Consider the following 72,089-nt stretch of genomic DNA (forward strand, 5'->3'; position numbering starts at 1 on the left):
CAACGCAGCTGATTAGAGAAAAAGGGGAGAGCTGCTCCGGCAGTGGCTCAGTGATCACTGGTTGTATTCGATGAAACCAAATTCCAAGATGTCAGAACAATTTCAAGGAGTGTTTGTTTCCGTGGCTTTCTGCCAGCCTCTGCTCAGAGAAGGAAACCGAAGAGGCCAGGTCCCCACCGAGTCCTTGGCCAGCCAGAAGTATCCAACTCTAGCTGTCCGTTCAGAGTGGGGATTTACGTAATGAACTGCCTCTGAACGTGATTTAAATTACTTTTTATTTTGTTGAAAAATTGTATTCATTTATTTATGACAAAGTGCATTCCCATGGCGCCAAATTCCAAAGCTATGAGAATGTACAGTGAAAATACCTCCCTCCTGCCAGCTCGTTTCTCTCCCCAGTGCACTGGGGCTGTGAGTTTATGGCCCATCTTTCCAGAGATCTTTCGTATATATATTAGTATATACGTGTATATTCTTTCTTTCTTTGATACACAGATGGTGACATATTAAAAAATCATTCTGCATTTGCTTTTAAAAAAAAACTTAATATGTGTTGGAGATTGCCTCATATCTATTTATTTTTTAGTTTCTTGGCTTTGTTACACAGATGTGTCACAGTTTATGTGACTGGTCCCCTCCTGGTGGACATTTGGATGCTTTTTCGTCTTGCTGATGCTGTGATTTACCAGATACACGTATAAGGGTATATATAGGGTATATATCATTTTCTGTGTGGGCTAATAGATTATAGGGTGATATTCTTAGGAGCACATGGGCAAAAACTCTATGTGTTCAAAACAAACTCCCTTTAAGATGGTTGGGAGGACGTACTTGGGGTGAACTGGAAGTTCCCCCAGGAAACCTGACGGACACCTCTGGGACCTTCTGGTCACATTCATTTGGAGAACTTGAAAGGCTCATTTCTATCTTCCAAAGATGGAAAAAAAAACAAAACAAAAAACAAAACAAATAAACAAAACACGCATGCTTCTCATGACCCTGGCTTCACCCCTTCCAACCTTCTCCCTCATTTAGTAGGAAAAAAGGAGGAGAAGAATATTCAAGTCTGGCCTAATAGAGTCCAAGATATTGGCAAGTACATCTTTTAATAAAGCCAACTTTCCAGTCAGTGAGCCCCAGTAAGAACTCTGTAGCATCTAGACTTTTCTGGTTTATGCTCACTGAAAGGCAAAGGTTTGTGTCAAAGACAATGCATGAAATGGTTTTGGTAGCATAAGTCAAGGTTCATCGCCAGACCCAACCAGAAGGAGGCTTGTGAAGGATTGCAAGACATCGAATTATGAAATCAACACTTACTGTTAGTCACGTGCTCACCAAGACAGTTTTCATTTTATTTTTATTTTTGAAGAGGTAGTACCTGTAAAATTCAAAGGTACGAAACATCACGCGTGTGCGATTTCTCAACAAGGCTTGCAGCTTTGCTTTGCCAAGACTCCCAGCAGGAGCTGTACTCTGGTCCTCTCACTTCTGGTCCTAGGCCTGGGCCTCTGAGTCAAAAGCTCACGTTTCCTTCGTAACCTTGACCCTGTGGCAATGGGAAGAACCATCGGGACCAGGCAGAGTGTTGATAAGCTCTTGGAATCAGGATGGATTTACATTCCAGAATGTCTAAAGTAAAATTCTAACATCTTGAAGAACTTTCCTCAGGCATCCCGAAGCAACTCTCACATGTCTCCCAGGGCCTGTCATTGATAAGTTCAACACAACCGCTTTCTGCCAGGCTGTGTTCGTTTTTCTCATTAATTTCCTTAAATTAAGAAAAAAAAATGAACAAATGATTGAATAAAACAAAAAACAAGCAAACAACGCAGACAGCCACAACCAGAAAAACCACAGTAGTTCAAAACCATGACGGTGTCGTTTTCCTGTTGTTCATTCCTGTCCTGAGGCAGGCCTGAAGGGGCTCTCAGAGGTCCCTCCCCTCTCTCAAAGCTGGGTGAAATTTTCACCACTGCAGTAAAAATGCATGATGACAATCATATTTGTGACAGGAGACATGTTTTAAAACAGTTGTTTTAAAACAACTGACAGAGTTGCAAGATGGAAAACGACAAGAAAGTGCGATTTTTTTTTTGGAGGGGGTGGGGCGGGGGGATAGGATGCTGGCAAAGGAGACCGGTATTTTCCTTATTAAAAGTTGGAATTCATCCTTTATTTCTGGAGTGAGTCAAGAAAAGCCTCAAGGAAGAAAACTGGGGTAGGGACATTGCATAAGGACAGGACCGGAAGGCCGGGACCACTGGGCTTGCTTGGGCTTGCCCTTGACCTGCTTCTTATTGGGCTTTCCAAAGACACAGTGCTGGTGCCATATGCAAGGGTACAGGCAGTGTAGGGGCCAGGAGAGAGCCAAGTTGTGCTCCCCAGCCCTACCTCTCCCTGTGTGATGTCTCCAATCAACTCAACAGGTGTCTGTGAAGCCCCAAGATCCCCACCCTGGACATGATGCTTGGCGGTCCCAGCAGAGGATCCAAGTCGGATACCCTTCAAATGGGGAGAGAACAGTATGGGCTTTTGTTCAGACAGCTCTTTTCCTGTGGGTTTAGGGAAGAGAAATAAAATGTTCTCGCCTTTGTTTTAGGAGAAACCTCTTTCCTACGGCCAACGCGGGAAACTGTGATCTCCTTCTTACAGCTGTCCCTCCCTACACGTTTGGAGCAAGAATCACAGAAGCTGAGACCTTACCAGGGTTGATTCTGACCCTACAGGAGAGGAGAAACCGAGAGCAAACATGAAGAGCAAAGAAGGGAAAGTAGGGAGAAGTTCATTCTGACTTGGAAGAGAAAGTAGTTACTGCCCTCACTGTAACAGTGAATTTTAAGGAAGTCTCTGGAGCTGAAGACAGGACTCAGGGCATGGAAAGGAATTGAAATACTCCAGGCACATCTTTTTGGAAGGTTTTTTTGGGTTTGTTTTTGGTTTTGCTTGGGGCCTACAGGAGATGGGGAGCATTGAGGAGAAGAAGCTAAGTGTACTGAAGGATCTTTAACTCTTTCCTTCCTTGGGTTTGGACCTGATCATGTTGACCTGGGATCCACTGGCTTTATTCAACCAGCTTTCCCTTTTTAGACTGGCAGTGATACAGGCCAGAAACCTGCTCATACCCGGTGGTAGGGCTGGGCTGCCCCTTGACCCTTCCGCCCAGACCTGGGCAGGATGCACAATTAAAAAAAAACATTGACCACTTCTTCCTTGGGGACACTGACGCAGACCTTCTTAGAATACACTCACCACCTTAACCACTGTGCAAGCAAAGCAGGATATTGGTTTCTTCAACCCCGATGTGTTTTGCCAAATCAGAGTGTTAATACCCCTTCCTCCTGCTCTCTGTATGAATTGGATTACTTAAAGCATCTTTTCAGAGACGTCAGCAGTTTAATAGAAGCAATAAGTCAGGGCTGCCCTTGTGTTTTATTTTTCTGCCAGTATTTAGTTAATTAAAGAATGCAAATTAAAACACCTTAATTTATATAATATCAATACCAACGCCTTAAAACATTTGGCATAACTGCTCTGGCACGTCCCTTACATAAACTCTTCAGAGCAGTGCTAATAAAAATGAAAAAAGGTTGTAAATCAAATTTAATTTATTCATCTTCTGTTTGGTACTAAAGCATATGCCAAACTCGTTATTTATGAGCGCGTCATACTAATAGGCATTTTTGTTGGTTGCAAATGACCAAAAAGGTTTCTCCCAGGGATGTGTGTTTTAATTGTCTCTAGGTGCAGCTGTTTTCTGGGCTCTGATCTCTAAGATTTATAATCTTACACCCCTATCTTCAGAAAACTAAAATAGATTTAGATATTGAAAAGCATAACGAGCCTAAAAACATGGCAACATCCGCTCACAAAGACACCTGCCACCGACCGTATGTAGATAGACGTATGCGCCATCCGCCATCACCCGCCCTATGGAGGAGGGATCTTCAGGTGAGATAAAAGGTTGGTGATTTATATCCGATTTCTTAAATATTCCATTAAGAGGATTATCTCCCAGGAGGCTCAGATACAGACAGCGTCGGAAGGGATTTGGTGCGCAGCTGCTTTCTTGGAAGCCTTGGAGATGAACTACACGTACGTGAATGGATCGCTGAACAACCATTTTCGTCTTTCCCCGTCTTTGTTGATATATTCTTTCTTTATCTGGTGGATCTGAGCATAGAATACATTTTATTCAATCTTGGAGGAAGAACAGTAGGCTCCATTCAGGGGTACTGGAGGATGGCGTGTTCTCCCTGCTTCCCGTGGCAAAGCTCCCCGTGCCCTGTGCAGGCGTCCTTCTCAAACTGCCTTGCTCACCCAGCTTTTGATGTGGGAGAGTTGAGAGAAGTTTTGGAAAAGCCCTCTCCACCCGGATCCCATCCTTTAAAATCCAAGCAAATTCACAAATATGACTCTCTAGCCAGCCCCTGGCCTCCCGACTTGGGAAGCAAAACCTCAGTATGATACTATGTCCTATTGTATCCATTATCTTTTAACGGGAGTATTATGAGCCGGACAGAAGAGGTAGAATACTGGGGTTCCTCATGTGGGGAAATGGTGGGCACAAGTGGCCAAGTGGCATCTTTTTGGGACCGAGGCAGGCAGTACCAAGGAGAGCCAGAGAATGTCCTAGAAAAGTTCACTGCCTCCAGCCCCCAGAACTTCCCAAGATCCTCTGCCTTTCCACTCTGTAGTTCTCGTTGGGTTATGGGAAAAAAGTCTGGTGTGACAGCTACCCCAGGTGTAGGGGCCTGCTGAGCTCTGACCTGCACTGGGACACCTAGCATCAGATTCTCTCTGGGTAGCACTGGAGGGAGCACTGTGGGCAGTCCCTCAGGGTGTCCACATATACATTCCCACATGCAATCGTGGCCATATGCCCTCTCACTTTTTCTTGCTGCATGTCATCTTTAAAAGCTGATCTTGACCTTTATATTTATTTATACCCCCCTACCGCCATAAAAGATATGAGGTCGCTTACAATTCAAATCGCAGATACAGTAGAACCTGAAGCCATTAACAGAAAAGTAACAAGATCAGAGCCAAGTACAAAGGAGGAGGGGGAGGAAGAAGCAGAGTTATTATACCAGAGGGGGAAGAAATTTAGATTAAGGAAAGCTAATGCAATTGAGAACAAAACCCAGCTCCTAACTCCCGGGGAGCGTGGTGGGCGACTGCCAGCTATTGTAATAACTGTAGATTACTGCACCTCAAAGGCAGGTTTTAAATGCCTGCCATGCCTGCGGAGGGTTCATTGCCCTGCGAGCTCAGTCAAGCTCCTTTAGCAATCCGAATCTCTGTTTCCTCGTCTGTAAAAAAGTGAGGACTAACTCACTCATCATGTGGCTTTTGTTAGAATACATTTCAACAAGAGCAGTAGCTTTCACTTAGATAGCTACTCTTCTAAGTGTTTTTATTTTCATTTAATTTTCTTTATTTGAGAGAGAGAGAGAGAGAGAGAGCATGAGCAAGGAGGAGAGGCAGAGGGAGACTGGGACACCCTACTGAGCAGGGAGCCCAACGTGGTGGGGGGTGGTGGGGGTAGGGGGGTGGGGTAGGGTCTTGATCCCAGGACTCTGGGATCATGACCTGAGTCAAAGGCAGACACTTAACTGACTGAGCCACCCACACGCCCCTCTAAGGGTTTTATGTAGACATTTTAAACACTTTTAAACATCTCTGACATTGATAAAAAGCATTGTGTCACAGATTGTTTCACAGTCTTTTCTTCTTTCCTTGTGAGATCTAAAACTCCAGTGCATTGTGGATTAGATAACATAGGTTATTAACCCGTTCAGCCTTCACAATAACTTCACCAGGTAGGTGCTCTTTTTGTCCCATTTTACAGATGAGGAAACGGAGGCATGCAAAATGGAAATGACCTCTCTGAAGGCTGTGTGGCTGGCAAGCAGTGGGGCTGGGAATGTGATCCCAGGCTATCTGACTTCACCCAGACACCATACTGCCTTTCGATAACCATTTCGGCAACAAGAGTTTCTGCAACATTTCAGCATTGGGCACGGGGGATATAAGATAAGAAGATGCATACTTGTCCCTGGACTCCAGGGAGGACACCGACATGTGAACAGACCACATCTTGTGGTATTCAGTCCATCAGTGGAAATCCGTCCAAGGCATAGAAGCCAGAAAGGGAAAGATGATTAGTTTGTCTGAAGCCTCTGTCCCAGGGCTCAGCTCTGTAGTAGCAACTACCCTTCCAGCAGGTCAGGAGAAACATGTGTTTTGTTGGCTTTGAGATGATAGGCAATGGACAACTGCAGGGAATGTGTTTGAGTAGAGAACACAATGCACAGGGGCTTTGCCTGTGGCCATTTCATACACAGATACTGGAGGAGAGCTGGGGCAGCAGGTCTTAACGGCGCATCATGGTCTCAGGGAGCCTTGGAAGTGGCTTTTGGGGCAGAGACTAAGGGACACATTTGGCCTCCCAAAGGTAGGTGGGATGCTCTGTCCTTGGACACCCAGACAAGGAGGGTGGAGGGCCAGGGGAGGGCCCGAAAAGAGAAAACAAGGGAGGGAAACAAGATTAACCACTTACCTGGAGTAAGAAAAAGCAGCTTCAAAAGGAATGGGAGACAATAGTCTCTGGGATGCAGTGATGTACTGTGAAGGAAGGAGCTGATTTGGAGGGAGTTTGGGACATGGTTTATGTCTTAATGTCCCTGAATTTGGGATGCGATTTTGTCTCTTGGGAGCACATTATCCTTTGAGTCTCAGTTTTATCATCTGTCTAGATGGGCAAAAGGACAGCACACTTATTACCTCACACAGTTAAAAGACCAATTAATATAATAGAGGCGAAAGTGTGTTCCAAACTAAATAATGCTATGCAAATGTGAGTTATTATTGTTGTCTTTCTAGTTATTATTGTTGTCTTTCTTGCTCTCTCATTTCCTTCCTGGCTATTTGAGCTGGGACGGGTCACTACAGGGGGAAGAAGAAGAAAACGCAGGGGAGGGACCTTGCCCACAGTCTTGGGCAGTCACTAAAGCGGCTTGACTTAGAACTTGAAGCTGGAGCCTCCCTCAAGGGGTCTCACAGAACCACCCCGCCCAGGGAGGACGCTTGGAGGCCCCACCCTTAGAGTTCAGGGACTCCACCCCCTGGGTGGGTGGGGTCCCAGCCTCCGCGACTCCCGGGTCCCCTCGTCCTGGACGCCAGCCCGGGCGCAGCAGGTGAGCAGACGTCACCGGAGAGTCCTGGGCACGTCCTCCTCCCCGCCCAAGTCAAGTTCAGCCGCCAGGAAATCAGAACTTAACTACACAAAGCAAACAAACAAAACCAAAACAAATCCATTCTGACAGAACTTTCCCGATAAAGGACATTTCCTAATAGTCCAAGCAGAGTAAAAGCCTGTGTTATGAAAGCCTCTTCTGGACCAAAGGAGAACGGGCTGCAAGTCCCGCTGGACCTTAGTCACGGAGGTCTGTGGCCCCTGCCCCTTCCCTGGAGGCCTGGCCTCCCAGGCCGAGGGTGCCCCGATCTGAAGGCGCGACAGGGGCAGCAGGGTGGCTGTCCGGGGACGGGACGGACCGGGTTCACAGGCCACTCCGGGGACCGCAGACGCCGACTCCACCTTTTTCGGCGTTTCCCGAGAGGGGGCGAGGAAGGAGGAAGTGGGCGGAGGAAGGAGGGGGTTGGGGGGAGGCGGGAAGGGCCGAGCGGAGCGCGGGTTTGGGAAGGGGGAGGCAGTGCGGCGAGGGCGGAGGAGGTGGGAGCCGGGCGGCGCGGCGAGGGGCGGGGAGAGCCGGGCGGCCACCCGCGGCTCCCGGCCCTGGCCCTCCCGCGAGCCGCGCGGCCTGCCGAGCCGGGCCTGCCCCCCTTGGCAGCAGACAAAAGGCCATTTCTGAGTTACACCGAAAATGTGTTACTTTGCCAGAGGGCCGGGCCGGGTCCGCGGGGCCCAATCGCGGGCCGAGCCGAGCGTCCGCGGAGGGGGGCTGTCAGTCACCGGGCACCCTCGGTGAAAGGGGCCCCTTGTCAACTTCCCCTGCCTTTGAAGTGACTGGGATGGAGGTGCTCAATTAAAAGCCCATCAGTCTGTAAGTAAATCAACGCCTATCAGGCTTGTCACATCAAACAAACGATTATTACCCCAGCCCGCCCACCCCATTAATCTGGCTGCTCCTTCTTGACGGCTCAGGGTCAGGGCCCCGTAAATCCTGTCCTGGATTGCCGCCACCTGGATCGGGATGAAAGCGCCCGGCGCGGCGAGCCGCGCGCTCCGGCATTTCCCCGCCGCCCCGGGAGCGCGGGCGAGGCTGGGCGCTCCGGGTCCGGGGCCCCGAGGGGGGTGGGGAAGAGGTCTGCGGCGGGACGGACACGCCGAGATAGACCCACCGAGTGACCACGGCGCCCAGAAGTGGGGAGAGAGAGAGAGCCTGAGACGACAGGCTAAGATAGAAGTCAGTGGATGGAGAGGCCCATGTGGTTGAGACAGGTGCCATAAAAACTCACCCAGAATGCTAAGAACGAATAGACGCCTTTAGAAGAGCGGGAGGTGTACTGGATGGCATTTCTGAGACACTGGGTTCTGAGTCTCAGGGAGTGAGCTGTTCCCCCAGCTCTCCTCCGATTCCCCCTGCTCCCGCACCCGCCCCAAGTCACTTACCGAAGGGAATGGTGGTGGGGAGGGGGGTGGTGGTGGTGCAGAAGCTCAGGGGTTTTGCTAAGCGATGCCCGGGATCAGACATCAAAATACGTGCTGGTCAGAACTTGGTCTTTTGCAATAAAAGGATATGAACGAACAAACTGGGCCGTAGTCTCCGGTTCTGATCACTCTTCTGAGCAAGTCGCTGAGAAACACTTGGTTCCAGAGCATTTCTGTTAGACTCTGTGGCTTGTTTTGTGGATTCTTTCTGCTCTGAGATCAAACTCTGGCATGCCCGTCACTGCAGACCACAAGGGGTAGATGGGGTAGGGGGAAGAGGAGAAGAAACAGGTGTGTTGGGGGCTAGAAGGAAGAGCTGGGTAGGAGCTGAAGGGCAGGGGAGGAGTCAGGAAGAAGGTCAAGCTTCCCACCCAGGAGAACAAGGCCTGCTTTTTCAAGGGCAGGAAAGAACAGTCTTTTCTTCAAATGGCTGTTCCAGAGCTACCCCAAGGCATAGCTCACTCTGAATGGTGATGTTTCATATTTAAGAAGGGCCATCCCAGGCTTTCCCCATTGATAGAATGATATGCCAAAGAAATCAAGAAATGGAAGTGGAGCAGGAAAGACTGAAGAAGAGAACTTCCCCGACCCTATCATGGAGCTTGGCGTCCAGCCTAGGCGACTTCTAACTAGACAAAGAAAATTCTGGAGAATGAAACAGGACCTCAACGGACACTATATACAAAAATCACTAAATGGATTAAAGATTGAAGACCTGAAGCCTTAAAGCTCCTAGAAGAGAATGTAGGGAGTATGCTCCATGACCTACATTTTTGTTTTTTTGATTTGACACCAAAAGTAAAGGCAATAAAAACTAAAATAAGCAAATGGGACTACATCAAACTAAAAAGCTTCTGCACAGCAAAGGGAAACCACTAGTGAAACGAAAGGGCTCCCTACTGAATGGGAGAAAATATTTGCAAATCATTTATCTGATAAGAGGTTAATATCCAAAATGTATAAAGAATCCAGACAGCTTTATCACACACACACACACACACACACACACACACACCCCACACCAAACCAACAACAACAATAAAAAAACCCAAACTATCCAATTAAAAAATTGGCAGAGGAACTGAATAGATATTTTTCCAAAGAAGACAAACAAATGGACAAGGGGTACACGAAAAGATGCTCAGCATCACTAATCATCAGGGAAATACAAATCAAAACCACCATGAGAGATAACACCACACTCTTGTTAGAATGGCCATCATCAAAAAAGACAAGAGATAACAAGTACTGGTGAGGATGTAGAGAAAAGGGAGGTCTTGTGCACTGTTGGTGGGAATGTAAATTGGTGCAGTAAGTGTGGAAAATACTCTGGAGGTTCCTCAAAAATTAAAAATAGAACTGCCAGGGGATCCAGCAATGCCACTTTTGGGCATGTATCCAATGGAAATAAAAACAGGATCTCCAAGAAATGCCTGTACTCTCCTGTTTATTGCAGTATTATTCGCAGTAACCAAGATGTAGAAACAACTTAAGGGACCATCAGTGGATGAATGGGTAAAGATGTAATTGATGTGTGTGTGTGTGTGTGTGTGTGTGTGTGTGTGTAGCGGAATATGATTTAACCATGAGAAAGAAGGAAATCCTGCCATTTGGGACACCATGGATGGATCTTGGGGGCATTATGCTAGGTGAAAAAAATGACTGAGAAGACAAATAATGTATGATGTCATGTATATGTGGAATCTAAAAAAAAAAATGAATTCATAAAAACAGACTAGAATGGTGATTACCAGAGGCTGGTAGAGTTGGGGAATTGGAGAGATAGTTGACCAATGTTGGTCAAAGAGTATAAACTTCTGGTTATAAGATGATTATGAGATGAGTAATTTCTAAGAATCTAATTTATAGCATATTAAAATGCTATTAGTTAAGTATTGTTAATACAGTTAGTTAAAACACTATATTGTATGTCTGAAATTTGCTAAGAGAGTTGCTCTTAAATGTTCTCGCCCCAAAAGAAATGGTCGTGCTAGGGCAAGATGGAGGTGTCAGCTCTCAATATGGTGATATATGTTGCATTTTACAATAGATGAATCTATCACCTTAAACTTAAACAACGTTGTATGTTAATTATATCTCAACCAAGCAGGGAAACAAAAAATCTGAAAGACATTCAAGCCATGTACATTCATCGTCATCGTCTCTAGGATGGTGTAATAAGAATAGTTTGCTGCAATTCCTGCACAGGCCACCACCACCACTGCCACGTGGTTGGATCAGTGTGAAGGGTTTTCTCTCAAGCCAGCTACCCATCACTCCATTATAAACTCATTCATCCCATCATCAAGACCCAGCAGCATGTATTCCTTATTTCTCTGAGCTGATGGACATGTCGACCCATCCAGAGTGGGAGACCTTTCACAGAGATGAGGAATGGTTTACAGCTACTTTACAATGTGGGAGAATGATTTATCCTTCATATTTTCATTCATTCAACCAACATTTACAGATATTTAATATTTACAACTTAGAGGTTCTTTAAGCCCTGGAGATACAGCGGCAAATATGATGGGCAAAGTCTTTTTAAAGATTTTATTTATTTATTTGACAGAGAGAGAGCACAACCTGGGGAAGCAGAGGCAGAAGGAGAGGGAGAAGCAGATTCTCCACTGAGTGGGGATTCTGATGTGGGGCTCAATCCTAGGACTTTGAGATCAAGACCTGTGGTAAAGGCAGACACTTAACCGACTGAGCCACCCAGGTGCCCCTTTTATTTATATTTTTAAAAGATTTTATTTATTTATTTGACAGATAGAGATCACAAGTAGGCAGAGAGGCAGGCAGGCAGAGCAAGAGGAGGAAGCAGGCTCTCTGCTGAGCAGAGAGCCCGATGCAGGGCTTGATCCTAGGACCCTAGGATCATGACCTGAGCTGAAGGCAGAGGCTTTAACCCACTGAGCCACCCAGGCTCCCCTATGTGGAAGCTTTTATAAAGAACTGGGGTGTTTGACCTAATTTTTATTTATTTGTCATGCGTTCACTGATTACAGGGATATTTGCTAAGCACCTACTATGTCTAAGTAATGGGAGGCAAGGAAGAATCAGAAATGAATCCTATCATCCTGGAGGAGAGGTAAGATACACATCATGAATAAATCACATGCATCGTTTAAAGTGGTAGGGGTCATAAGCCAGAAAAGGACAGGAGAGAGTTCACAGAGAAAAGGTAATTTATCCGGGTTACTTCTTTCTTAGTGAAGGTCTGAAATTAGGAAACATGGTAACAGTTCAATCATGGCAACTTTTAAATCTATTCTGTAATGTAGTGCCATGTGGGCTTAATGTTTATTGTTATTGTTATTGGCGGTAATGACACTGTAATTCATTGTCGTAATTATGGACATATCACAACACCCCTCTCTCTGAGGCAGGTATTATAAAACTCTGGAACTCGATTTCAGGCCTTATCAGGAGTCGGGTATGGTTGAGAACTTCCAGAAATCAGGGATGTGCCTCTTATAAGAAGAGGCAGAGCAGTGCAGGGGTGAAACAAACAGGCTCTAAACCAGAGGGCAATTCAAAACCAGCCTTCAGAGGCTGACTCTGGGGCTTGCCTGCTGTGAGGCCATGGGCAAATCACTTGAACTCCCTGTGTGTGTTTCCCCATCTGTTCATTTGAGGTGATAACAGTACTGGCTTCATAGGGTTATGTGACAATTAGATGCATGTAATGCATTCACAACAGTGCCCAACAGACAGTATATACTCGGTGATACCCACCATTCTTAGTGCTCTACCCCAGACAGAGGGACCTCTTGAAAGTACAACCAACACCATGTGAGGAAGACACTCATTATATTAATGCATTGTCTTCCTGTATTTAAATATCACTGAAAATAATTTATATTAATTTTACTTTAAAAATTCTTCCTGAGTTTAGCACATGGGTTTAAATTGTTTGAATAATTTGTTTTTACTAAAAGATTTTTTTTCACGTTTAATGTGATATTTGATATATACAGAAGGGTATTTTATGCATCAGGAATGTAAACTTTAAGTGTCTGTATACTTCTTCCTTCTCCCCTTCCCTGGATTCTCCTTCAGAAGTGGCCACTCTCCTGAATTTTGTGTTTATTATCCCTTTGCTTTTTAAAAAACTAAAAAAATTAAAATGCACAAATCTTAAGTGCATAGCTTGACTGATTTTTACAAAAGTATGCACTTATGTAACCATACCTAGATCAAGATATGGCATATGATTAGTATTCTAGAAGCTTCCCTTGTATCCATTCCCAGTCAATTCTCTCCCTAGTCTCCCTGCAAAGTAACCACCGTTTTGACTTATATCACCATAGACAAGGTTTGGAATTATTAAGTATGTATTCTCATGTCTGCCTTCTTTCAGACAGCATTATCTTTGTAAGATTCATCCATGATGTTATACGTGTTAGTAGTTCATTTCTTTTTCATGGTTGAGTGGTATTACATCATATTTACTCATTTGTTCTAGTGTGTGTGTGTGTGTGTGTGTGTATGTGTTGGCTGGGTACAGTATACTTTATTGATGGTACAAGATAAGATAGGGCTCCCCAAACACTTCCCCTTCTTTAGGGGGTCTGGGATGGGAACTGTGTAGAGGTTGGGAAATACTCAGTGTGTTGGGGGATGAGTTGGGGCAAGGGCTCCCCAGAAGCTCTCTTCCTCTTGCTCTAACTAGGGCTGGTGGTCCGGGGGGGCTCTTACTCCTTGGAGCCATGAGGACCATAAGGTCTACCACCGAACTGCTATAGTCAAATTCATTGTCATACCAGGAAAGGAGCTTACAATTGAAGACAATGCCAGCCCTGGCATCGAAGGTGGAAGAGTGGGTATCACTATTACAGTTTCAGGAGATGACCCGGTTCTCAGTGTGGCCCAGGATCCCTGCTTTCCCACCTTCTTGATGTCATCATATTTGGCAACTCTCTCTAGGCATTAGGTCAGATCCATAACTGACACTTTGGGGGCAGGGACACAGAAGATCATGCCAGTGAGCTTCCAGTTCAGCTTGGGGTGAACTTAGTCTTGATTGCACCAGTAGAAGCAGGGATGATGTTCTGGGCATCCTCTTGGCTATCACACCACACTTTTCCAGAGGGACTGTTCATGGTCTTCTGGGTGGCAGTTATGGCATAGACTGTGGTCACAAGTCCCTCCACAATGCCTAAGTCATCATGGATGACCTTGGCCAGAAGGCTAAGCAGTTGGTGGTGTAGGAGGTATTGCTGACTATCTTGAGGGAGTTGTCATACTTCTCATGGTTCATGCCCATCACAAACATGGGGATATCAGCAGAACGTCAGAGATGATGACTTCTTGATCCCACCTTCAAGTGAGCTCTAGACTTCTCCATGGTGGTGAAGACCCCTGAGGACTCCACAACATACTCAGCAATAGCATCACTCCCTTTGGTGTTGGTGGGGTCTTGTTCCTGGAAGATGGAGATGGGATTTCCATAGATGGAGATGGGCTTTCCATTGATGACAAATTTCCTGACAATACTACTGAATTTGCTATGGGTGGAATCCTACCAACACAGGTAGATCATGTAGTTTGGGTCAATGAAGGGGTCACTGATGGTGTCAATATCCAGGGTTGCCAGGGTTAAAAGCAGCCCTGGTGACCTAATATGGCCAAATCTGTTGACTCAGACCTTCACCATTGTGTATTGGGGGATGTGGCTGGCATTACACCAGAAGTGGCTGTCTGCCACATGGGGAGAAGCAGAGAGCCCCTTCATTCTACTGTTAATGGACATTTGTGTTGGGTATAATAGGAGTGTAATTGTGTTTTAGGGTATGTACATGTTATAATAAATACTTCTAAAGAATTCTCCAAAGTGGTTGTACCAATTCACATGTCCACCAACAGTGTGTAAGAATTCTAGTTCCTCCATATCTATCCTTGACAACACTTAATATTGTTAGTTAAAATTTTTTTAGGCATTCTGGTGGGTATAGTGGGTTGTTTCTCTATATCTATTTTATTGAATCCAACAATTTTTGATGTTATTTTTATTTCCATTCATTTAAGGGTATTTTCTAATCTCCATATGTATTGCAAATATCTATTCCATTCTACAATTTGCCTTTTTTCTTTATTAATGGTATTTTGTTGTTGTTGGCTAGAAGCTTGATATTTTAATGTAGGTTTTTTTTTTTTTACATTGACTTATGGGTCAATTAGAAAATTATATTTTTAAATTTCTAAACATCTAGAGATTTTATAGTTATCTCTCTGTTTTGGATCTCTTGTTTGATTTCAGTGTTATCAGAGAATATACTCTGAATGATGTCTATCCTTCAAAATATACTCTAAGAGCATATTAAAATCTCCAACCATACTTGTAAATATCTATGATCTGTCAGTTTTTGCTTTATATATTTTGAAGCTATGTTGTTATGTGTGCACAAATTTTTTAAAAAAGATTTTATTTATTTATTTGACAGACAGAGATTACAAGTAGGCAGAGAGGCAAGCAGAGAGAGAGAGGAGGAAGCAGGCTCCCTGCTCAGCAGAGAGCCCTGTCGGGGTCGCGCCCCTAAGATGGCTCCGGCTACATAGCCCGAGTAGCACGGACAGCCTGAAAAACATCCGCCCTGGCCACACGTGACCTCGTGCTTGTCACATGAACACCGCATGCCACCACTGCCTACAAGCCCCAGATACCTCCTGTTCACGTGAACACCTCTGTGATTGGCTGTTATGCCCTATATAAGGCAAGGGAACTTCCCTGCAGGGGAAGGAGAAAGAAGCGGAGGAGAAAGATCGACCAGGGAATAAACAAGAGCTTGTGCATCGACCTGTGTGTGTGTTGGTGTTGTGTCATCTCTGCAGGCAGGGAGGGCGCGACAGAGCCCGATATGGGGCTCAATCCGAGGACCCCGGGCATCAGGGCCTGAGCCGAAGGCAGAGGCTTTAACCCATTGAGCCACCCAGGTGCCCCATGTGTACACACATTTAATACTGCTATATTTTTCTCTTGAACCAACCACTTTATTATTAGGAAATGTAAATTAATAAAATTGCTTGCCTTAAAGTTTACTTTGTCTGATAATTGTCTAGATACAACATTTTTCTTTTGACTAATCTCTGCTTGGTGTATCTTTTTCCATCCATCCTTTTAGTTTTAGCATTTTTCCAGTTATCTGCTACTATATAACAAAACACCCCAAAACACTGGCATAAACCAACAACTCAGAGGTGTTAGGGGTCAGGAATTTGCACAGAGCTTAGCAGAGATGCCTTATCTCTGTTCTACAATGTCTGGAATTGTGATTGGAAAGACTTAAATGGTTGGGAGCTAGAGTCATCTAGAGATTTTTCGCGCGTGCACACACACACACACACATCTTGTACTTGGACCAGACTAACTGGAGACTGAGCTCAGCTAAGAGTGTTGCTGGAGTGTCTGCCCATGCCCCTTCTATGTAGCTCAGGCTTTTTTATAGCACGTAAGGCTCATGGTAATCAGGCTCTTACAAAGAGGCTCAGAGCTCCAAGAGCAAATGCTTCATCAAACAAGGCATAAGTTGCCCAGCCTTTATGACCTACCCTTGAAAAAAAGTGTTACTTCTGCCATATACTATTAGCTGAAGGAATCAAAAACCTGTTCAAATCAGGGAGGGGAGTTAAACCCCCACCTTTAATGAGGAGAATCAAAGGATTTGTGGCTATGTTTTAAACCTTCCACATAGCTTTTCATTCTGTAATCTTATGTTTAAGATGTATTGCTGTACAGGAATACCTCATTTCATTACTTTTTGCTTTATTGCACTTTGCAGATATTACATTTTTTATAGATTGAAGGTTCGTGGCAACCCTGTGATGAGCAAGCCTATCAGTGACATTTTTTTCCAACAGCATTTGCTCACTTTGTGTTTTGTGTCACATTTTGGTAATTCTCAATATATTTTAAACTTTATAATTATCATTATATATATTTTTATAGTGATCTATGACCCCTGAAAGCCCAGATGATGGTTAGCATTTTTTGCAACAAAGCATTTTTTAAAATTATGCACTTTTTAAAAGATAATGCTATTGTATATTTAATAGACTACAGCATAGTGTAGACAACTTTTATATGTACTGGGAAAGCCAAAAATTCATCTGACTTGTTTTATTGCAATATTTGCTTTATTGTGGTGGTCTGGAACCAAATCCTCAATGTCTCTGAGGTATGCCTGTAACATACAGTTGGATTTTATTTATTTTTATCCAGTCTCACAATCCTTGTCTTTTAATTGGGGAATTTGGTCCATTTATATTTAAAGTAACTACTGGCAGCAAGGTTTAAACCTATCATTTTACTATTTACCTTGTATTTGTTCCATTGTTTGTTAATTTTGTTCTCTTTTCTTTCCTTTGGCTTAATGAGGTATTTAAAAAAAATCATTTCCCTACTCTATTAGATTGTTATTTGTACATTCTTTTATTATTCATTAGTGATTACCCCAGAGATTACATCATGTATGATTGTTTTGTTATAACCTATCTTAAATGAACACGTCTATCACTTCCTGGACAGTGCAATAACCTTATAACACTTTATTGTATATTTTATTATTTTTAAAAGATTTTATTTACTTATTTGGCAGAGAGAGACACAGCAAGGGAGTGAACACAAGCAGGGGGAGTGGGAGAGGGAGAAGCAGGCTTCCTGCCAAGCAGGGAGCCCGATGTGGGCCTTGATCAGAGCTTGATTCCCAGGACCCTGGGATCATGACCTGAGCCAAAGGCAGATGCTTAATGACTGAGCCATGCAGGCACCCCAACGTTATAACACTTTAACTCTATTTACTCTCCTTTTGTTTTTTGTGGTATTGTTAACACATATATATTTTTTTCTTTTTAAAGATTTTATTTATTTATTTGACAGGCAGAGATTACAAGTAGGCTGAGAGGCAGGCAGAGAGAGAGAAGGAGGAAGCAGGCTCCCTGCCGAGCAGAGAGCCCGATGCGGGGCTCGATCCCAGGACCCTGAGATCATGACCTGAGCCGAAGGCAGAGGCTTTAACCCACTGAGCCACCCAGGCGCCCCTGTTAACACATATTTAATTCCCCATATACTTTGAGCTCCACAGATATTAGTATTATTGTTTTATACAGTAAATATTAATTTAGATTTATCCATAAATTTTACCAAAAGTTGCTGTTCTCTCTTCTTGCGTTACTGTGTTTCCATCTGGAAGCATTTATCTTCTGCCTGAAAAAATCATTTTAAAGATTTTTTTTTTTTTTGGACAGAGAGAGATCACAAGTAGGCAGAGAGGCAGGCAGAGAGAGAGAGAGGAGGAAGCAGGCTCCCTGCTGAGCAGAGAGCCCGATGTGGGACTCGATCCCAGGACCCTGAGATCATGACCTGAGCCGAAGGCAGCGGCTTAACCCACTGAGCCACCCAGGCGCCCTGAAAAAATCATTTTAGTGTTTCTTCTAATGCAGATACGCTAATGATAAATTCTCTCAGTTTTTGTTTATCTAAAAATTTTTTATTTTGTCCTTTATTATGTCTCATATGTGAAAGATATTTACACTGAGTATAGAGTTTTAGGTTAGCAGTTGCTTTCTTGCAGTACTTTAAACATTTCCTTTAACTGTCTTATCGTTTCCATTTTTTCTATTGCTTAGTTGTCAGTTTATTTTTGTTCTTTAAAAAAAAAATATGTGTCCTCTCCCCCTCCCTGGCTACTTTTAAGATTTTTCTCTTTAGCTTTGGTTTTTAGCAGTATTTCTGTGACTATCTAAACATGGTTTTCCTTGTATTAATCTTGCTTCAGTTTTGTAGAAGTTCTTTACTCTGTGGCTTGATGTTTTCATCATTTTTTGAAAATTCTCAGCCAGTATTTCTTTGAAAACTACTTCTATCCCATTATCTCTCTCCTCTCCAGCTGGGACTCCAGTAATAAATATACTGGATGTATTTACCATGTGCTTAGACCTCTTATGCTCTCCCCTCACTCCTCATTTTTCATTCCTTTTCCTCTATGCTTTATTATCCTCTCTTTGGCAATATCTAATCTGCTCTTGAACCCCTCTGTTAATTCTTAATTTCAATAATTTTATTGTTTTACTTCTAGGATTTCCATTTGACTCTTCCCTTAACAGATTCAATTCTTTGGTAAAATTTGCTATCTTTTCCTTTATTTTCTTGAATATATCAATCATAGTTTCTTTTTTTTTTCAAGATTTTATTTATTTATTTGACAGATAGAGATCACAAGTAGGCAGAGAGGCAGGCAGAGAGAGAGGAGGAAGCAGACTCCCTGCTGAGCAGAGAGCCCAATGTGGGGCTCGATCCCAGGACCCTGAGATCATGACCTGAGCCGAAGGCAGAGGCTTTAACCCACTGAGCCACCCAGGCGCCCCTCAATCATAGTTTCTTTAAAGTCACTATCTGATAACTCTAATTAATATGGATCACTGTTTTTTCTGTTATTTGTTTTTTCCCCCTCTGGATTTTGAGTCATTTGACCCTATTTCTTGGCATTCTCGGGAATTATATTTCTAAGATTCATCCATGTTGTTTCAAGTAGCTGTAATTCATGTATTTTTACTAATTTATAATATTATAGTGTGACTTGACCACAGAATTGACCATTGTCTTGTTGATGGTCATGTGCTTAGTAGAGTAACTAAAAAATATCACTCATTCTAAGCTTCTTGAAATATTTAAAATTAATTTTAAATAAATTAAAATAAATTAATTAAAATTAATTTAAAATAATTAATTCTGTAGTTACTTTGAGTCTTAGAGAGCAAGCCAGTACAATGTGTTTGGACCACACTGGCAATGGACTATTTCAATGATGCAAGTACTAGAATGTGCTGTGATTATGATTTTTCTATTATGGTCTTACTCTGTATCCCCAAAGAAGTCCATTAACTTTTCTGAGCTGTTTGTTTGCAGTTGCTTTGGCCATGTGGGTGGATAGTTGGCTTCACAAGGGGACACAAAAATCTGGAGCTGGACTGGATCAGTTCATTCTCAGTGGAGTGAAATGGAGGGAGCATGATAAGACCAGATTTATTTAGTCATTTTCTTGAAGAAGTCATGAATAGAATTGGAATAAAAACTCAGGAAGCTGGTGCCTGTTCATGATTCCAGTCTCATGGGAAAACGTTCCAGCTCCAAAGCACATGTTCATCATCTGAAGTCCTTGAGATAATTATTCAGAGTGCCCCTGGGTGTTTTGTTGGAGCATGGGCATATATGGTGGAAGCAGTGTGAGGAAATGGAAAGAATGTAAACTGCGTTCACACTGACTTAGGTTTGAATCTTGGCTTTGACACCTATTATATTTTTACAAAAATGTCTATTTAACTCTTCATCTTCAATTTTCTCATCTGTAAGGTGGACAGGCAGGACATGCTAGTACCTTCCTAACTGGATTCTAGGGAAGATTACATGCCAACTTGTATGAAAGATGCCCAACATAATATCTGGTGATATTGGGTGTTCAATCAAAGATTGCTTTGTGGGCACCTGGGTGGCTCAGTGGGTTAAGCCTCTGCCTTTGGCCCAGGTCATGATCTCAGGGTCCTGGGATCCAGTCCCGCATCGGGCTCTCTGCTCGGCAGGGAGCCTGCTTCCTCCCCTCTCTCTCTTTGCCTGCCTCTCTGCCTACTTGTGATTTCTGTCAAATAAATAAATAAAATCTTAAAAAAGATAGCTTTGTGTCATTGGCATCACTGTCATCCTCATTATTATTACCACCACCATAATAAGGAAAGCTATGGAAATGAGCATGGCTCTGGGCCTCACAGGAAGTCCTAACATCTTTGCTGTTATGCTCTTCAGTGTGGCAAGTTTGTGCCCCTGTATAAGTTCCTAAGTTATTGCTGTTTTCTAGGCACTGGCCATTACATCGGACCTTTTCTTCAAAGAGGGAAGGAGAAATGTTCTAACTAATTAGAAATGGGGTAGTCGGATTTAGGGCAAGACCTACTATAATGATTAGTCAAAAGTCTATGGAGTGACAATCAATTTGAAGGGAAGACAGGTTATATAGCAATCTGCACCAGGGAATCCACACATAGCAAAAGATTTTTATCAGTGCTACAGGGCTTAAAGCTGTCACTGAATTCAGCTGACTTTTAAATACACTGACAGCTGACATACACATAGGCTAAGAAGAGAACAAGTTTAGGAGCCAATCAGATCCTGGGGAGATAAGCTAATGATGTGCCATCAGCTTGGTTTTGTGTTCCAGTTGAAGTTAGAGGTTCACAGAGCAAGGTCTCATCAATCAGATTTTAACATAACTTTTGTTCATTTGTTGGGTTGTTTATTTATAAAACATTATTTATGAATATCTCCCATGGGCCCAGAACACTATGTGAGGTGCTCTGGGGGATATAGAAAGGTGTCTGTCTGTCTATATATCTATCTATCATCATCTATTTATCATTTACATATCTATCTATGTACCTATCTATCATCTATTCTACTGCAAAAGAGCTTTGAGTTTGGCGAGTTCCTTTATATGGTTTATATACGTGGAGGTAGCATTAAAACACAGATTAAAGTGGTGAGGTCACAAAGTCATAAGAGATGTGCCAGTTAATTTCAGGGGAGTTCAGAAGAGGAAGAGAACACTACTAGTAGGTAGATGGTGTAAATCCTCTTGGCTATTCCTGCTGCTCCTCTCTCTAACTTCTCCATGTCATTGCCACCCTAGTAATTCTAAAACACTACTTTCAGCCTGTTCAGCTTTTTCTTAAAACCCTTAAATGATTTTCTATTTCCCGCTGAACAAATTTCAAAGTTTCTTTCAGATTGTTCTATTATCTCTAGTTCTGCAGATGTAATTTCTTCCCTCTTTTTTGGGATGGGTTTGGCAGTGTGGGGTTTGCTTGCTCTGTTTTTGGCCTTCCTCATATATTCTGTGATTTTGGTCTGAGTGCATCTTTCCTTGGGGATGTTGTTGGTGAGAAATTTTTTCCTTTTGGTGTATTGGGTTGTGTGATCATCCTGTGCTTGCCTCTGCCTGGGGCCCATGAGTTTCTGTACTGAGCTATGAATGAATTACCTCAAAGGGCTTCCACACATGGCCTTGGAACTATATTCTAAGCTGATAAACATTCTAATTTCTGGTTATGGCTAGCCTAAGCTTTATTGGTTCCTGGATTCATGTACAGAGCCAAACTCATGCCGGTGAGGTTATGGGGCTTTTGATCTTGACTTAACATCAAGATCCCAGCCCCCATGGTTTGTGCTTTACTAAAGTGCTACAAGCTTTATGTGGATCACTTTCTAAATCTGTATCTTTAGCCCTAACTTGACCCTTGACCAAACTCCAGAGCTATAGTCTCCTATACCCAACTGCCCATTTGTCAACTCTATTTGGTTATCTTATGGCCATGTTAACGTGGTCAAAACAGGACTATGGATTTGTTAATATACATATATGTTAAACACATCACCGTGGGATATATATGAATAAATACGTATTAAATGCCTATTATATACAGTCACTTTAGTGGCTGTTATCTCGTTTATGTCATTGTCTGTATGCATTATAGGTAAATGTATGACACAACATATATATATAGAGAGAGAGCATAGTTATCTTGATAACCGAGATATGCTTTGCAACATTCTCAAGATTTATAAGTATATGCTTTTTAGATAACAGCAGTCCTACCACTAAGTGCCTCCCTTTTCATGAGTGCACAGTTCTGCTTTTCTTACTGGGATGGGGAGCAGCTCTCAGGTTTCCTTCCTGCTTGAGTTTGCAGCAGTGTGGTCCACCCACTAACTATGTACATCAGGATTGCTGGAGTTCTTGTTAGAAAGATTGCTTTTTGGACTCTCTGAAGCTAAACTTTCTGGGGATAGGGCTCAGGAAAACATACTTTTAACAAGTTCTACTTATTCTTAAGTGCACTGTGGTTGAGGACCACAGCCCAACTCCCTTTTCTCCTTTGGCAATTCATCTAAAATATTTCTAGAAGAGACTGTTCCAGGGAGCCCAGAAAAGAGGCAGCTGAATCACAGCCATTCCTTTCCACACAGAAGATGCCATGAAAGCCAGGGGGACTTGGTTTGGCCACATTTACTGCCAGGTACATCTTGCTGAGTGGTAATATTGGACTCTCCACTAGAACTTTCCAGAACTACAATCACTACTTTAAAAAAGTTCTCAGAACTTTTCATCTTATTGGTCAAAACACATAAATGTGAGCAGAGGATGACACCTAGATATCATTATGGCTTGACCAACTGTCCTGGTTTGCCTGAGACTGAGAGGTTTGATGGGATCTATGAGTTTTAGTGGATGAGTCAGTCATCCTCACAAATATGTCTTCTGGGTCAGTTTATGAGTGGAAACTAAATGCATCAGGAAATAATAGAATTGACAAGTATGGGATGAAATATATTTGGGGATTAGTCAGACTTGTGGTGCAGGATTGAACGGTTCATGATGTTGAAGAATGGGCAGTTTCTCTCAAACTTCAATAAAGGCTTTGTGTCCACCATGTTGTATGGTGTGGGCATGTTTCTTCCAATTCATGTTGAGATTGAGAATAGTGGTGACAACACAGTTGGAGTGAGGAAATTTGTTTCTTAGCTCTGAAAGCAGGCTGCCCTTTCTGACCTAACAATGGGTTGTTATGTGCCTTGTTGTATGTCCCTAAGGTGTTGTGAGAGCAAATAAAGTGAACAATTTGTTAGGGGGAGGGGGACGTGGTGGGTATCGCTTCCCATTCTCTGATCAGAAGTTGTGATTAGATCTGGTGGCTGCTGTCTCTGCTGTTCCTTTTAACATGCTCTCAAGTTCAGATGACTTACCATTAAGCAAGGAGATCAGTGCCCAGTGTCTACAAACTTTTAAGGGTTTTTTGAAATGATGAGAAAAAATTTTTTCAGTTGAAGAAAATGTTTTTATATATAATATAAATGCATTGGTTTTTATAGCAATGTAGTCATAATATATAATTTTAATATAAACATCCAAATATTCATTTACTATATTAACATATCTAATTAATATATTAATATATAATATATTAATATATAACAATACATAACAAAATATTAATATATAATAATCAAGGCATTAATTTTATAGCAATGTAGCAATAAAATATAACTTTAAATTATATAAAATAATTTATATATTCTATATTATATTATTAATTAATAATAATTATAATTATAAACATATTTATAATTATACAATATAATATGTTTAAAATTATAATTATTATATATTATATTTATGACAAATATAATTTATATTTATAATATATAAATATTATTATAGAATATATCATTTACTTAAAATTATAATTCTAAAATAATTACTAATTATATTAATGATATAATATACTATTATATAAAATTCATAAAATAAAAATTTAAACTATTAAACTATTAAGATGTACATTTAAATGTTTTTTAAAAAAGATTTTATTTATTTAACAAAGAGAGATCACAAGTAGGCAGAGAGGCAAGCAGAGAGAGAGGGAGAAGCAGGCTCCCTGCTGAGCGTAGAGCCTGTTGTGGGCCTCGATCCCAGGGTCCTGAGATCATGACCTGAGCTGAAGGCAGAGGCTTAACCACTGAGCCACCCAGGCACCCCTAACTTTTTTTTAATATTTTAATAGAGGAAAGGGCCCATGAAGGCAAAGCATGTAGGTTCCACAAAAGCCATAATGTGGCCCTACTTCTCAGGGTGGCAGCTATTTGCCACTGACTCCTGAGCAGAGGAAAAAGCCTTGGGAGTCACCAACCTCTGAAACGGGGCTGGGCTGAGGGGAGAACCATGGAGGGCATGTCCAGATGTGGATCTGTGGGAGAAGAACAGGTGACTGTGGGGGACACAAGACATGGGAACTGTCTAGAAAATGAAGGGTTTGCAGAGGGGAATGCTGGTTGGATTCACTTCTAGACTAACTAGACGAGGGAAGTGAGTTCTGGTGGAGGTTCCATGATGCGGTATCCCAGTGTACTGTGGCAGGCGTTCACCAGTATCCCCCACTCTCCTCCTCCTTCGACAGTCATCCCCTGTGCTGCACTGGATAACATGCTCCAGAAAGAGACGTCCTAGTCCTAACTCCTGGTGCCTGTGAATGTGCCCCTCTTTGCAAATAGCATCTTAGCAGTATGATCTCACATTAAGATAACTGGTGTCTCTATACACCGGAAAGGAAAGGAAGGTTTGCATCCTGAAACACAAAGGCTGTGTGACCGTGGTGTCAGCAATTGGAGAGATGCAGTCAAAGGCAAGAACACTAAGGGTTGTCAGCTGCCACCGGAAGCTTGGGGAGCAGGATGGGGGTGTTTCTCCCTCAGAACCTCCAGAACCAGTTCTGCCAACATCTGGATTTTGGACTTCTGGCTTCTTGAACCATAAAAGAATAAATCTCTGTTTATATCACTTCTTGAACCATAAAAGAATAAATCTCTGTTTATCTCACTCAGTTTGTGGTACTGTATGATGGCAGCCCTAGGAAACCCAATATATCCCCCAAATTGTGCTACCCACATGGCCACTCACAGTAAGACTTGCAGCTAGGTGTTGCTGTTCCTTATGACTTGATTCTAGTCATTGGGATGTGAACTCCAGTAATGTGCACAGCTTTCTAGCTGTACCTTTAAACACCAGGGTAATCTGGTGCCTTGCCTTGCTCTTTCCCTTTTCTTCTGGCTGGAATGTACTCAGAATGGAAGAGCCACAGTAGTCAGCTGAAATTACAAAATGGAAACTACATGTTGAGTCTGTGAGGACCATGTGCTTGAAGGACCTGGAGTCCTGATATGACGGCTCTGCCTTCCTGTCCCGGATTATTTACACTTTGCTCCTTAGGTGTGGAGGAAATGAGCTATCATGTGTGAGCCACCATTAGTTTGACTTTTACTATAGCCATTGAATGTTTTCTCTGAGGAATACAGTTCTCTTTAGTCCAGAGTCTTTCTTTATCGCTGCCCCTGTCAGATACCGATATTTGAAAAGGACATCTGGCCTTATTGTCAATAGGACCAATGTTTTGAGGTTTTCTTTTTTTTTTCCTTCCTTCCTTCCTGATGATGGGAACAGATTGCATTTAGTTGCTTCTCCCAACCCCCAGACATAGCTCCTCCATCCATTGGGACACATGTATGCGTGGGTCGGGCCAGGAGAAAGATTGTTGCCAGGAAAAATCTCCTTATGGGGCTTGAATATGCAGCCTTGACCTCATCATCAGGAGCTGGCTTTCCCTCAGCAGATTCCTAGCCAGATTTGGGGGCTCTGGCACCCCCTAATCCCGGTTCTTATCAGAACCTAGCCAGGCAGGGGAATAAGGTGACCCTTTGCTGCTTCCAGTAACCAGGTCTTTTTTCCTGGGAGCAGAAATGCCTGTTACCATGCTAATCTTGGTGTGTCTGTTTGGGTTTCTTAAGAATGGTTCCTTTCTATTTCTGCATGGGAAGTGCTGGCAAAGCTTCTCAGGGTAAGACCTGTGCCATGTGTGCGTGCACATAGGGTGGTGAACAGCAGATGCGTTCACCCTTTCCTCGGTGGTTTCTTTGTGGCAATGGCACTCTTTTATTCCCAAAACAATCCTGAAAGGTAAGAATTATTCTCCATATCTTACCCATGCCTAAGCCGGTACACGCATAGCTTGAGCACCTGCGAGCAGCAGAGTTCAAACCTAGTTTCTACATTTGCTTTCGATGAACTTTTCCATATAAACGAATCACACCGTTTGTTATGACTGTAAAGCACAATGGGAGAGTAGAAATTCTGTCAATGTTTGCCTCATCTGATTATGGAACTGGCCACTCTGGAAATACAAGCAGAAGAATTATCTTTGGGGACCTGTGTTACTTTGGTTTTCCTTTGTACAGTTTACTTCTGCCTCCTTGCTCTTCCTCATCTTCTTGCACACTTAAGAGTGACAATAGCAACCACGCACCCCTGGTTATGTTAGAGAAGGTGGATTTCCAGACTGATGAAGCTGGTGAAAGTTTTTGTTTCAACCCATTGACTGTGTTTATCATTTGTTTCCTTGTTTACCAGTATGTCCGTTCTTTCATTAATAGTGCTGATTTTGAAACATTCTAGACTTTTATTTTTTAATTAATTAATTAGTTAATTAAAAAATAATATCCATCAGTTGTTAATTAGATTTCTGGAGCTTCCTGCTGGAAAGAGTCTGAGACCAGACCCAGGCTAGGAGAGGAAAGAGTGTCTTGATCCACTCTTTTTTTTTTTTTTTTTTTGAAGATTTTATTTATTTATTTGCTACAGAGAGAGAGAGCACAAGCAAGGGGAGCAGCCGGCAGAGGGAGAGGGAGAAACAGGCTCCCCGCTGAGCTGGAAGCCAGATGTGTGACTCGATCCTAGGACTCCAGGATCAAGACCTGAGCCGAAGATAGATGCTTGAACAACTGAGCCACCCAGGCATCCCTCTAGGCTCTTTTTATCAGGAAAAATCGTATTTGCATTAGCATGAATTTCATTACACAAAAACTTGCATTTGCATGTGGACCAAGTACAAAAGGAATTTTTTTTAGTAGCATTAATTTTCAAGTTAAAAATTAACAAAGAATAGTATTGGAGTGTACTGCCATCTTCTTGTTTCCCTATAATTAAAAATATGTAATATAATTGTGATGAAATTTTGGATTTTATGTCATAGAAGCACATGAGTGTGTTTGTGTAGATGGGTTTATCTGTGGGCTCCCACATACATACCCACATTTACACACATTCACCTTCGGCTCCCCTCTTTTCCTCTGATCACTTTATGGTGCAGACTCTTCTCTTCTTCCTTCTTCAGGTTGCTAATGGGCAGTGGGAGAGTGAGGAGAAGCACTATCCCTCTCTCTGGGGCTGACCTCACTTTGCACCAGTGTTTTGATGTCCCAAGGGGAGCTTGAGAAACAGCACCTGGGAGTTTCAAAGGGCGATGTTGCCCTTCAAGTTCCCATTGAATGAAGAGGAACTCTGACTCCGCCATATGTCTTCTTGATGCCTCAGGACATGGCAGCCCTCAAAGCCTGTAGTTCTTCCTTCTGGGTATCATTAGGTACTAGAGGGGACAATTTGATCTTTTTTATTTTGCCTCCCTCACCCTGGCAACCCCTCCCTGCTCACGTTCAGAATTTTAGAACAAAGTGAATAAAGCTCTTTGGGAAATATATTATGTGGTGGGAAGAATGACTAACACTTTTTTTTTTTTTAAACAGAGTTATGGAGGCACAATTTACATACCATAAAATTTATCCATTTTTAAGCATAGAGTTGAATGAGTTCAGCAGACTTATATAGTTGTACAACCATCCCTATGCTCAGTTTTAGAACATTTTCATCACACAAAGTCTCCTGGTGCCCAGCTAAAGTCAGCCTCCTCAGTCACCTGTAGGCTCAGTCAACCACTGATCTACTTTGTTTCTACAGATTTTCCTCATTAGAAATATCATGTAAATGGGATCACATAACGTTTAGCCTGATTTTTTTGAGATTCACCCATATTGTTTCAGGTAACAGTGCTTTGTTCCTTTTCATTGCTGAATAGAACTATTCCATTTTACAGCTATACTACATGACATTTATCCTTTCATTGGTTGATGGTTGGTTGGTACATGAGTATTCCAATGTCTGTTCGAGTTCTTGCTTTCACTTGTTTTGGGTATATACCTAGAAGTGGAAATGCTGGGTCACATATAATTATGAGTTTAATTTTTTTTGAGGAATGGCCATACCATTTTCTGTAGCAGTGCACCATTTTATATAACCACCAACAACTCACAGAGGTTCCAGTTTCCCTCTGTCCATGCCAACACTTGCTATTTTCTGTTTTTTAAAAAACTTGTATTTTATAATAGCCATCAAATGGGTGTAGAGCAGTATCTCATTGTGTTTGATTTGCTGATTAGTGATGTTGGGCATCTTTTCATGTGCTTATTGACCATTTGTAGATCTTCTTTGGAGAAGTGACTATTCAAGTCCTTTGCCCAGTTTTGAATTGGGTTTGTTTGTTGAGTTGTAGGAATCGCTTCTCGGCCTTTTGGCTAAGATCAAGTGTTGAGTTGTAGGAGCTCTTTCTATATATTATGAATATCAATCTCTTATCAAATGTATGATTTGGTAATATTTTCTCCCCTTCTGTAAGTTCTCTTTTCACTCTGTTGATAGTGTGTATTGAGGCACAAAAGTTTTAATTATGAATGAATTAAATTTATCTATTTTTCCTTTAGTTGCTTGTGTTTTTGGTGCCATAGCCAAGGAAATGTTGCCAGATCCAATGCCATGAAGATTTCCCTCTATATTTTCTTCTAAGAGTTTTATAGATTTAGCCCTTTTGTTTAGGTTGTTGATCTGTTCTGAGTTAATTTTTGTATATGGCATAAGGTCTAACTGCATTAATTTGCATATGGATATCCAGATTTCCCATCAACGTTTGGTGGACTGTTGAATGGTTTTGGCATCTTTGTCAAAAATCATTGACCGTGTATGGTAGGGTTTATTTCTGGGCTCTGCATCCTGTTCTATTGGTCTGTATGTCTACTTTTATGTTAGTGCCACCCTGTTTTGATTGCCATAGCTTTGTAGTATGTGACGAAATCAGAATGTGTGAGAGACCTCCTCCAACATTGTTCTTCTTTTTCAAAATTGTTTTGGTTATTTTGGGTCCTCTGAGGTGCCATATGAATTTTAGTATAGATTTTTCCATTTCAGCAAAAACATTGTTGGGGTTTTGATAGAGATTGTGCTGAATCTGTAGAACACTTTGAGCAGTATTGATCTCTTATTATGTCTTCTAGTCCATGAACAGGGATGTCTTTATATTTTTGTGTCTTCTTTTTTTTTAATTAAAATTTTTTTTAAAGTAATCTCTACACTCAACATGGGACTTGAACGTACAACCCTGAGATCAAGAGTTGCATGCTCTACTGAGTGAGCCAGCAGGTGCCCCTATATTTTCTTTAATTTCTTTAAGAATGTTCTATAGCTTTCAGTATACAAGTCCTTTGCCTCCTCAGTTAAATTTATTCCTAAGTATTTTACTCTTTTTAATGTTATTGTAAACAAAATTGTTTTCTTAGTTTCTTATTTGGATTGTTCATTGTTAGTGTATGGATGTGCAACTGAGTTTTTTGCTTACCTTGTAATTTTAAGGTCTTGATCCACTATCATTTGACATCTAACATTTCTTTTGAGAAGTCAGATGCATTCTGATTCCCATTTCTTTATATGTACTTGCTCCCTTCACTTCCCACCCTGACCCATGGAATTTTTATGGATTATTTCCGTATCTTGGATGTTCTGAAATTTCACAATGGTGTTCCTTGATGTGGATCTCCCCGCTCCCCCATTCACTACGCTAGTCACTCAGAGTATCCTCATGTCCTTTGGTTCTGGGAAATTTTATTTAATTTTTCCACGAATAATTTTTTTCCTATAAATGTTTCTCTTCTATATTTATTAAATTCTTATTATTTGGATTTTCATCCAGATATTCCTATGTTTTCCATCTCTCTTTTGTACTCTATTGTCGTTTAGTTTTAATTTATAGGAGATTTCCTTAACTTTTAATTTTAGTTCTTTTGAATAATGTTATTTTGGTTCTCAATTTTAATTTCCAAGAGTTCTTTCTTATTTTCAAGCGGGGCCTTTCGAATAGCATTTTACTTTTGCTTTATGGGTGAAAAATCATCTCTCTTGAGGATATTATTGTTTGGTCTACTTTTTTTTCCCAGATTCTTTCACTCATGTTTGTGTTTGATTGTATCTTCTTTGAGAAGGATTTCCTTAAGGCTCTGATGATCCTTGGCTCTGTTCACACTTAAGTGGAGGCTGTTTGTGCGGAGGGGGTGGGACTTCACTGGGGAGGGTGCAGATCAGGTTGCCATGACGCTTTGCACCACATCGCTCCCGTGTTGGTATGTGGGGGGTCTTTTTTTCCCTACTGGAGAAGTGTCATCCAGTCTCCTGCTTCAGAGTTCTGTTGGTGTGTGTCCGGGTGTCCTTGACGGCTTACCTTGTAGAAACTGCAGCAAAGGGTGGAGGGTCTTTTGTCTCACCAGATAAGAAGTAGACCTTCACCTAATTCCCCTATTTTTACTCTGTCCCTAGCCCCTGTCCTTTGATGACCCCATCTTCCTGAATTCAGACCACTTTGGTGAAACTTTTCTTTTTTTAGAGAAAAAAATCCCGGTTTTCTTGAGTATAGGGAAACTAGACGCTTGACTGCTTGGGCTGGCGAGGACTCATGGGACGCCCATTGGCTCCTAATACAGACTTCCAAGGGCTTCTCTTCTTCCTGCCTTGGTTCTCATATCCATGGGTTTGTTGGGTGAAAGTTTGCACATGCCACCTCATTTGGAACATCTCGGCTTCGTATTTCATATCTGGTGAGGCAAGTCGTCTCCCACACTTCTGAATTTACTTGGCTCTTCTCAGACATTAATTTTTTTTATAGAGATATTTTTTAAAAAAAAGTCACCAAGTATTTCTATGGAATTGTACAAATCCATGCCTATTTTAGGATAATTTAATTTAGTTTCTCAAATAATCCTGTTGGGATTCTAATTGAATTCCTATTCATTCCTGCATCTCTAGTGCCCTCGTACAGGGCCTGGATCATGTTAGGCTTTCAGAAAACCTCTGTTAAATAGAAATAAACCTCCGATCCCTGTGCCGACGCGTTCCCTATTATACCCTTCGTCTGATCTGTGTTCAGATCGCAGAGCCAGCTGGTAGCAGAAGCAGAAGAACTCAGGTGTCGTAACTCACCACTCTGTACTTTTTATACCATACTTGTCCCTGTAAAACAATTCTTAGCAGTTATACACAGTCAGGCATAAGGGCCATGCCAGTGTGAATGGAAGATGATAAAGTCATGGAAGTCAAAGTGTTTTAAAATCCCAAAGAAATATCTCTGCCTGGGTCAATCTGTCCTACTCCTAGAACAAGCTCCCATGTGGGAGGGCAGGACAGGCAGGTGACACCTCTGGGTCAGACGGGTACAGTTGTGGTGGGGCAGAGGGAATATTATCAAGCTTATTTATGTTTTCCCATAGGAAGAGCCATATTTCAATGGCATGAATATGAGTGCGAAAGTAGAATGGTTTATCTGCCACGTCTGATCCATGTGGAGTTTCAGTAATAAAGTTTATTAGTGCCCCTGATTTAATATGACACATTTCCAGTGCAAATTACTCTGAGATCATCATGTTCATAAAATATGACAGAAATCTTTTAAGTGTGAGCATAAGTTCTGAATTAATTTAATAACCCAGTCTGGAAAAAGGCATGTGGTTTAAAGCATAACATTATGCACTGAGCTCTTACGTTTCTCTTCCACTCCCCCCATGCCACTTTTGAGAAGCCTTTGTTCATGTCTCAGGTCATCTGGCCTCTTGTCAGATCTCAGGGTTTTACTTTTCAAGGAGGTTTGAAAAAGGACGTGTTAGTGGGGCCAAAGCAAGAGGGTCCGTTCCTCCTTACGTTGGGGGCTCTTGAGCACAGCTGGTTTTATTTCTTAATAGTTCCTGCCCCCAGGGGGTGGACAGGGACCAATGTGAAAGCGGTGCTTCGTCTCTATGATTTACGCCCTTAAGTGGGTTGGGAGGTGGGTGGGAGAGTGAGCAGGGCACAGACGTGACACTGGAGAGCCACAGTGGTGGGGAGCATGAACACACTCCCCCGTCTTTCCAGATGGGAAAAAAATCACAGCAACAGGGCTCATGCCCCAATCCTCGAATGCTCATAAAAACACTGCAGGTTGTGAAACATGAGTCATGGTTCTATTTATCTTGTGGCAGGGTACAAAACCAAGTGAACAAACATAATTTTCATCAAGATAGAAAATAGTAACGAAGACAAAGTATGAGCTCTTCGGTGTAACTCAACCAACATTCGGCTTTCCATCTTGTGCACAGACCTGGGACCACCACGCCAAAGAAATCTGGAGCCCGCCCTCCCTACTTCTGCTCCAATCTTTTAGGGCTTGGGATGGACTCTTGGCTCGCCAACTAACTCACTTCTTGGGTGATCCTACCTTTTTGTGGGATTTTAGGATCCCCCTTTGTCCTGTCCAGATAGGCTGAGACACAGGACCAAAAGCACCCTGAGTCATCCTTAGACATGCCCTGGCGTAGTCCTCTTGTTTGTTTCCTACTTTGGCATCCAGACGGTGACTGGAAGGGCCACCTGGCGATCAGGCCTCTTTCTGACCGTGGTGCTTCCAGCCCTGAAACAGAGTAACACGCTCTAAGCAGGTTAGCCTCTTAGAGGTGGCTTCCCCGCAGCTCAGAAGAGAGGCCGTCCCGCCACCTGAATTTTGCCCAAGAGGCTCCATGGAAGGTAAATGTTCTTATTTAAGGTTCTCCTCATCACCTGCAGAAATTGCCAACAGCAGGAGTTCTAAGCAGGTTTAGCAAGAGACCGCGCATCATTCCTACCGGGGAGAAGCCGGAAGAACAATAGCCCCCTTCCACAAGACAGAGATGTTGGACGGACTTCCCTGGCCAAGGAAACCACACTCCACCACCTACACACCTGAAAGGCCATGGTGCTGAGCCACGGCACTCTCTATGCCTCCGTCCCCGTGAACCCCCTGCTTGGCTGCTTTCTGCCTATTTCCAAAGAGTTCCCTCCTTCAGAGAGTAGTTGAAGTGCCACCTGCCCCATAAACGTTTCCCGAGAAAGCAGCCAGCAAGAATGCCTTTCACTGGTCTCCCAGCACAGTTATTAACTTAACATATGGCATTTGGCCCTCGGTGATATTCCAATTAGCTCTTATCCTGTGTGTTGTTTTGTTCTTACTATTTCCTGCCATAAGTCCTGTCTGACCAGCCAGGCTCTAAATGCCAAGCCCCATCGGGGGCTCACAGTGCTGGGGAGGGGCTGAATTCACGGGAGATGATCAGGATCTGGTTGTGGGGTGAGAGTTCTGGCGAGGGAAGTGCCAATCTTCTTGAGAAATGGGGTGTCCCTTCAGCTGGGTAGGGGCTGAGGAGCCTGGAAACAAGGAAGTGCTCTCCTGTGTTTCCCCACACACGCCTTTGTGCCCTCAACCCTGAGGAGAAACTGACCAGCACACATTCCTTTCTCTTCTCAGGACCCCTGGCCTCCGGCCTTTTCTCCTGGCTTCTTTCTGCAGCAGCACTTGGACCCCCCATGTCCATTGTGTCAAAAACCTAAATCCTAAATCCAAAAATCAGTGCCAGGGCATCTTTTCCCTGATGCCAAAAGCTCCTTAAAGTTGCTCCATAAATATTTTTCATAATTCAATTGAGTGCCAGACTGAGAGCTGGCAGTAGGTATCATCTCTACCTGGTGGGTGAGGCAGACACAGAAGCAGTGGCAATACCACGTGACAAGCAGGACAGTGGAAATGAGTGCAGGGGGCAGAGGTGGTCCAGAAAAGGGGTAGTGGAGTCTTTCTGGAGTCAGTGTGGGCGGGGGCTGGTCAGGGAAGACCTCACAAGGAAGTGGCCGAAGTTTAGGTTCTGAAGAACAGCCCAGGTTCACCAGGGAGATGGCCAGGTGGGGAGGAAAAAGGTACTCCAGGGGAGGAGGACGGGGCACGGGGTTGGGAGAGGTACCCTGTGTGGTTCAGGGCTGCCGTAGCATCGGGTATGGGGAGACGTGGCAAGTGAGGGACAGATGAGTCTGGAGAAGCTGGTGGGAGCTGGATCACAAGAGGTTTTTATACCAACAAGTGTGGGGTCTATAATTGTAGAAAATGGGGAGGTCTTTGAGGGTTTAAGGAGAATTATGGCAGGATGGTTGTGGAAAACTGTAAAGGAGTAGGGACCCACAAGAGAAGAAAGGGAAGAATTTCAGAAAGGAGTCATATGGCAGCAGCAAACATTCAAAGAAGGTCAGGTAACCCGAGGAACCAGGGTCCTATCCGTGGATGTGACAGTGAGGAGATTCTGGTGTTCTCCAGGGGAACAGTTTCCATGGACATGTAGGGGCCGAGGCAGCTGGTGGTGGACTGAGGGGTGACTGGGGGGCAGCGCAGGAAGGGCACCTGGTAAGACCAACTTGAGCTACGGGATGGTAGCTAGAGACCGCCATGGTGCTCTAGCACCGTGGTGCTGGGAAAGTTTCATGGGCTGGGTCTCTATCTGCTCCCCCTCTGGAGGTCACCTGCTGCGCCCCAGTACCTGTCACAGCATCAGACGCATAAGAAATACTCAGTGATGGTGGGAAAAACGACGAAACGCCCCCCGTGCACATTTCCTGGAAAAGGCTCACGGATTCGCTCACTGAGGGTTCTTCGCTGTCTAGGGGCGTTCTGGGAAGCCGTTGAAGTCATGAGCTCTGTTCCCAATCACATGCTTTCCTGAAGCACGGAAGGCAGACAGCCAGGGTGTCAACACCTTGGGTCACAACGCATAGTGCAAAGCCTAATTTGACTTTCAGGCTGATGTCAATGTTTTGTTACCTTGCTGAGAAGCCCAGCTGGAAGACCACATTAATTCACATTTGCCTGTGCTCCAGCCCTGCGGTCCGGCTCACAGCCTCCGAGCAGACCTTGAGGGAGGATTTCCGGGACGGAGGAAACCCCCTTCCTGGTATGCAGGAGTCTGGGTGCGCTCTCAGGGCTGCCTGGGAGAAGTTCCTCCAGCTCGCCTTATAGAGTAAACCCACTCAGAATCGGAGACCCAACCGTGAAAGGAAGAGCCTCTCTCCACCTGCCTTTCTCTCACCGTGAGGTGATGGCGTAGTGTTGAGGACAGCATGGATGTGGGCTCCCCCGCTTAAGGACCGCCCCTTCTCAGAGTTAAGATCATTTTCCATATAGAGGTGGACACGTTCGCTCAGACCAGCATGTGGGGGCACAGGACTCCTGCCAAGCTGGTCTCAGGGAGAGCTCACTGGGCTCAGTCGCCGGGACACCAGCCTCGGTCCAGGGACACGGAAGAGCCCTCCCGAGAAGGCATGCACGTTTCTAGCCCTTGGCTCCCTACCTGTGAACTTTGCGTGGACCTGGGTGACAGGGAAGGAAGTGGAGTAAACACGCGTGCTGTCGCCCACGCCCGCCCCTCTCTCCAGCGTCCCCACCTTGGTTTTGATGGCTGCCCTCCCTCTCCTGTCCCTCGAACACTGTCCTCCTGGCCTTGTCTCTTCTCTCCTGCTTCTCTTCCTGCTCTGTCCTGCCAGCGGCTCGGACAGCTGCTTCTTTTGTGTCTCCTGGCCTAGCTTTGTTATTTTTATTCCCATCATTTTTTTTTTAAAGATTTTATTTATTTGACAGACGGAGATCACAAGAAGGCAGAGAGGCAGGCAGAGAGACAGAGAGGAGGAAGCAGGCTCCCCACTGAGCAGAGAGCCCGATGTGGGTCTCAATCCCAGGAGCCTGGGATCATGACCTGAGCCGAAGGCAGAGGCTTTAAACCACTGAGCCACCCAGGCGCCCTATTCCCATCATTTTTTTATGCATCTGCCTCTATCCCTGAGCTGTGAGTTCCTCCCAGCGAGGCTCTGGGTCCTATTTAACTCAGCAGCCTCTGCGTCCAGCAGCGTGCCTGGGGCCCAGCAGGCTCGCTGACTAGACGGATGGATTTATAAACATTCCACTGCTACCATTCTTCAAGGCCCATCTCACTTTTTTTTTTTTTTTAAACTTTGTTTTAGGGGCACCTGGGTGGCTCAGTGGGTTAAAGCCTCTGCCTTTGGCTCAGGTCATGATCCCAGGGTCCTGGGATCGAGCCCCATATCGGGCTCTCTGCTCAGCGGGGAGCCTGCTTCTTCCTCTCTCTATACCTACTTGTGATCTCTGTCAAAAAAAAAAAAAAAAAAACCAACTTTGTTTTATTTTTTCAGTGTTTTTAAGATTCATTTATTTATTTTAGAAAAACAGAGAGTGCGAGTTGGGGAGAAGGGCAGAGGGTGAGAGAGAATTTCAAGCTGATTCCCACTGAGCACAGAGCTGGACGTGGGGCTTGATCTCACGACCCTGAGATCATGTTTTGAGCTAAAACCAAGAGTCCCTCACTTAACCGACTGAGCCACCAGGCACCCCATGGCCCACCTCACTTCCTGTGGCCTCTTGGACAATTTCCTCCAGACCAGTGATCTCTCCATCTTACCATTTATTCAACAAACATTTATTGAGCATCTAATGTCATATTTGATGCTATGAATAAATTTGACTAGATTTCTGCCCTCAAGAAATTTTATGAATAGTTGAGAATAGAGGCAGGTTAATCAGCAGTTAAGTGAGATAGATGCTGTTACAGAGAAACAGTCACAGAATAATAAAGGCCGTTTTTAATAACCTTTGAAAATTTATTTTAGTGAAGGTTTTATCACTTTGGTGCTAGAATAAAATTTTAATGGAGCTGAATGTAAAACCCTGAATTTGCTATTCTGTTGCATCATAGATTAAACGTATTTTTTCTAAATTAGAAAATAATGTGCTCATTATAGAAATTCAGAAAAACATAAAAGTATAAAGGAGAAATAAAATTATTAACCTACACTCAGAGATAACTACTGTTAACCTTTTGGTATATATTCTTCCAGACTATTTATCATCTCTTTATAACTGTCCCCTTTTTTTTTTTTTTGAAAAACAAAACATTAAACTGGCATCCTGAAAGTTTCAGTCTTCTTTTCCTCTTTTATTATGAACACTTTATCATGAAATATTATGAAAAATATGATTATCACTAACTATGCGATATGACTGTGCCTGATTAAAATGAAAACTATTCTTATAACTCTGGCTTTTAGACTGTTTTCAATTTCTCTTTATGATAATTAACAGGAAAATCTTTGTACAAAGTCATGCGTTATTTACTTGTTTTTTTTTTTTTTTTCCTTTAGGGGTATTCATCTTTTTCCTATTGATTGTATAAAGCCCCTTTACATATTAAGAGCATCTGTCTTCTGACATAGGTATTAAAAAATATATTTCCTGTTTGTCTTTTTTCTTTTAATTTTGTTTACTATCCAGCTTGAAAGCCAGATCTTTGAGGACTTTGACTCTCTCATTGGAGAAAAGAGGAAACTAAAACCAACATATTTAAGTGATTCTCAAATGACCCTTAGGGTTGGGAGCAGAGCTTGCCTAGAACCCAGGGCTCTGGGTTCTCAACGCTTCCTTCAGGAACGCACCCCTGAGACTGGATATCACTGTTCTTTGCTTTCCAGTGGTGCCATCTGTGTTGGATTTGCCTTCCTATATGGAGGGCAGGCATTGTGTCTTAACCTGTTCTCTCCCCCATCTGGTTCCCACCCAACTTGCTTTCCATTACTTAGCTCAATTGCTAGTGATTTGGTAGTTGTTTAGTACATCTCTGTGTTAATACACGGGCTTTTAAAATGTTTTTTATTTATTTGAGAGCAAGAGTATGAGTGGGAGGGGCAGAGAGAGGGAGAGAGGATCTGAAGCAGATTCAGTGCTGAGCTCGAGCCCAACATGGGACTTGATTTCATGACCCTGAGATCATGACTTGAGGTTGAAACCAAGAGTCAGCTGCCCAAGTGATTGCCTCACGCAAGTGTCCCCAGTACACTGGGGTTTTTTTTTTTTTTTAAAGATTTTATTTATTTATTTGAGAGAGAGACAGTAAGAGAGAGCATGAGCGAGGAGAAGGTCAGAGGGAGAAGCAGACTCCCCATGGAGCTGGGAGCCCGATGCGGGACTCCATCCCGGGACTCCAGGATCATGACCTGAGCCGAAGGCAGTTGTCCAACCAACTGAACCACCCTAGTACACTGATTTTTAAAGAGTTACCAATAATAATAAAGGTATCTCTGATGCTCACAACAAATCCGTGAACAAGGCAAGACCAGCCTCACCAGCCCTGTTTTCTAGAGGAGGAAGCTGAGGACCAGAGAATTTAAGGAACTTGTTCAAGATCTTACAGCTGGACGATGGCAGAACCAGTTCTTTTGACTTGAGACCCCTCCTTCTCTCCGCCATACTGAGCTTCTCTCCCATAGGCTCCCTTGCTCCTGCCCTACGTGGGACAAAAGGCTGGCTGTTGTTTTGATGCTCGGATGGGTTGAAGAGGTAAAAGCTGGAGGCCCACTGGTCACCCCTGTCCATACAGGGAACCAGGATCATGGAGCTAGGTGTCGACTGAGTTTCCAGATTGAAAAATCTGAAACCCATAAAGAGGAGCCAACTTCATGGATATAAAACCTTCATTTTATTATTTATTTTTTTAAAAAAGATTTTATGTATTTATTTAAGAGAGAGAGAGAAAGAGCACGACGGGAGCCAAAGGCAGATGTTCAACCAACCGAGCCACGCAGGTGCTCCTAAAACCTTCTTTAAACAGTTGCTCTCTGTTCTCCCCTTCACCAGCCCCTGGCACCACTAATCTCTTTTCTGTCTCTGAAGATGTACCTATTCTGGATATTTTCTGTACATGGAATCACACAGTATGTGACTTCGAGTCTGGCTTCTTTCATTTGGTGCAGGGTTTTCGAGGATTACCCATGTGGTGGCATGGGTCAGTGCTTCATTCCTTGTTATGAGCTGCCACAACTCGGTCACCATTTATCTGCTGATGCGTTGACATTTGGGTGGTTTCCACTCAGCCTGGGTTTTGAGGACAAGGATCCTCGGGCCAGAATCACTAAGTTGTCCTAAAAATCAGCCTTAGCTCGATCTTATTGGAAAAGACTCTTCTCTAGGTAAGAAGGAGGAACTTCTCTTGGCTCTTCAAGCGGGCTCCGGGTGGACATTCTGAGGGCTCAGGGGAGGAGTGGAGGTGTCCCTGCAGCGAAGGGCTCCCTTTCTGGGTATTCGCAGGTCCCTGGTGTGGCCGGGCGCAGCAACACGGTGGAGACTGCAGGCTCCGTCTCAGCCCAGGGCTGCCCGTCTGGTCCCCGGCAGGCAGCCACGGTCTTCTCTGCCCTCCACTTCGTTAACAGCTTCAATTAGCCCAGGACCGGGAGATGCTTCATCAGCTGCCTCGATCAGCAGCCAAATAAAGCCGTCACGTTTATGAACTGCCCGGCGAGTTCTGGGAGGAACTCTGCATATTTTACATTTAATAACTTGCCTCTCGTTTTTATTTATAATGTTAATAATGATTTGGGGGGTGCTCTGGGAGAGCACAGGAAAAAATCGAGAGAGACTTTGACACAGATGGTGGGACCTGGGGCAGAGGGGTGATGGCTCTTAGCTCTGTTATCCTGCTCCTGACCCAGGCTCCCTGCAGGTGTGAGGGGCAACACTTGTCCCCCCCACCCCCCACTGACACTTGCATGTGCTTGGCAGCCTCTTTGGGCCTGCTCTTGCTGTCTCCATGCTCTGATGTGGGACCCAGGGGCGCTCTGCAGGCTTTACGGGCTGGCCTGTATTGCGAGCTCCTTCTCCCCCTGTTTCCCACCTCAGACCTGTCTTGCTAGTCTCTCCTATGGCCTGTCCATGGGTGGAACAGGTGTCAGACTGGGTGAAGGAAATAGGATTTGCCCTAGGAAATGTTTCACAGGGTGCCTGTGTTTTTGGAAAGTCCCTTAGCGTCTTTCCAAATGAGTATTCTAGTGATTCCTTTTTCCGGATATGAGAAAAAGGTCCGGGGGTGCTAAGTGACCATCCCAGGGGACTGGCTGGTGAGCTGTCACACTGGGCGGCAGAGGGTGTGTGCAGATTGTGAAGGAGAGGGCCGTGGGATGGTCAGGAAGCTTGGCCTCTTAGATCTGCCCAGCCTGGGTTCAGTTCCCAACTCTGCCTCTGGCTCTCTGTATGACCTTGGGCAAATTATTTTCTTCTCTGAGTCTGAGGATGCTCCTCTGAGCCATTGGGAAAATCAAAATCTCCATCTCACAGGTGATCTCACAGGTGCTGGGTGATTTACCCAAGATCATGTTTGTGAAAGATTTTGTAAACTGCAAGTTGCCTTACAGATTGTAATTATTGATTGCCTTCTACTGGGAAGCCCCCTCTGGCGCGTGGCCTTGTTGGGTAGACTCTAGAGAAGGGGTTTGTAACTTCTTTCAGAAAGGGCTAGTTAGTAATGATGTTAGGCTTGGCATGCCTCACGGTCTCTGGCAGAAAGACTCACCTGGGCAGGTGTAGCTGAAAACAGCCTTTGACAATATATAATCTATATAATCGAATGGGTGTGGCTCTGGGCTCCTGAAACTTTATTTACAAACAAAGGCTGTAGCCAGATTTGTCCTGCAGGTCCTAGCTTGTCAACCTCTGCTCCAAAGAGGCATGTCCTCAGAGCTGGGAGCCCTGAATTCAAGAAGGCAGAATTTTCTGGAAGGGATACTTGCAAGAACCGCCCACCCCCCACTGTGTAGTTCGGTTTCTTCACAAGAGCATTTTTTTTTTTTTTTAACCTGCAGATTTTCCTTACCAAGAATAGAGTGTTCAAAGCTCAATTACCCTTGTCGTCATGTGGGTTCCTCCAAAGGGAATTGCACAGACCCGGTCTTCATACTTCCCAGAGCTTGGCTCCGCCTCTGCGTAGAGAGAAGGAAATAATTGTATCCACCTCAGCTGCCTTCATCTGTGATGAGTGAGGAAATGCCTACGCACCAGAGATTTTTTGTTTGGGAAGATTGGCCTACTTTCCTCCATAGCTGGCTCTTGCCTGGAAGTTTCCGTGGCTATTGTCCTGGAGGATGAGGGGGGAGCAAAGGGCAAGGAAGAAGAATCTAGAAAATGCCAGCGATAGGGCAGAAGGTCGGCCAGTTACTTTGTGCTTAGTGTCCCCCAGACACCAGATCTAATCTTCTCGGCCACATTTCAAGGTAGACTGTGATTGCCATCTTACAGGTGGAGAGCAGAGACCCAGACAGGTTAGTTACTGCTCACAGGAGTGGGAGGGACGGGGAATGTAGATTCAGTCCGGTTTTATCTGATTCTCAGGCCTGTCATCTTCCCACTACGCCTCACGGCGACGCAGATTTATTGGGTCTGCAAAACTCATCAGAAATGCGTCCACCTGCTTGTTGCACGCCCTCTTCCTGCGGGGCAAACATGAGATGGGGAGTGGTCGACTGGGGAACAGGGTGCCCTGAAAACCAGGAATCCCCGAGTCCGAGCCCTTGCTCTTAAATTGCCTTTTGACCTTGGGCAAGTCACAGACACTTGCTGGGCCTCAGTTTCCTTATCTGGGTCCTGAGGTAGTCTTACCGGCCCCGTCCAGCTCTGTGATTCTCAGAGCTTTTCTGCAGATTGCCGGTGGCGGCCAATACATTTTGTTTTTCCCCGTCTGACCGTTCGGCAGAAGGGAGGGAGGGAGGAGGCAGCAGGAAAGCAAGGTCAATCAATTCTAGCCCAGACCAAAGCCTAAGAGATAGGGCGTGGCATGCTGAAGGATGATGGCTGGCAAAAATCATTAGAAGCATCTTTCAACAATCTATATGCCGCTATCGATCTTGTTATAGATCATCTTCCATTCCTCCCCTACCTTTCTTTTTCTTTCTTTTTTTTTTTTTTCCCCAAGATCTTCTGGATCAATACAGCAAGTGCATTGAGACTGTAGCAACACATTTAAAACCTTATAAAAGGTTATTTAGTTGCTAACAGTGCAGTGGTTTCTGCAAAGCCTGCCAAAAGGTTACAGCTTTTTGGGGATCATAAATTACAGACGACAGGAAAAAAGTAAGTGCGGTTTTCTTTATTGTCTCGATGATGGATGGACTCCTGAACAGGGCAGAAAATACATCATATCACCTTTAATGGGTGTGCATTTCTGCAGCCATAACTCACAATTTTAAAATAGAGAATGGTGAAATATGGCGTTGTATATTCCACTTGTGACATATTTATGAGTCCTTGCCTTCTTATAAATACAGTGATTGCTATTTCAAAGCACCATGTCAGGTATGAGCTGAGCACAAACAGCTGGCGCGGCTGAAAAATTATAGCCAGAGTGGACGTTTTCAAAAACTCTCTCTCACAGCAGTAAATTTACAGTGTTTGCACTAACTGTTATTAAAACCAAATCCATATCTTGGCAACAGGAATCCATTGCTCAGTAACAGCTGGAGTGACAGTGTGCCCCAGCAGCTGGGGTGAGCTCTAAACTTGGCCGTGGTGCACACGGAGGAGGGAAGGTCATGGGGGTTCAGAGGGAGATGGCAGCGGGGGTGAGGGGGGGCGCTCTGTGGCTCCCAGGTCCAGAGCCCAGGCTGGGGCCCCTTTGGGTCTGCCTCTGTCTCCTGTCTGAGCGTGGTATGTAGGCTTGCTGCTTCCAGCTCTTTCCCTTGCTGGCCTGACCAGGGAGCCTCTCCCGAGAGTTTTCTGACTAGCACTTTGTGCCACTCATCCCTGTTCCTCCTCGCTCTCTCTCTCCACTGGGTGAGTCATGCTGGTGTCTGGAAAGGCAAGCAACTGGGCCAAAACCAGGGACACGCTCTGTGCACAGCCCGAGGAGGGGAAAGACAAAGGGCAGGGTCCGGAGCGGGGTGGGGTGGGGGGAATTGCACGGGGGAGATGGGGGTGCAAATGGGTTGTGGGTAAAAAAAACACACACACAGCAACCTGAAGGCCAGATGGTCTACGCTGTCTAACCATTTTCAATTCAACCAAAATGTGGCCGGCCCCAATTATGAGCTTGGCCTAATTTGGATGGCTGGAAATACCGAAAAATGAAGAGGACATCATTTTCACTTTCAGGAAGCTTACGGTCTACAGACTGCCTGAGACTCAGCTACTGATACTATGCCTCGCATGCTTTTGTGTTTTATGCTTCCCCAGTTCTTTTCTTCATTGATGTTCTATTTGGCTATTTCAAGAAACTAAGAAAACGTACAAGTGCATGGGCTAAACTCCAAATATTAAATAAAAGGAGATGGTCTCTAAAGAGTACATACTGAGGATTCAACTTAGATGAAGTTTACAAACAGGCAAGACTAATCTGTGGGGAAAGAAGTCAGAATAGTGCTTCTTTTCATCTGCAGGGTTGGGAGGGACATGTGCGAACCTGGAGGTAAGGAACCCAGAGGTTCTGCTCTGTGCACAGTGGGTACGTAGGGTGCCCTGTTTCTGGCTCCCATGGTGGCCATCCGTCTCCAGAGAATGAGGTTTGAAAACCAATGGTCCAGTGATTTCCAACTCTGGCTTTGGCAACCTATTCAGAAATATCATATTGTTATGAAGGGGTAGGTATAAAATTCACACAAAGATCTGGGATTAATTGTCTATGCTCATTCATTTATTCATTCATTCTTTCTTTGCACATTTGCTGAGATCCTTCCCTTTGCTGGAAGGATGTATTTGCTACAAATGTGCAGGAGGCTGTCTTGAAGGTGGCCATGATGTGGTCCCTGTTTTCAGGAATCTGCAGAAGAGTGGGGTGGGCACTCTGTACACGCTGGCTGTGAGGACAGATGAATTCTGCTGGAACAGGGTGGAAGAGGACTTTGTGGATGGGGTGATGTTGACTCAAGATCATGAAGGACAAGTAAAGTTCACTGGGGACAACACTGAGGGGAAGGTAATGGGAGGAACAGAGTCCAGGGTGCTGGGAGCATTGTTGGTGAGGGAAGGGGGCCTGTGAAACGTAGGGTGGGGCCATCTTTTGGGAGATGCTCACTGTCTCCTTAAGGATTAGGCTCTACCCTGTCAGCGAGAGAAGTCCTAGAAAGTTTGGCACAGGGCTAGATAGACATCGTCAGATCTGGCCGAGCTAGCTGCCCCTGCAGCACCTGGGAGTGAGGGACAGTGGAGATGGGCAAAGAGCTGTCCCCATGAGGAACTTCTGAGCGGTGGTGATCTCAGGGGAGGCTGCAAGCCCCGAGATCGTCTACACAACCAAATAACAATCAAACAACAACCACTATTCAAAAAGTTTGGGAACTATTGGGAGGTTCAATCCAATATTGCTACCTACCCATACCTTCTTCCCCAGGGATGGGGAACTAGTTGATTTTAAGAAAAATGTCTGTTCAATCATAAAACAAATACTTGCTTCTTGTAAGTATTTGATGAATATAAGATGAATATAAGAATAAGTTTGAGATATGCTCAAGGCTAACTCTGGCCTTGGTATTTGGTCCAAATCTGATATTTGGTGTCAGCTTTGGACTTGGCCTTTGGAGGCCCGATAGTAGATGTCAACTGCAAAGTCATTTCTGGCATCTCCGACCCTGTGTGTGATCAGCGGTTGGGGGATTGCGTTGTCTCTAAACCCAACAATAGTGGTGCTAGGAACAAGGCGTGGCATTCATATTTATTAATAGTGATGCTCTTGTTTTGCAAGAGAGGCAAGCCCTCTAGATGCAACTTGGAGTGGGAATCCCTTTTGCGCTTTTTATGTTGAAATATTATCGATCAGTTGAAGTACAAATGTGCATTTATTATCGTAAGAGCCAAGTGCTACGGTAACCATGAAAATGAAAGTTGTTAATTGTACGCACGAATTTATAAACTTTCAAATAGTTAAATAAATAGGGGAAGAGCTGACACTTCTTGTGCAGGGTAGGAGACAATAGGCTAGCTAGATGATTTTGGGGAAAACAAACAAACAAACATTATATTCTTATATCCTTTGGGGAACCAGCAATTTTATGAAAGTGTAGAAAATAACAAGACAAAAAAGTCAGTTAGTGTTATGACCTGAATGTTTGCATTCTGCCACCCCCCAAATTTATACACAGAGACCATGACCCCCAGTGTGGTGGTATTTAGAGGTGAGGCTTTTGGGAGGTCCGTGGAGTCACCAGGTTGGGGCCTCATGTTGGGATGAGCACCCCAGTTCTCTCTTGGTGCTGAGTGAGGACACTGCAAGGGGGGTTGCTGTCTGCAAACCAAAAGAGGGACCTTCTAAGACCCAAGATCTGCTGGCACCTCGCTCTTGGTCTTCAGCCTCTAGAACCGTGAGAAAGAAATGTTTGTTGTATAAGTCTAGGGTAATTTGTGATAGCAGTTGATAAAGAAAATTAGATTGTCTTTAAGTCTCATTTTTTGGAATTATTTGTTGTAATACCATTCATGACATTACATAAAACAACCTTTCAGAACAGCTTTAACTGGAAATGTTTATTTTTCTTGAAGCCACGAATCTCTCCAGAAAAAGCCTGATCTGAGAAGGCAGCGTGTTTTGTGAGGATGAACAAGGGACAGGACGGCCGCTTTACCACCTTAACGTTCAAAAGGAGGAAACACGCCAAAATCACGGAGAGCATCTGTGATCCACGATCCTTGATGCAGACATAGCAGAGAGTACGAGAAGAACGAAGAAAAAGAGAAAAGTGAGATGCTCTCTTCGAAGCATTTTGCTTTTCATCTACCTCAGTTGAAAGTGACCGTCTCCTCAGTGACAAAAATGGTCAAGTGACGGGTTAGCAGACATCCCTCTAAGCTGATGGGCCATTTCTGCATTCCATGAGAGCCCTTGAAATTTCATGGCAGTCTTAATCAAAATTGGGATAAAGCTGTAACATAAAATTATGTGTAGGGTTTGGCCTGAATTTTAACCCTTTGACTGCTTGGCATTTGGGTAGAATATACCTCTAGATATAATGCACCTCCAGATATAAATTGAAAATCTTTTCTGTCCCCAGCACCTAGGTAACCAATGAATCTAGCATGTTTTCTTTCAGATGTGTGAAATGTAGTCATAATTTTTTTTTTGGCACCACAATGGGGACGTACCATAGTTACTACTGTCCAATAATTGGCTATTTACCACTTAGTGATCTCATCTACACATCTTTCCATGAGATTGCATATAGCTCTATTTTATGTTTGGTAATGACTGCCTATATTCCAATAAATAGATGTCGCATTATTTATTTAACCGAACTCCAGTTAAAGAACATTCAGGCTATTCCTAATTTTTATCCATTGGAAGGAAAGTTGCAATAAATATTTTTGTACAGTATTTTGTAAGTACTAAATTATTTCCTTTATATATATATATATGGGTGTGTGTGTATATATATGCATACGTACATATAATTTTTGGTATGTCTTGCCATATTGTCTTCTAGAAATATTGTATCAATTAATATTTCCGCCCACAGTGTTTATATATAAGAAGACTGTTTCCCTCACCAACACTGAGCCTCATTTGCCTTTTGAATCTTTGCCAACGTGTTATATGAAAAATGGTCTCTTGATATTTTAATATGCATCTTTTATTATTAGTGAGCTGGAACATCTTTCTGTATGTTTTTGCATTGATTACTTTTAATCACGGAGGAAATGATGTCATCCTAAGTGAAGAAGAAAACACTGACCTATGGGGATGATTGTCTAGCTGTGTAGGCTTCTCTGTAGATGACATGTGTGGGGGATACTTTGTACTGCTCCTTACAGCAGGCAAATCACTCTCGGTTCCTAATTTCAGGAATGTTCAGGAACATTCTCAGGTGCAAAAGGACGGAGCTCTGAAGAGTTGGATTGGCCTAACTGATTGGCCCAAGACATTACAGGTAAAAAAGTAGATCTGGGGTTTGATAGATTTTTCTAGAATTCAATCAATCTTCATTCCACTTGACCCCACTGTGTCTGCTACCGACAAGTTCAGATCCAGATTCTTGGGCTAACAGTTCCTAAATAGTGAACATTGCTTTCCTTATCGAGCACAGCCCTGTAAACACATTAGCTCACTGACCCCTCGTGACAAGCCTGTGAAGGAAGAGCAGGTGCTTATCCACACGCACAGATGGGATGCTGACCATGGGCACCACACCCGAGGAAACAACCTCTCTATGACTGCCATTGGGTCTGCAGGGAACTGTGTGAGGCTGTGATGTTTATTCCAGGGAGACAAGGCTATGAATTTGGGCTGAGCAAGGGCAGGTGTCGGCACTACAGGCGAGACAATTCTGAGCGCGGTATTGTCTCCTGCATTGCTGGAGGGTTCACATCCCTGCTGCTTTCTCTCTAAATGCCAGTCTCATCCCTCAACCCAGACTCCGCTCCCCAAATTTCCAAATGGCCCCAGGAGGGTATGGCATGCCTCTGCTTGAGAACCCCGGACCAGGGGACCCCTGCTGGATGGTGGTTCGTGTTTCTGTTGGCTGTTGGATTTGTGCTGTGTCTGGTAGGACTGTGAGGTTTAGGCTGAAGCCCTGGCACAGGCTAGGATTTAAAGAATGTTCAGCACAGGTAACGTGGTATTTCTGGGCCTTCCTTTGAGGCTGATGGTCGGTTGCCCCCAGAGCCCCTGATGTAGCCCCCGTCTGCAGACAGTCAATAAACGTCAACACCTGCTCCAGACAGACGGCTGTGTGTCTGCCGTTCTGGGCTGGACTCTAGCTCACGGCAACTACTTTCCCAGGTCTGGATTTTTCTTCTTTTTGATTGCAGAGGCAGAAGCAGGCAGTGGAATCACCAGCCCAAGGTCACCTTGCTATAGGGAGGACTTTCAAAGGGTTGGAACCCAAGCTCCGTGGTTTGGAAAGCCAGCCTGGCCCGGTTCTCCTGACCACGGGAGCAGGCCCACTAGTTCAACGGGGCCTCGTCTGCCAAGTCCGTGGCATGCCTAGGGCTGCTGGGTGAGTTCATGCTCCATCCCGGAAGGGCCGGGGCCTCTGGGACGCAATCAGAACTCCAGGAAACTCGGCGCGGGAAAGGCTGTGAGTGGCTGCTTGGGGTTTGGCTCCTGGCCTGGCCAACCCCAGCCAGCCGGCCATGCCCAGCCAACGGACTCTGTGGGCAGACTTTTCAGAGTTGTGCGGACAGCCCAGTAGCAGCGATATTGAAAACATTGCCTTGGGGCGCCTGGGTGGCTCAGTCAAATAAATAACATATTTAAAAAACAAAAAACAAAAAGCATTGCCTGTCTCCAATTTGCCCCGCGAAGAGAGCTGGTCCTGGGCGGTCAGACCATGTGTGCCACAAAAGGTAATCCTGAAAACGGGATGTCCTTGACAGCAGCTGGCTTTGAAACACAAGACAGAGTGTTCGGAGTTCCCCTTCTTCAACCATGTAAATGGCTGCGTCTTTCACCTTGGTTGTTGTTTAGGGTTAGACTGGGAACAAGAAAGTCCACTGTTAAAAAGCAATCGCTTTTTTGCATTGATCCACACACCACATATTATAAATTCCCTGTAGGCCTCCCTTGTCCCAGGGCGGGCTCCTGCCACTGAAGGGTGCGTGGTGATGGGCTGGGGGAGGGGGAGGGAATTCTTCACGGGCTCCTGGTGGTTTTGCTTTTCTGTTGCTGGGAGAAACCTGGGCAGAGAATTTTCTGGTCTGAGACACTACTTAGTGGGCTTCTCCTTGGCAGGGCTCTGAGGTGTTCTGGGGGAGCAGTGGGGAACTCATGGGACCTTCCCATCCCTTTCCTGGACAGGACTTCATCCTGGACCTGTGGGGTGTGTGTGCTCACTGCCCATGTTCTGGGACATGCTTTCCAACTGGCATGCCCTGTGGCTTCACGGGAGTCAGCCCAGGAGCATGGTGGGGCCTTTAGTAGCTGTGGATATTGGCATTCTGGGAACAGCATTTGCGTCTACTGAGAGAAGTAACAAGGGATGTGAGGGTTACATTCTTTATGCAGATCCCACTCGCTCTCCAATCACTTTGCAATGTTCTTAATGCAGAGCAGGGGGCCACCAAACTGGGTCAGTCCCCTGAAGGGGTTAAACCTTACTGACTCAGAGGGTGGACCAAGGGACACTCTGTCCAAGTGCAGCGCGTTACGGATACACGGGCGCTCTGCAAAAATCCACCGATGTTCAGCATGGAAGCAGCCAGATGTGGGCTAACGTGTCCCTCTGTTGGGTGTCTCGGAACCCTATTGCTCTCTCGCTCCAAGGCTTCTCGAGAAGCAGCGATGACACATTGCAGGTGTTTCCACTGAGCAGGACATGGTTTATGGCGTGGAGTGTGGTGGGGTGGAAAGAGCCTGGGATTTGGACTCAGCCAACCTGAGACCAATACCAGGAGGAGACCACTTAGCCATTTGGCAAATGGCCCGAGTTTTTATTCTCTCGGTGGTGGGGGTGGTGGTGGTGGTGGTGGTGGTGGTGGTGGTGGTGGTGGTGGTGAATAACACCTTTCCTGAAAGGACTGCCTAGAGAATCAAGAGAGACACGTGAAGAGTCTTCAGAACCTGTAAAATGCTCTCCATGTGTCGTCTTTATCATTCTCTGCTCTTAGAAGATGAATTTAAAAGTCTCTTTCAACTGCAATAAATTCTATGATATTAAGCTCTTCTTGGGACAAAGCTTTCTGTTCTTTTTTTCCCCACGAGACATGACAAACTCAAGAGGAGCATGGAGTCCGGGTGCAACTCAGTGAGTGAATGCTTTGTCCTTTTTTGATTCTTTGCAGTTTTACATTTTCTCTCTCTCTTTTCTCCCTTTATTTTTGTTTTAAGTTGAACCTAACCGATCCTTAAAGTGACAGAGGCTCTGGGAAGAGCAGTCCTGGGCTGCGTCCCGGCCGCCATCATCAGACATGAGGTCAGCAACCCAGCAGCTGTCTGGGCAGGCTGTTGGAAGGGGGGCCGCCTGGGTTTGGGACCTTCTTGATGAGGTGTTGCTGCAGGAATGACTTATATACGCAAGGCAAAAAGATTGAGTGTTGAGTTTGGCTAATGCCCGCTAGAGAGCTGTCATTACATCAAGGTTAGTTCACCACTCAAAGGATGTCTTGAATATCAATTGTTTCTTCTTTCTGTGAGGTGGGAGGCATGTTTCATCAGTCTTTCCCGGAAAGGGGGTGGGGTTGAGGCTTTGCTATACAGTGGGAAACGGAGTGTCATAGGAAGACTATTGACCTTGGAGTCTTAAAGTCTGGGTGGCCTTGCACACCACTAATGACCTGTGTGACTTTGTGGAAATTACTTTACCTCTCTGGTCCACAGGAGTCATATACACGTATGGGAGATGATACTATTTGGGGGCAGTTATGTGCATCACATTGTACAGTAATTACCTTTGTAAACAATGAATATTCAAAAAAATTGATGCATAATATCCATTCATAAGACTGCCCAGAGTGTAAGCATAGAGCTCCTTGAACTCTCCCAACGTGAACCCACTCATGTAACTACCACCCAGATGAGGAATTATGGTATCCCCAGATGCTCAGAATCCACTCTTTGCCCTTTCTCTGCCACTCCCCAGCCTCCTCCTCCAAAAGGACCACGATCCCGTCTCCTAACACCATAGATGAGTTTTGCTGTTGTTGTACTTTAGGAAGTGAAATCATACGACATGTACTTTCTGGTGTCTGGCTTGTTTGGCTTGTGAGAGTCATCCCTGTTGCTGCCCGTCACCGTAGTGGATCTGTTTGCATTGCTATACACTATTTCACGGTACGATTATAGCCCAAGTGTGTCCACCAGCTGCTGATGGAGATTTCGGTCATTTCTAGTTTTTGGCAGTTCCACCTGGAGTTCTGTTGCCTGGATCTCTGTCTAACATACACCTAAGGGTGGAATTGCCAAGTCCTATAGAAAGTATGTGGCTCTGCTTTCATAGGTATCATCACCGAGCTTTACGCGATGGGTGCCTTAACTTCTCTCTCAGCACCAGTGCGCCAGCTTCCGCCTCTGCCGTCTTCCCACGCTTGGTCCCCACGGTTGTTTCGTTTTGCTCTTCTGATGAAGCACAGCGCAGTCTCACGGTGTTTTCTTGTTCTCATTTCCCTGGTGGCTGCTGAGGTGAAGCACATTTCTGTACACTCCTAAGCCATTTAAAAATCCTCTTTCATAAAGTGCTTGTTTAAGTCTTTTGGTCATTTTTCTGTCGCACTTAGAAAAATCTGCAAGAGTTCTTCTTATATTTTAACTGCAGTATATTGTTAGATATATTTATTGTATGTGCCTTCCTCCTAGTCAGTGGCTTACATTTTCACTCTCTATTATATTATCATGGACAGAAGTTTTTAATTTTAACATAGTTGAATGTATCAACACTTTTATTGTTCATGCCTTTTTCTGTGTTGGACTTATGAAATCTTGGGGTGCGAGGTGAGTATCCCAGGGAAGACTCGAGGTAGCAGCATGCCTGTCTGGACACCCTCAGTCCAATCCCAAGATGCTTGCAGAGCACCCTTGAGCTTGCAGGTTAAGATAGGTCCTGGTTGATTTGCAGAAAGTACTGGTGGATCAAGGCTCATGACTGGAATCAGGGACTCACTTAAGGGTTCCCAGGGCTTGTGATTTCCAGGGACCATGTTATTTGTTTTGGCCTGATTATGGGAAGAGAGAGCCTTAGTTGGCACTTTCCAGAAGACTGTGTTTCTAGAACCTCTGTGGAAATAAAATCTCTGACTCAGTGTATGGTCTTTGGTCTAGGAATTAGACACGGGAGCTTCTTTTTCTTCTTCTTTTTTGTTTTTTTTTGAAGATTTTATTTATTTATTTGACAGACAGAGATCACAAGTAGGCAGAGAGGCAGACAGAGAGAGAGGAGGAAGCGGGCTCCCTGCTGAGCAGAGAACCCGATGCGGGGCTCGATCCCAGGGCTCTGGGATCATGACCTGAGCCAAAGGCAGAGGCTTTAACCCACTGAGCCACCCAGGTGCTCCTAGACACAGGAGCTTATTATTGGCTCAGATTCCCTTTCAGGGGATCTATGGTCCTCCCAACGCCTTGCTGAGTGAGTCGGGTTCATGTGATCCTGCTTTCCCCACCACTGCTGATTGGGAGCCAGGAGTAGCCTGACTATGGGCTGGTCAGAGAACAATCAATGGCTTATGTGGATCCGGACACGATGTTCTTCTCAGCCAGTAAGAGTCCCCCTTTGGGGAATCTGAGCCAGGGATCAGAAGGATATCGTGAGCTGGTGCTGGGCATGTGTGCTGAAAGGTCACATGGAGGTGGGGACAGGGTAGCAACTCTAGCATGACCCTGCTAGAGCGTTTATAAGGAACTGGGACTCAGAGCAGCCAGTCAGGGAGGGGGCCCTAGAGGGGGCTGGAGGGAGCAGAGAAGAGCAGAGAAATCATGGGTGATTAAAGAGAGCTGGAGAGCAAATCCCTGCTTCCTGACCTTCTTGAGGCTTGACTCAATACTTCCTGGTTTCCTTCAGGACCTCTGCGTACCCTTGCAATAACCCCAATCTTTCATTTGAGCTCGTTTGAGTGGTTTCTGATCCTTGCAATCAAGAGTTTGGGACTAAGATAGTCCAGATCAAAGGTAAGACAAAAAAGAAAAGATTTATGGGTTGTATTTCATTCAATAAACTTTATAGAATTCTAGTAAAAATTGATTCCCCTACAATTCAGATCACCTATCTTATTGACTAGAATTATGTACGTGAGAATCACAGTACTGCTCTTTAGTCATTAAAATGTTAATTCAGGAAAACCGGGCAAAGAGGTGGAAGGGAAGCAGCTTCCTGGTCTTCATCCTGTAATTACAGCACGGCCCCCACCATGAAGCAGGAGAGGGGACAGAGGCACCTGAGGCCCCTAGGCTATAGATCCTTCACCTCTGGGCTGGGACAGTGAACCTCAAGGTGCTTCAGAGGTTGTTTGGGTTTAAAAGTGGTTACAACCTAAATGGCCAAGAGTAGAATGGTTAAATAAAGTCGTGGTTTCCAAATGAGGGAGTATTTATGGATTCATTAAAGGTGATGTCATTAATGGACCTTCTAATGATATGGGAAATTAATTGTATAATAATATGTAACATTAACTGGAAAACAGATGTAAAATATTTTATACAGGTGGATCTCAGCTATGTTAAAATAAACGAGTGGGAACTGTTAACAGTAGTCTCTCTCTCTCTCTCTCACACACACATACACACATACTAGTTACACTAGTTATATTTGCTTTTGCCCTTTGGCATTTTCTATGATTACTTTTATAATCAGAATGAGGCTTAAAATTAAAACACAAATGAATAAGATCTTTACTCCGATTCTCAAAGTGTGAAGTGAGTCTGTTCTGGAATTTTCCTCCGACATCGATTCCTGGTTCTCAAATCCCAAGCTCCCGCCCTCTATGGATGAGGGCATTGGAACCCTTTGCAGTTAAGGGCCTCTTCGACCACCCCTCCCCATTTCACCCATGGCTGGGGCCGTCCATCAGATCCTTGGCACAGTTCCACCTACATTCTTCAGGATGTGTTGAAGACCAAAATGGCAATTTCTCCAGGTTGTGGTAGAGGATAGAACTTCAGCTCTGCAATTACACAGCCAAGCTGGGATCTGGTTTGTAAAAATGTGGGAGAAGCGAGTGGTAATAAACTTTAAAAACATTTTGAGATCTCAGAGAGAGAGGAAGCTTGTCTTCAGCAATTCTGGCCAGGGAGGGCATTTTTGAGGATTTGGTCCTGGAATGGCCTGGCTGGGTTTCAGTGGAACAGGGGCAAGGGAAAGACAACAGGGGACAGAGGCAGCAACAGCTGGCGGGAACTTCAGAAACCACCTGGACAAGCGCCACTGCTTTACAGATGAAGCCAGCTACTACCTTGACTCAGTACCTCCCACGCTAGATGCGCATGCTGTGGAGAACTAATAGGTGTGGCACAGCTGAAATTTTATTTACCTTTTACAAGAGCCCAGTGAAGCAGATTTTATCATCTTCATTTCACCAGTCCCCAAACAAAGCAAGGCAACCAGCTAACAGGGGTAAGGGGATAGTCACGGGTAACTGACGGCAGCTCCAGGACTCAAAACCACTCTTCCTTTTTATTTGGAACTCTGATGGTAATCATCAGGTAACAGTTGTGTATTGGGTCTCTCCTATGTGCCAGGCCTTGTGTGGAATGCTCTTCCCTCTTTATTTCTTTTAAAGCCCACAGCAGATCAATGAAATAGATCCTATTAATATTCCCAATTCATGCTGAAGAGAACTGAGGTTTAGAGGAACTTGCTAGTGGTCACAAAGGGAGTGACAGAGGTGGCCATGGAATCCAAGCTGGTCTGAGACCAGGTCAGAATTCTTACTGTGACTTCAGTGACTTCTTCTGGCTGGGGCCAGAATAGGGTATCCAAGGAAGGGCCCTAGAGCCCAGGACCCCACCCAAATGCCAAGGACAGGGTAGCAACTCTAGCATGACCCTGCAATCCATAGATAGCTGTTCCAATCCTGCCAGTCAGCAAATGCATCAGTCAAGGCATGCACACACCCACCTATTCATCCATGTACCCATCCATCCACCCATCCATTCATCTGTCTATCCATCCACCCATCCACCCATCCATTCATCTATCCATCCGTCCACCCATCCACCCATCCATTCATCTGTCTATCTGTCCACCCATCCATTCATCTATCCATCTGTCCACCCATCCACCCATCCATTCATCTGTCTATCCATCCACCCATCCATTCATCTATCCATCCGTCCACCCATCCACCCATCCATCCACCCATCCATCCACCCATGAATGCATCCATCCATCCATCCACCCATCCATCCATCCATGTATCTATCCATCTGTCCATCCATCCATCCCTGTATCTAGTTTGGAGTGGGAAAAACAGGAAATGTGGTGATCTCTGAGACCTCTCTCAGCTCAGTGATCTAAAAAATTTGATTTGCTGAACTTTATGCCTTAAGTCTAGGTCTCTTCTAAAAGCTGTGGGGTGAGGGAGGGATGGAGGAAGTATATGGCTTTGGCTTGCCTTCATGGAGTTTCAGGACAGAGTTAGGGGAAGGTATATGTGACTGCCACACAGAAAACATTTATAAAATAATGAAGTAGACAGTGTGGTACAGAGTTTCAATTCTGAGATCAGCATGCATGGAGCAGTTGGAAAAGGCTGCTCTATGTGTGATTGTATGTGAATCATTGACTGTGTGGTGTGTGAGTGGGCGTGAGTGTGAATGTGGGAAGTGAGTGTGTCTATGTGAATGAGCCTGGGAGTATGAGTGTGCACGTGCATGGGTGTGGGTGTGAATGTGTGTGTGTGTGTGTGCATTTGTGAGTGTCTGGGTGTGTGACTGTATGTGACTAAGTGTAGGGGGTCCTGCCTTAGAGAGGGAGAACATGAGGACTTCCCCCGTCTCCTGAGAAAGGAGGGAAGGAGGAGGGATGAGGAATGGAGAAACAGAAGGGCCCAGGGAACCCCAAACTCAGAGGGGTTGGGGAATGGCTCAGACTCTGGCAGAGATAAAAGATGGGGGTGCTCACTCTGGAGGTGAGCAGGAAGGAAGAGAACTGAGTGTGTGCGGCATGGAGGGTGCTTGCGTCTGTGGTCTCCTCTGACTTAGTGTCCAGGGAGGCCGGTGCCTGGTTTCCAGTAGGGAACCAGACTTTGGGCCTGAGGGCTAATTGCCTCCATCAGACAAGTCTGGGCCTAGATGAAGATTGGATGCCACACCTTGCTCTGCAGGTGAGGTCTGAGACCACCCGGAGTGAAGGGAAGAGGCCACTGATAAAATGGCGCCAAGGTGAGTGAGTCTCCTTAGCCTCGGGCGGAGGGACCTCGTCTGCTGGGCCAAAAGCGAGGGCCCTTCCTGATTTACTCCAGACAGGAAAATAAATTACATATAGCTATATATTTAGTTAATTATCTTCATCAAAAAACCAAATTAGACACAAATGATAGGCCATGAAACCAAGGAAGTATTAACTGGGGTCTTTGAGGTAGATTCTTCCTGCAGTCTGGGGGGGTCTTTGAGAAGCACCCCAAGGGAGGTCTCACCAGCACGTGCCTATCAAAAGGTCCTATTCAAGATCCTAAGCCCGTGGACTCTCCTGGAACAACGAAATAAAACTCCAAACCATTAGCAAGGTGGACTGGCCTCCCAGCCACAGATTCCTTAACCTCGGGAGGCTGGTCCTGGACAGTTTGGTTTCACTGGGGTGGATGGTTGTGAAGTTAGCCCTGTTCTCCCCCGCAGAGCACTGGGGCTATAGTCTTTGTCCCTGGGCCAGGAAACTGGATCTCCTGATTTCTTCTCTTCCTGTCTCACCCACTCTCTGGACCTGTGTCCATAACATCTGTGATCATTTGCAAAATACAAGTTCCCAGGCATGGAGCCGGCACTGTTTTCTTTCCTGCACACATGCAAAGACCTTTGAGTCGGCAGCTCTGTTTTATAAGGTTGCTACTTCCTGCCCTTGCTTTATTACATCTGTTCTTTGGGGCATGGTGTTATAAATTGGGTATGTGATGATGTGTAATCACTAACTGAAAAGCCAATACATTTTCACTCTACCGGCAGCAAGACAAATAAAAGGCAAAATGAAAGGCTTGTGCTCTTTTGACAAAGGGAAAAGCACACAACACACATATTAAAGGGAAAAAAATCAGATTGCAAATTGAAAATGTTGTCATCTTAGGGGAGTTGTTTTCTTGGGGCAGTCTGGTTTGTGTGTGCCTGCTGGGAGTGGGGTGTCTGGTGGCTGGGAGCGGGGGAGGAGGGAGGATGGTGTTTTCTTCCTCTTGGGAAACCACATTATTCTTAGACTTTGGGAACCTCAGGCGGGCTCCCCAGGTGCTTATGAGATATGATCTGGCAGCCTTTCACCGGGAGCAACTGGTCTGTGAGCAGAGGACATGGGACAGAAAGAGACAGTGGACAGAGAGAGAGAGAGAGAGAAACGTGCATGTTTGTATTTATTGGGTGTGTATAGCGCAGTGATTTTGTTGTAGCAGAGGTTCAGGAAATTGTCCTGGCTGACGCTGGTGTATATCAGACAGTGTGATCCATTCAATCAAGGTTTGAAATAAGTGATTCCTCCCGTGTCTGATCTGATTCAGTGCTCTCACACAGTAGGGATCGGACAGGCTGCAGTTGAGAACGTTTAGGCAAGAAGTCCTTCTGCCCATTCATATTCAGTGAATATGAGTATTCATTCATATTCAACTCCATGACCCTGCTGAAATAGACTCTGGAGTTTTGTTCTGCGTTGCTTTTTTCTTCTTCAAAGACCTGAGGAAAATACAATAGAAACAGGGCTTGGGTGGGGAGTACTTTTTTGAAACTGACTAAAGCAAAAGATAATAGGAATAATATATATTGTCAGTCTGTGAAAGGTTTTGCCAGACCAAAAAAAAAAAAAAAAAAAAAAAGAGAACGAGATAGAGAAATCTGTAGGCTTGGTAACTAATTATCTTCATGAAGTTAAGATGAATGTGAATGGCAGTAAGGGTTTCCCTTTTGTAAAGAGAATTCAACCATGTGAGCACCCTAGACAATTGGGCTTCGGTAGTTCTTCCAACACACTGATGTAATAACACTAGTATAATAATAGCAACCTAGCGACCCTACATTAGAGACCGCGGGTATACAGTCCTAACCGAAGGTGAGAGCCCAGTGCAATGAGCAGGCTATGTTGCGTATCAGTAAAAATCTGCCCTCTCTGGTGGTCTCCCCCTCTTTTTTCCCTCCTGGGGCCAAACCAGCTTTCAGCAGGTTAATTTAAAAAAAAAAACACAAAAAAACAAAAAAAGCCAAAGCCCAACAAACTCACCATTTATCTTATTTGGTTCTCTTAAGAGTTCTGTGAGGGAGAGGGGAAACACAGTCCTGTTTTGGGACTGACTGATCCATGGGAACTGACTGATCCACGGCCCCAGGGGCAGAGCCAGGACACCACCAAAGCCTTGTAAGGTCTCCTTCGGGCTTCTCAGGGCCGCACCGTCAGGAGCTGTGAAGGACATAAACAGCAAAACAACAGCCCAGCACCTGCTAGGTCACGTGCGTGGACCAGGTCGTCCTGGCCACTTTCAGTTCCCGTGCGCAGGCGCTTTAACCACATTGGCGCCCAAGGAGCCCAAGCGGGGAGAGCTCGGGGTTCCTGATGGGTTGGTGAGCAAGGCTGGCTCCCGTGAGAGCTCCTGTGACCTGTCCTCGCGGCAAAACACAAATAAGCAACCCTTGCCTGCTGTCGGATTCCTACAGGAAGGACACTGAACGCTGCCCTTGGGATGATCCTTCGCAATCGCTCATCTTCTGTGATGATGCTGGCTTCTAAAGTTATTTAATATAGACCTTCACTCGATTTCATTACAACACCACAACTGATGTATCCATATGTTATTTGAATTTTTATCATCTGTCTCTACTGCCCACTCCTCAGTCTGAATGTAAGATCTGTGAACGCAGGTTCCCCCCTCTCTTTTTCCCCTCTTCTTAATTGAAGTATAGCTAACATAGTATATTAGTTTCAACATAGAGTACAACATAGTGATTTGATAATTACATACATTAGGATATGCTCACCACGATGAGCGCAGTTACCATCTGTCACCACACAGAATTATCATGGTGTTATTAACTGTATTCTCTATGCTGTATTCTTCATTTGCGGGATTTAGTTTAAAACTGGAAGTTTGTAATCTCATAATCCCCTTCGTTTATATCACCCATCACCCCCTACCACCATCCGGCAACTCTAATATGAGTCTGTTTCTCTCTCTTTTTTTTAAAATTTATTTTCAGCATAACAGTATTCATTGTGTTTCTCTTTTTTGTTGCTGTTTGTTTCGTTTTGTTTTCCAGATTCCACACCTAAGTGAAATCCTATGGTATTTAACTTTCTGTGTTTTATTTCACTTAGCACGATACCCTTAAGTCCCATCCATGTTGTTGCAAATGACAAAATTTTATTTTTTTTTGAATTGCTAAGTGACAGTCTATTACACCGCCCCCCCATCTTTATTCATTTATCTATCAGCAGACTCTTGGGTTGTTTCCATAACTTGGCTATTGTAAAAAGTGCTGCAGTCCACATAGGGATGCATGTATCTTTTCGAATTCGTTTTTTCTTTTTCTCTGGGTAAGTACACAGAAGTAGAGTTGCTGGATTGTAGGGTAATTCTATTTTTAATTTTTTGAGGAATCTCCCTACTGTTTCCTACAGTGGCTGCACCAGTTTGCATTCCCACCAACAATGCACGAGCGCTCCCTCTTCTCCACATCCTCACCAACATTCCTATTTCTTTTCTTTTTGATACTAGTCACTCTGACAGCTGTGAGATGATATCTCGTTGTGTTCTTGATTTGCATTTCCCTGATGATGATCATGTTTGAACATCTTTTCATGTGTCTGTTGGTTCTCTGTATGTCCTCTTTGGAAAAGTATTTATTCAGGTCCTTCACTCATTTTTAATCAGACTGTTTTGGGTCCCCGCCATGTTTATTTATTTATTTATTATCCAAATAAAATTAATATACAGTGTTACATTTGTGTCAGGTGTACAATATAGTGAATCAACAATTCTATATATTACTCTGGGTTCATCATGATAAGCTATATGCATTCTTTACCTATTTTGGATATTAACCCAGTATCGGATATATCATTTGCAAATATCTTCTTCTTCTTTCTTTTTTTTTTTTTAAGATATCGTTTATTTATTTGAGAGAGAGAGTGAGAGAGAGCATGAGGGGAAGAAGGTTAGAGGGAGAAGCAGACGCCCCACGGAGCTGGGAGCCCGATGCGGGACTCGATCCCTGGGACTTGATCCCTGGGACTCTAGGATCATGACCTGAACTGAAGGCAGTGGCTTAAGCAACTGAGCCACCCAGGAGCCCCTGCAAATATCTTCTTCAGGCAGGCTTCTTTGGGTCTGTTTTTTCTGTTTAAGATCCCAAGTGCTCGCGATATCCACAATAGCCAAACTGTGGAGCGAGCTGAGATGTCCATTGGCTGATGAATGGATATAGAAAATATGCTATACATATACAGTGGGTATTACTCAGCCATCAGAAAGGATGAATACTTACCATTCACATCAACACGGTTGGAACTGGAGGGTATTATGCTGAGTGAAATAAGTCAGAGAAAGACAGTTCTCATAAGGTGTCACTCACATATGGAATACGAGAAACAGCACAGAGGACCATAGAGGAAAGGAGGGAAAACTGAATGGGAAGTCATCAGAGAGAGACACACCATGAGAGACTCTTAACTCTAGGAAACGAATTGAAGGCTGCTGGAGGGAAGTGGGTGGGGGCATGGGGCATCTGGGTGATGGGCACAAAGGAGGGCATGTGATATGATGAGCACTGGGTGTTATATGCAGCTGTTGAATTATTGACCTCTACATCCGAAATGAATGATGTACTATATGTTGGCTAATTGAATATAAATAATAAAAAAATAAAATCTTACATACTTTAAAAACATGAAAAAAAGTCCCAAGTGCTCAAAATAGCACCTGATATTTGTAGGTGCTCAATCATTGTTTTTTGTTTGAATGGTGGACTGGTAAAATAAAGAGGAAATAGTAGAGGCTGACTATCTTAAATAATATGTTCGTGTCCAATGAAGGTGAGAGAATGTCACTGTTTGACGTCCAATCAGTAATTCAAATAAAGAAAAGAAGTGAGAGAAACAGCTGCTGCATGGTCCAAGGGACTTACAGGAACACAGAACCCAAGGATGCCCATGCCCACAGCCGGAAGATGATGTATTTCTCAGACCCTGCCTTTTTTCATATCAGTTCTTTAGCAGTGATTGAGTAGTAAGCAGGCAAGAAATCATTTCTGCTAATTTTTTTTTTTCAGGGTTGAAATTTTGGAGTGAATTATTGAATTGCCTGGTCCCTAAAAAAAATAAATCAATAGTTAAAAGTGAAATTTGTTGGTAAAAGGCAAAAGGCCAAATGATGACATAATAAAGATGATGGATGAAATCAGGAGTCAGCAAACTATGGCCCTCAGGCCAGATCCCGCCTGGCACCTGTTTTCGTAAATAAAGTTTTATTGGCACATAGCCAGGCTCATCCATTTACTACTGTCTATGGCTGATTTCATGCTACAGTGATAGAGTTGAGTAGTCTTTGACAGAGCCCATATGGTCTGCAAAGTTGAAAATATTTACCATTTGGCCTTTTACAGAAAATGTTTGCTGCCCTCTGGATTAAATGATGGTCTATCATGTTAAAGTCCAAAGAATTGGGCTGACAATAAAGTGACAGGTTAAAACAATGATATCTCTCTGCTGGGAGGCCCAACATCAGACATTTAACTTCTGCAAAACATTGTTATTCGTCACAGTAAAATAAGGTGTTCATTTGAATTTGATCAGTTTGGTAGTTTAAATTGTGTAGTTTAAATTTATTTCATAGATTTGTTTTTGTTTTATATTTGCATAAGAGTTAGAAGCATAGGGATTTACACCTAGGTTAGTGTTTGTCTGTATCAACTTTACTGCTAAATAACTTAGGTCTATTCCATGGGGATTGTGAGATTTTTTCCCTTTAAATGTGTTCTCATCCTTCACTTACTTCAGTTTGAAAATTCCTGGTTTAAAGTATCTGGTAAGAGCTTGTGTCTAGGTGTTGCTAATTTATGCTACGGTCACTGTTAATCGTCTTTAAACTTGTTTGGGACAGGGGAGTGACATATCTAGAAATTCTTCTCCTTTCTAGTGTGATTCATTAAGTGTTTGTCTTAGAACTTGGGGAATTTGAGAGAGAAGACACTTATCAGGGGGTTATTAACTGAGCCTGCTTTTTTTTTTTTTTTTCCCCTCAGTCCTTTTATAATTTGGGGACGACCAGATTCTGATCACTGCCCCATTTCTCCTCATCTCTGACAATGTGACAACATCTCTGGAGTTGGACAGACTATAAATTCCTGGAGCTTGAATTTGACAAGCATTCACTGTCTGGTATAAATGCATGTCACTTATAGAAACTCCGTATGCCATAGGAGCATAATATTTTAGAGCTGTGGAAAGACTGAAAAGTTCAGAGCAGCCAAGGCTTCTGCCCAAGGTCACAAAGCTAGCAAGAGGCAGAACTGGGATTGTGCTAGCTGCATTAAGGAAACAAAAGACAGAAAACAACAAAACAAAACAAAACAAAACCAACCAGAAAAACAACCTTGACAAAACAAGCAGCTAAAGTTATCTTAGCCCTGAAGTGAGAAGCGTAAGAACACATAGCACCAGAGAGCGGAAGATTTTGTTTATGACGTTAACTCTGAAAGCCATCTATTTTTATTTTGAGAAACTGTCTTTGATTTTAGCCCGAGTTGGTGTTTATGGCTTATTTTATAGAACATGTTCTATCTACTCTTTGTTCTCCAAGTCTTACAGCTGCCTTTGATGGTGAGCAATAGAATTCTGACCTCTGGTTTGTAGAATGCAAATAGTCTTATAAGGAGACAGGGCCCACAGCCTGAAGACAAGCTCGCTGTCTGCTCCCAACAGTCCCTGAATCAGCTTTTAAAATACAAATCTGATCCTGTCCCTGCCCCCGCCCCCCCCTCCTCTTCTAGTCCTTGCAGTGGCTTTCCATAGCTTTGCGAGGGCACTCCGGGATAGCCATCCCATCTCTCCAGGCTCCTCTGACAACTGCTTCTCTAACCTCCTCTCCCTCTCCAGCTACACGGGTTGTCCTTTTCCTGGTTGGCACCACCTCCTCCTCAAGCTCTTTGAAGCCTCCTTTGCCCCTCCGGAGGGAGGCAGCTTTCCCATAAGGTGGGACAGTGTCACGCGTGTCCCCACGAAGCCTGAACTCGCTATTGCGATCTTTCTTTCGTTGTGTGCCCCACCCTGCACTTGACCGTGAGCTCCGGGAGGCAGAAATAGCGTCTTATTTCCCACTGTATCCCCAGCCTAGGGCCTGGTACCTAATAGATGTTCAGTAAATGCTTGCTGAGCTCTGAATGGACCAGTGGGGGCGGGGGGCAGATCTCAGCAGCGCCAAGCCAGCAGCACGTGTGGCGAAGAGAGTCCAGTTTACAGTACCCGCCTTGGGCAAGTCGTCCTCTCTGAGGTTCAGTTAATTCACTGAAAAGGAGAGCAGGTAATGACATCCAGCACCCAGACAACTGTGAAGATGAAGGTGACCAGGGACAGCAGCTCTTTTCTCCCTTCCTCTCAGACATGGACACAGACATGGCCAGGGAGGCGCCATTCCATTTCAGACAGGAGCGAGGTCAACGTCTGACCGCTTGGCTGCCCCTGATCAGACCTGGCCCCTGGGAAGCTGCTGGTGACCCACCTGGGCAGGACCGACCTGCTAGAGCCAAGTCTCAGCCCAGCTTCAGGAGGCAAGCTTTGTGTCCCCAGGCTCAGAGAGCGGCGGGGCGGGGTGGGTTGTCCCTAGGAGGCACTGAGCTAGCCCCGGCAGGGCAGGGGTTAAGCAGGAGCCACTTAGGATGGGCCCATCCAGGGGTACATCCGTTCATCTTGATAAGTGTCATAGGAAAATCAATTCTCTGTGTACTTTTGGGAATTACAACTATCACTTGGGTGTGATTTATTTGGTGTATAACACGAACATGGCCATTTGTTTTATCATTCTGAAAGTTCATCTGAAATTGCTTTGAGTTTCTGGTTTTCGGGAGTGACATGTCCAATTGTTATCGCCTCTCCCATGAAATATGGATCGAGAGACCTGTTCCCGCCGGCCACGCTTCCTCCCTGGTTACCGGCCTGCGGTGGCTCGGGAAGTTTTATTGCTTTGATTTCCCTTCTCCTCTCCCTGCCCTCCCTTTGCTGGAATCTGTCTTCCGACCAACGCAGGGTTAAAGCCCTCGGGAACTTCTCTCTCCTGCAGAGAATCTCTGAAGTAAGCACTGGACTCTCCACCCCACCCTGCAGCCCTCCTGGGTGCTTCATCTCCTTCCCCCGCAGCCCCAGACCTGATGGGAGGCCCGTCTTTAAGCCCATTTGTGCTTGGGCATAACAGTTGCGGGGTGGGGGGGGGGCGGTTGAGGTTTGAATGGACTGGTTTGAGAGTTGCCCCGTCACTTAACTGCTGTGTGACTTTGGGCAAGTCCCTCAATCTCTCTGTTTTCTCACCTATAAGACTGCGGTTATAATCAGGTGAGGATTTCCTGCACTCCTGCACTAAGTGCCTAGTGTGTATCCTGCACAGAGCGGGGGAGCCGTAATCACTACCCATTACCATGAGCACAACGCCTGGTTTCTGCTTGGAGCTAAACTGTGTGACGGGGGTCTTAGTTTGCCCCAGTTGGAAAATGGCCTTATGCGGCAAGTGGGAGTCAGTGAGAAGACCAGGATGTCACGTGTAGGGTGAGTAATGAAACGGCCCCGGCCGGAGACAAAGGGTCTATTTAAACTCTGGGTGTTGCTGTCTTACTGTTTCTCCTTCTCTGTTCTGCTGACAGAAGCACATGTGTCTCGGCCCTTTGGGGCAGGCTTCGGGAGAATCCTGGGACGCAGGGTTCAAGTAAGGTCAAAATACTGCCAGTCTTCCCATCTGGCCGTGGCATCTGTGGGGAGGCCTGTGGTTTATTCCTGACATCTTTGTGCAATAATAACACCACCCACCACGTATCACATGCACAGACCCCTAAAAAATCAGCGTCGGGTTTTGCCTTTTTTTTTTTTTTTTTTCCCTGGGACACCTGTTCCATTTTCTTGAAATGGAGCAGCTATCTTTGGATAAATGCCGCCCGACTTTTAGGTCAATGCGTGGCCCATCCAGGGCATGAAGTCATCGGGAACACTCTGTCACACCTTCCCTCTACATAGACCTTGTGTTCTTTCTTCTTTCCAGGGGCAATGTGCTATTCCTATTGCTTCACATCGGAATCTTTCCATCTTTTAAGATCCAAATGCCACCCCTTCCAAGAAGCCCTCCCTCATTCTCCCTGCGGGTTATGGTCTCTCCCTCCCTTCTGCTCCCATGACACTACTTGCACCTCTATCTTGGCGTCTTTCCCTTTTTCTTTTGCAGAAAGGATCCTTAAATACCATCTTATCCACCTGACCTAGTTGGGTTCCCTTCTGGGGGGCTGTGTCTCTTGCCTCAGTCTAGCTCAGCGTCTGGCACAGGATAGACCCGTCACACAGTTTTCTCATCTGTTCAAGGACGAGAAGGAAAGTGATCATGTCTTGTTGTTTCTGAAGAACCCTACGGAACCTTCACAGTCATCACTGGCTGCTGTGGGCACTTTCTCCTGCTTAGAAGCCTCAGACCCGCCTCTGGGAGATGATTTCTGCTGCAGAGGAGTCTTTGTTTGAAATCTCTTCTGTTTTCTGGAAGTGACGAGCTACCTCCAGGTCCCAAGATGGAGACAGGTGGGCTCTTCATGGGTGGCGGGGGCTGGGGAATGCCGCAGGGAGATGCCCTTGACCAAGGAGAGCCCAAGGGGAGACGGTATGCCCAAAGGAGCAGCTCGGGGCCGGCTTGTCCTGGGAGGTGAGCAGAGAAGATGGTGGGTTTGACCTTGCGCAGTGATCCTGGGCTTACTTCACCGTTAATGGAAAGAGGACATTTCCGGGAGCGATGGTGTTGGCTTCACCAAGCGCAGAGGGAGCCCACCTTCGCAGCAGCAAATCAATAGGAGGACACATGTGTCCTTCTCTCCCTCCTCTTCCTCCCGCTGCGGGCTAAGGGGAGAAAATCTCCCTGAGTTACTTCAGTTACATGGATGACTGGTGTGCTTTAGCACAAGTGACAGAGTCACCAGCTTGGAAGGGAGGGTGACCAGTCCCCCTCCCCCTTCCCTCAGGCTGCTTCAACGAGCACAGTTGACCTTCTGCAAGGCACGTCACTAACGCAGGTGTTAACCTTAATGCCATTCACTTGGACCTGTCATTAGCACTCAGGCCTGTGACAGGTGTTTGCTGTGGCCCCCGCAGAAAGGTCAGCACCTTGGAGCTGCTGAGTTCCCCAACCTAAAGGCGACCCTTGAGGGTTGGCAAAGGGCCAGGCTCTCGGTGGCAGCCATTTAGCCCCAGGGGAGGGCCTGGTGGAGTGGGGTTGGCGCGGGCTTTGGGAGTGCTCAGAGCTGGGGGAAGGATTTAAAGCCTTGCTCCTCTGCTGGCCCTGAGAGTCTTTCTTCACCCTCCTTCTCCACGTAGGCCCTCCCCTGGAGGGTCACGGAGATGACCTGGGCCTTTTGGCTGGGGGACAGCTCTGGGAGAAGCCCGGGATGCACTGGCTGCTGGCTTCGGCCCCGGCTTTTGGTCTCCTGCTCTTCGGAGATGGGCCTCGGGCTGGCCTGGGGGTCTCCGGGGGCAGCTGGCTGTGATTTCAGCCTTGACTCTGACCATCCCTCATTGGTGCTGCCTTAGGACTGTGCCTTGCCTGCCTGAGGACCTTGGCTGGACTAGCCTCCGGGAGAGCCCAGATAGCATCAAGAGTTGTCAAGTCCACGACAGGTGGGGGAAGAGCTGTTTTTTTGTTTTCTCTGTACCTTGGTTGGGGGAGGGGGGTTTCTGGGAGAGGCTCAATCCCTTGCGCTGAGTATTAGGGATAAAAGAAATTCTGGGGTTCATTTAATTTATTAGTTCTCAAGTTTTTACTACCTACTCCTGATGTCTGTCATTCCTGTGATAGCAGCTATGGTTGGAATTCTCTGCACCTTCTTCACCCTTCACTCTCGGGATTCAAAGGAGGAATAATAACCAAAACAATGGCAACCTCTGCCACCAGTGGGTTCATGGTATGGTCACCTCACTCGAAACTCATGCTCAGAGAGGCTGTGTGACCTACCCAAGGTGGAGCCAGGGATTGAACCCAAGTCGGAATGGCTTCCACTGATGCACTTAGTCACCCCACTTCGCTACCACTGTTGAGTTGAGCATCTGTGGTGGGTTGATCCACTCCCGGCTCAGGGTCAGGAGACCCTGCTGACCTCCAGCAGATCAGACACCTGAGGCCCAGAGAGGCAAACTGGCCCACCTGAGGTCGCACAGTTAACTTGTGACTGAGCTGGGGTTTACCTTTGCCTAGCTGGTGAATGACTTGCTTGTCCCCAGCCTCTTCGGTGGGGGGTGGTCCAAAAAAAAGAATAAGAATATGTCTGATTCTCCATGAACTCCCGTTTACTATGTTCCTAAGTGACATTTATTGTCCTTTCACTCTGTGTCAGGCACGAGTTTCACATCTGGCTCTCAAAACTCTGATCTATGTTCTAGCATTATCCCTCTTTTATAGCAAGAAGAGTGAGGCCCAGAGATGCAAAGCAGCTTATCCAGGGCCACACAGCTCGGATGGACGAGACGTGACTCGAGCCCATGCCTCGATGATGGCAGAGCCCTTGGACTCATTCTTCAGACGCAGAGAAAACAACTGGAGAACCACAGGGGCTAAGACTGAGGACGCAATGTATGACGGGACATCAGAGAAGGGAGAGAGATGTGTGGGCGGTCCGTGGCGGGAAGGGAGGCGTTCAGAGGACAGGGGACTTGAGCTGGGCTTTGATTTTTGATGGGACTAGAGGGAGTCTGGGATGGGGCCCGGGTGGGAAGAATGTCCCAAATAAAGGCTGGGGATTTATCAGGGTACAATGAGAGGCTGTGTGTGCCTGCCCGATGGTGGAGGGACTCTTCTTTACCTGACTCTCAGCTTCTTTATCTGTAGCTACTCTCCACTGGTGGGTTGATATCAAGCCTTCTTTTGGACAGCCAAGAAATACCCGTTTGCCGCTGAGGAAATAGGAGGGTTTCTACATGCGTGGCAGAGAGAAAAGGCACACAGTTTAGAACTGGATTTGAGTCTAACGCTGTATGGTACTAACTGTATGTCTTTGGGAGACTCTGAGCCACCCTGAGCTCAGTTTTATTGTTTGTAAAGGCTGGATAATAACAATTAGCTTATCTACCTCACGATGTAATTCTTGATAATCAAATGAGATAGGTTCAGGTGAGAAGCACTTTGTAAGTTGCAAATTGCCCTAAGTTATGATTATTAATTAGATGTGAGTGTTAGTAAACAGGTTGTGCATGTTTATGTGTATTTAAGTGGTTATAATTAGGGTTATGTCTTTAACTCAGAATGTGAATATTGACACTTGTGCATATAGGGTGGTGTGTGTGTGTATGTGTGTGTGTGTGTATGTGTGTTTATCTCCTGGTCTCAAGAATAACACCTGGGAGGCATCACTCAGCAACAGACCCCAGGAGAGCCCCTTTACTGTGAGTAGCCGCAGGCCGGGCATAGTGGCTTCCACTAGCTGTGTCACGCCTCCCTGTAATCTGGAAGTCCATGGCTTTGACCGTAATCATTTTTCACTTGTCATAGGGCCTGGATTTGAGCTGAGGTGTGCTGTCTCTAAAGCAACTGCTGTTCTTTCAAGAAACTAGAGGGGACCCCTCTGCAGGCAGCAGAGGCAGCTGGTGTCCCGGAGAAGCCCTCACCAGGCACACCCTCTTCCTAGGGTTACCCCAAGCCCCAATCTCATTAGCACCTGCCTGCTGGCCCATTTCACAGGAGCTTGCTCCGCTTCCCTTGGGCTTCTAGGGGTACCTCCTGGCTCATGCCCTCAGCTGAGCCCACCCAGCTCCTGACTCTTGGACCAGGAGTCACCCGGCCTTTTCAAGTCTCTTGTAGACTTTGTTCTCTGAATCCTGATCCTGTTCTCAAGGAGGTGGAGTTAGAGGAATGGCTTGTTTCATTCTTTCCAGGCACTTTCTCTGGGACTTACCCTCTGGCCTACACTCAGGATAGCCTACGCTACCTAAGGGTCCATCTGTCTGGAGAGGAAGCCCAGCAGGGGGTTTGCAGGACACTTAGAGCCCCAATGGGAGACTCTACTGCCGTCAACTGTGGAGGCTATGGGAGGATTCATTCCTTACTCTGCCACGGTGTGCTTGGTTCTAGGTCCTTCCGGACTTTGGTCACACACTCCTCTGCAGGCAGAGGTCTGGAATTCCTGGTGAGATTCTACTTGGAATGTCTACCCTTAGGCTCAGAATGGGGCTTGGTTGGCCTCAGGCTCTTGGCCGCCTTTGAGGAGGCTGGGGAGAGCTCTGAGCCCAGCTTGCGGAAGGCTCACGGTCATTTCCTACATGAGATTGACACTGTGATGGTCATACACTTCACACTGATGAACGGGCCTACAGATAATGCCTGATAGTCTGTGCCCATGTGTGGTACATTCAAAGGTATACATACATTGATGCATAATTTGGAGGTCTAATTAATTTTACTTTGGTGATGGAAATAATGTACACCTATTGTAAGAAATTAAAAAAAATACATGTGTGTCAGGAAGAAATAAAAGTAACCCTTCAGCCGTTTATTGAATGATAGCCACTGTTATCATTTTGTTATATTTCCTGAAATTCCTTCTCTATTATGCCCATATGGTATATATATTTCTGTGTGTATGATATATATGTGTGCAGTTGGCCCTTGAATGAAATGGGTTTGAACTACGCGAGTCCACTTATCTGCAGATTTTTTTCAATTATACGGTACGGTAGAGTAAATATATTTTCTCTTCCTTATGAGCTTCTTGATGGATTTTTTTTCTCCAGCTAAGTTTATTATAAGCATACGATATATAACACAAATAACACACAAAATATATGTTAATCAGCTTTAGGTCAGTGGTAAGACTTCTGGTCAACAGTAGACTATTAGCAGTTAAGTTTTGGTGGAGTCAAAAGTTACACACAGTTTTTTTTTTTTTTTTAAGACTTTATTTATTTGACACGGAGAGAGAGAGATGATCACAAGTAGGTGGAGAGGCAGACAGAGAGAGGGGGGAAGCAGGCTCCCTGCTGAGCAGAGAGCCCGATGCGGGGCTCGATCCCAGGACCCTGAGATCCTGATCTAAGCTGAAGGCAGAGGCCTTAACACTCTAAACCACCCAGGTGCCCCATATACACAGATTTTTTTTTTAAAGACTTTATTCATTTATTTGACAGACAGAGATCACAAGTATGCAGAGAGGCAGGTAGAGAGAGAGGGGGAAGCAGGCTTCCCGCTGAGCAGAGAGCCCAATGCGGGGCTCGAACCCAGGACCCTGGGATCATGACCTGAGCAGAGGCTTTAACCCACTGAGCCCCCCAGGTGCCCCCCTATATACACAGATTAAAAAAAAATTTAAATCCCATTTAATGAACATATAGTGTATGATTAGTTTCAGAAGTAGAATTTAGTGATTCATAGTTGCATATAACACCCAGTGCTCATCACATCATGTGACCTCCTTTATGCCCATTACCCAATTATCCCATCTCCCCTCTAGTACCCCTCAGTTTGTTTTCGTAAGAGTCTCTTATGATTCGTCTCCCACTCTGTTTTCATCTTATTTTTCCTTTCCTTCCCCTATGTTTATCTGTTTCGTTTCTTAAATTCCACATACGAGGGAAATCATATGATAGTTGTCTTTCTCGGACTTATTTCACTTAGTACAATACCCTCTAGTTCCACCCACATCATTGCAAATGGCAAGCTTTCATTATTTTTGATGGCTGAGTAATATTCCGCTATATGTATATACACCACATCTTCTTTAATCATTCATCAGTGAGTGGACATCTGGGCTCTTTCCGTAGTTTGGCTATTGTGGACGTTGCTGCTATAAACATTGGGGTGCATGTGCCCCTTCATATACACAGATTTTTGATTGGGGGTCGGAGCTTCAAACCCCAAGTTGTTCAAGGGTCACCTGTAAATGTATCTAACGTTCTTCTTCCTCAAATCAGAGAAGTGCACAGAGAAGCCTAGGAGTTACTCTTGACCCTTTCCTCCCCATGCCTCCCAATCCCACCCCTTCTCCAAGCCATCACTAAATCCTACTAATTATGCCCCTCTCATTGCCCCTCAACCACTCTCAGCTACTTTCCTCTCCCACCTGAGTTCCAGCAATAGCTCCTAACCGGCCTGCCACAGCACATGAGTCCCTCCCTGCAGTCGCACAGACTGCCCGGCTCCGCCTCCTCGCCTGGCTCCGCCTCCTCGCCTGGCTCCGCCTCCTAGCTGTGCACCCTTAGGTAGGTCACTTCACAGCTCTGAGTCTCAGCTTCCCTCTCTCATGATGTGGTTAGGATTCAATAAGGGAATACACAGAAAGCACCTACACTGACTTCCGCCTGTGGCACACCTTCTCCACGGCAACAAGAGGCTCTTTAGAGCCACAGATCTGATCGCGCTACCCCTCTCTGGGAAATCTGGTAAAGGCTTCTTTCCCATGGCCCTCAGGGTGAGAGCAGAGCCCAGCGCTGCTGAGTTGGTCTGGCCTCTTTTCTCTCCTCTCCGGGTTTCATTCTCTCTCTCTCTCTCTTTCTCCCCCTGCCCCATCTCTCCCTCCCACCAGCCAGCAGTGGCCTTCCTTCAGTCCCTGGAGCTCCTTGGACCACAACCTCTCTACATACACTCTTCCCTACCCATTCTTTCACCTATAATGTGCTTATTATACGTATGCGTTGTTCCCCATGTTCTTCTCTCTCTCTCTCTTTTTAAAAAAGATTTTATTTATTTATCAGAGAGAGAGTGCACAAGCAGGGGGAGTGATGGGCAGAGAAACAAGCTTCCCGCCAACCAGGGAGCCTGATGTGGGACTCGATCCCAGAACCCTGAGATTATGACCTGAGCAGAAGGCAGATGCTTAACTGACTGAGCCACCCAGGTGCTGCCCCACCCCCCACTATGTTCTTCTCTTATAAATGACCTGAATATGTCTTTGTGCAGAAATCTGCATACAGGGCTCTGATTATGTCCTCAAAATAGATCCTTAGCAATAAAACCACTGGGTCAAAGATTACAGACATTTGCAAGGTTTTCGATGAATATCACCAGACCCCTTTCCAGAAAGCAAACATCTCGTTCTTAGTCTTCTTCCTTAAGCTACTTAGTTCCTTCCTTAGGCTACTGTGACTTTTTGTTTGAAGCTCTCATCTTGCATTGATCATATCTGCTTTATATTAGCATTGTCTTTTACCCTCGGTCTCATTAACTGGACTATAAACTATTTGAGGGTAAACGCTATATCTCACTCAGCTTCATATCT

The 72,089-nt window shown here is 44.9% G+C and overlaps 2 long non-coding RNA genes and 1 pseudogene across 2 annotated transcripts; 1 reads left to right on the top strand and 2 right to left on the bottom strand.

The window, feature by feature from the left end:
* Window positions 1–1,091: 1,091 nt before the first annotated feature.
* LOC116581884 lies at window positions 1,092–8,622 on the bottom strand. The gene is made up of 3 exons (XR_004282285.1): window positions 8,479–8,622; window positions 3,887–4,170; window positions 1,092–1,768 (listed from the first exon to the last, which is right to left on the bottom strand). It is a non-coding gene; the product is annotated as an uncharacterized LOC116581884 (long non-coding RNA).
* A 4,984-nt stretch (window positions 8,623–13,606) lies between these two features.
* LOC116582039 lies at window positions 13,607–14,567 on the bottom strand (annotated as a pseudogene).
* A 29,316-nt stretch (window positions 14,568–43,883) lies between these two features.
* LOC116581883 lies at window positions 43,884–48,287 on the top strand. Its single transcript, XR_004282284.1, has 4 exons — window positions 43,884–44,039; window positions 45,599–45,795; window positions 46,896–46,980; window positions 47,861–48,287. It is a non-coding gene; the product is annotated as an uncharacterized LOC116581883 (long non-coding RNA).
* The last annotated feature ends 23,802 nt before the right edge of the window (window positions 48,288–72,089 follow it).

Source organism: Mustela erminea, chromosome 21, assembly GCF_009829155.1.
Source record: "Mustela erminea isolate mMusErm1 chromosome 21, mMusErm1.Pri, whole genome shotgun sequence".
In the NCBI taxonomy this organism is placed as follows: Eukaryota; Metazoa; Chordata; class Mammalia; order Carnivora; family Mustelidae; genus Mustela; species Mustela erminea.